General features: G+C 38.5%; 1 long non-coding RNA gene across 2 annotated transcripts; it reads left to right on the forward strand.

The window, feature by feature from the left end:
• The first annotated feature begins 25,979 nt into the window (after positions 1 to 25,979).
• LOC134172787 (uncharacterized) lies at positions 25,980 to 44,714 on the forward strand. 2 transcript variants are annotated; one of them, XR_009968013.1, is made up of 3 exons: positions 25,980 to 26,320; positions 29,981 to 30,178; positions 44,373 to 44,714. It is a non-coding gene; the product is annotated as an uncharacterized LOC134172787 (long non-coding RNA). The 2 variants fall into 2 exon arrangements; XR_009968014.1 differs by lacking the exon at positions 25,980 to 26,320 and having other exon boundaries at positions 29,790 to 30,178.
• Positions 44,715 to 72,089: the final 27,375 nt, after the last annotated feature.

Consider the following 72,089-nt stretch of genomic DNA (forward strand, 5'->3'; position numbering starts at 1 on the left):
CTATCTATCTGTGTGTCACATCAAATTATGTACATGCCATACACTGATGAAGATTAAGGTTTATGATCTTACAAGGAAATAAGTCTTTAAGAAATATTTGAATGTTATTTGATGAAGGCATAGAGCATTGGGAATGAAAAATTATTTAGGTATTAAAGAAAGCTATGTAGGTAATTGTGGGTTAAAGAAGTAAAGGCTGATGACAGCAGCATCACTCAGGAAATAAGGGTAAAATGTGATAGTTTTGCTGAACTCGCAAGGCAGAGGTGATGGAATAGAGGTGGTCAAAGACAGATGATTCCATTATTTTTTTGTGGTATTTGAGTAAAAACCATAACTGATACCTTTCCTATAATGATTTTATAACCTATGCAACTTGTTTTGACTGTGATTTGCAGAAGAAATGAAAGAAAAAGTCTAAGTAAATTTGCCTGTGTGTATGAAGATCAAAGCCCACGAAAACTTACTGTGTAGGCCAGGAAGCATTCTCAACAGTAAAATTTCTCAGGTTTGTGAAATCATTTCCCCAAAGGAAGTTGCTTCAGCAGACCCCTCACTTGGCCCATTTAAAACTGGGCTTCCAAATAGACTAGGGAGTCTTGTGTAGGGAGCAATCCTGCTGGAGCCATGGAAGCTGCAATGCACTGGCATTCCTAATGCACCTTCCCTTTCTAATGTCTGCCAACCTGCTAAAGGCCTTTGTGTATCCCAGTTGGTTTCAGAAAAAAGTTGGAGTAATTTTTTCTTTTGGCCTAACTAGTCTGGCCACTTTTAGTGATCTTCCATTTTATTTCCTAAAAGCAGCTTCATTTTGACAGTTGTAATCCATGGTTTTCTTTGGTATTCTCATGCTCCACTGTTAGTGCATCAAGAAAGCATATAGGCTTCCAGCACAGCTGGAAAAGAATAGTCCATTATGGTTCCTGTCTCTGTTAATGCTCTTTTAACATTGTGAGAAATTATATAAAGAGCCTTAGGATTCTTATTTCTTTTGCCAGCAGCCTACATGAGAGCTTAGACTGGGAGTAAGTGGATAAGTTATGATTTGTGGTGCCATGCTATGCCAAAAGAGATTGAAAACAACATTCACTTGCACTTACACTTTGTCCAAAAGTTGAAAGTGGAGAGACTGGGTCCTTACTTGCAAACTATCTCTGTTACAAGCCTCAAGTAGCTGCCTGTGCTTCAGCTTAGATTTGGAAGAAATAAATGAATCCCCAGAGAGCTGAACATTGTGAGAAGAGAGTTAGATTTCCTCTCATATTATGTCCTGACTGGGATGTGGCTAATAATATGCCTGCTTATTCCACTCAGTGCAAAACCATAAATGTCAGCAAGGCTGTCATAACAACAACTGTACCCCCTCCACAGCAATGCAGCAAGCCAAAAATGTGCTCCATGTCAGAGTGATGAGGATATTAGAAAATGCTGAGATGGAGAGGCTGTTAAATGCAGACCTAGTCAAAGCAGCTGGGTCACAAATTTATGGTAGTGGGTTAGCTCACTCACACCATATCTTGCTATTCATGAATATTCAAGCAACTGGATATCTAAAGAAAGGCTGCTCCTGAGATAATCATTGATATTAGGTTGTGAACAAAAGCATGTGTGTGTATAGAAATGTTGCAGTACTCCTTATTCATGTATTTAAACAGTTTTACTCAGCTGGGGATCAGAAAGGATGCCATCAAGTTATCCACCATATCCTGTGAATGACAAGCATCAAGGCAAATCTATGTACAACTTGTAGGCACAGACTTATCTGTGGAAATCAAGATCAGTTTAAAAAAAAGTTCTTACCTTAGCCAGTTAGTGTGTATAAGTGATTACTTAAAACACTTAAGTAAAAGTGATATGGACGAGTAAAAAGCTGATAAACCTTTTGCTCTAATTTCTTTTAATAAATAATGGAAATTGGGCAAAGGACATAAAACCTATAAGCAGGAAGAAAAAGAACATGAGGATCCCCACAGAGAATGACATCTTTAATTACAAAGTATTCAAAGGCTTTACAAATCATATGTACTATTTTGCTATTGATGAAAAGCAGCTTCTTCCATTGAGGAATGTGCCTATGTTTCAGTCTTCTTTCCTTTTCTCAATAATTCTTCCTATTAGAAAGTCTGGAGTTAAGTTGTCTTGCTCTCCTGTCATGAAAAAAATCTATGAAATTGAGTTTTTCCAATTATTTGGACACAAAGTGCACCAAGAGCAGAGCACACAGACTGAACACTTGACAGGTTTGGACACCTTCATCTATCAGCCAAAGTTGGAACATTGTTTTCTGTGTTCATGTAAAAAAAGAAAAAAATCTCTTAATAAAACCCTGACATGGAAATGACAGCAAGAGTTGAAAGGGCTATATTTGCCATTTCAGCAAGTGTTGATCAAGAGTGTATAAATGTTTCCATTTCTCTAAGGGACATGTACGCTGTCAGGCAGTCTGAAGCCTGATGGTGCTGATGAGCAGTAGGGTGATTTCCACTTTAGTGGAGCATGTTTTTAAATTTGATCTCAGACCATAATCCAGTAATTATGTGAAGCTGTGTATATAACCATATGTGTGCCTCTATGGCAGCCTAGGCTGATACAAGCCTGGGCTGCTGCACATGTTCCTGCCTTTCCCCTTTCCTGGTATTTAGAGTTCTTAGGGAGCCAATTTAGGAAACTGATCTGACTGAAAATTAATCTTTAAAAATAGAAATTAATTTTCAAACTAGGAAAAAAAAATTTGTGAACAGTAGGGACCCCAAATAAGCAAATGTAGCTGTCTGCTAGGATTTACATCTGCACTTTAGGCAGCCTTTGTTCCTGTCATTAATTTAGGCATCCTCATAGGGCAACAAAAACTGATAACTCGATATTAGGTGAGCCTGAAATAATACTCAGTAACTTCTACACAGTCCTTTTGGAGGAGTCGGACACACAAAGGGTCAAAAGGAGGAACAGGCAAAGCAGACAGTTCTAAAACAGTAGTTGCTGACAGCAGCACAGCCTAGCTGCCTGTGTTCCCTGTACTCAATTCCTGAAATGATCACTGCTGAGTAGTACTGGTAGGCTGGTGGCCTCCCTCAGCAACATGACTAAGCCATGGACCCAGAGGAACAGTAAGCCTTGGTCTCCTAGCCCTCACATACCATCACAGTTATTTCATCTCATCATCTCATCTATCTCATCTCATCTCATTTCATCTCATTTCATCTCTCAATCTCAACCTTATCTCTTCTTATCATCTCCATCCATCTTTCTAAAGGAAGTGGCTTGGCCATGCTTCAGCTCATCATTCTAGGAGGAGACATTCGCTACTGCTGAGAGGTCTTGACCCCACGTTGCTTCAGAATGAGCAATCCAGAGGACACCTAGATGCTTCACATAAAGTAACTCAAATTTGTAAATTGATCTATTGAACTCAAGACAATGCTCATGAAGCCCAACCCCTTATATTTGGACTATGGTTTCCATAACATGCAGACAGGAAAATTACTATTAAGAGATCGCTAGCTGAAGTACATGGAGTCTATCACAGAAGTTCATGTGCACTTTAAAGGTGCTGAGGATCTACTGTGCTGGCATTTCCTCCTGAGTTTGTATTAGCATCTTGAAGATGAATTTTAGTACTTTTTATTGGTAAGGTGTTGAGTCTTGGCTGCATGAATGAAGGCCACTGTAGCCAGAAGCTGCAAAAGTCAATTTTGACTTAACATCAACCGTGCTTCTTTAGCTCTGTGATTATGCTATCCCAGACACACATTTGTGGCAGATTGATGCAGGGGGTGCTGTGAAGCAATTAGAAGAGTATTTGAATACTTGGCCAAAGCTGCCAAACTCTCATTACTTTCCATCAAAGTCAGAAAACCCAGGTGGGATGCCATGGCCTTGCAGGCTGGTGCCTTGTCTCACATATATCTCCCTGCCCAGTATCTGCATTCCTATGCTCTTGTACAAAGCAAAAACTTGTTAAATACCATGTTGATTTTCCTTCTTTTATTGCTGGAAATACTAACAACATTTACTGACAGTAACAGTGTTTCCAAGCCTATATGGAAGCTAACATTTAATGTTTCTGTACACAGTGATTGTACAGGGGCATCTTGAAGAATTGTTTTTGGACCATTATATAAAAGCAAGCTGCCAGATACAATAATTAATTGGCAAGTGTTTATATGTCTATGCTGCGTGACACATGTGCTCTATGGCTAACAGCTGGTTGAGATCCTTTCTGTACACAGGGAAAATTGCAGCACAGGGATATTTTTTTGAAGGCTACTGCTACAAGAGAATTCCAGTGGACATGATTTACAAAAAGGGTAAAGGAGAAACTTTGAGTAAGCGTGAGGTTTCCAGTGACTGCAGTGTCTTTTCTCTTGTAAGAAGATAACATGTTTGTATTTAGAAAATTATTAACTGGAAGGAAATTTTATAACAACATTTACCACATGCATGAGGCATGACTAAATAATTTCCCTACTGGCATATGAAACAGTGCCTTCCCTCTGTCTGCCACCGTGCCCCATACACATCTTTATCTCCCACAGACACTTCAGTAGAACTTTCACCATGAAGAGACCTCTAACGTTTTCATGAGTTGAGGGATACTGAGAATGGACTAATGCATTAATGCATTCGAGGCAAATGATCACCTCCTGCTACTACATAACAGCCGAAACATTTATTGCTGGAGCAGAAGACACTGATCCTCTGACAGTGCTGTGTTATGATGTTATCTCAAATGACTGAGATAATTCCATCTGATGACTGTGGGTACATTACTGTGACAGTTGCTCTTTTTTTTCTTTCTTAGGGTAGTAGTGTTCATTCTCAAAAATACTGTATTTGCTTCCATAACAGTATTGGTTCCCCCAAAACAGATTTTGACCTTAAAATCTGCATGGATTGTGAATCTCTTTTGTCAGTCTTGATAGTGCTCCAGGAATATGGCTGTTATTTATACACACTGACTGTACAAACAGATAAAAATGAAATACTGCCTAAAAATCCTGGATTAGGAAGATGTTACTGCCCTTATTCACTTAGAAGTCTCAAGTGCTAAAGCCTGGCTCACTTCCATATGTCAGCTAATTTGCTGCATGTATCTCTGAGCACCTTCTACACTGAAGAGTGCAACCCTCCCTCTCTGAGACACTATTTTGGCGCCTTAGTTGTCATCAAAAAGACTCTGCAAGCAGCAATTAACAGCATAAAAAAACTATTAATTGGATAACACACATGAGAGAGAGAGTTTGCAGAGCTGCTTGGCTAATTGTTGGCAGGCTCATCACACTGGTAACGTACCTAAAGATTCTTTCCTGGCCAGGAGGGGAAGGGTTGATCCCCACTGCTACCCTTGAGACAATCCTTTATGATGACGAGGTGCCATTTCCCTGGTTTTTTTTTGCCTTAGGATTTTATGCCATTTTTGTGTTTATTTTCTTAATCTCTGTGCTACCTGTTGTCCCTGGTCCAGCAATCCTGCCTCTGTAATTTTTCCTTTCTTATCTTGCAGGTCTTCTCACAGCTGTTTTTCAGAGGTAAGTGATTTCCTGAGAACTCTGAGCCAAGGTGACACAACTGTGACAGATCAGAGTTGGGACTTGAATCCTTGGAGCACAGAGCTCCTTGCCACATGCTGAAAACTGGTACAGGTTCATTATAAGGTGGGATAAATTCTTGGAAGAGAACCCCATTGAAAGTCACTGTATTCATAAAAACTGCATTGGCTTCAGATGTCTCCAAGTCTCACGATACTAAAAGTTGCAAGAGGCACTGAGGAAATCACTTTTGCTGTATTCTTACTCTCCACACGAGGTATCAGCAGAGAGGGACCTTTCATCTGATCCAGCATGACTACTCTTATATTTTCCTGTACTGTTATGATTGCTCTGCAATAGAAGAAGGACTAGTTTTGAATGGCTTTTGCTGAAAAAGCACTTCTTATTTGGCAAAGGAATGGTCAATATGAGAGTACTGTGGGTAAGGGGACAGCAGCTATGGCCATTCTATTCTTGTGTTGTCACTCCATTGCTTGAGCAGGACACCAGTTCACGAGATGGCCTCATATTTCTGCTTCAGGTTCATAGATATTCTGGGGGCTGAGATGGTGGTCCCAACCATTTGAATTCTCTAAGCTTACCATGGACACAGACTGGACCCATCCCCTTGCTTCTGGCCACTTTGGCACTTTCATTCATTCTCCCAGGTGATCATAGAAAGAAAACTCCAAATTATAAGGGATAATGGGAGAGTATTTTGTGGAAAGGGCCTTATTATCAGTGGAGTATACATTTGTATGTAGTGAAATAATTTTTTTTGAAACATGTCTGATCTTGATCTTGATTTTGTATTTCATACATGACTCCTACCACCAGACTGTCAATATCTGGTCTAACATCTCCTCACCACCCTTTCTTCCCCTAGTAACCTAAAGGCCTCCATTTCCTGACCACTGTAACCAGTGTTCCTCATGCACAAATATAACTCTTCATAGAGATCCCTTGAAATGCTAGTGAAAATCTTTTTTTAAGTGAAAAAATATGCCACAGAACAGAACTTTGAACTCTATTGGCTATAATGTCCAGCTATTTACAGTTATCTGCAGCCTGGTTGCATCTTGTTAGAAAGTTGCATTTAATATCTACAGTATATTCTAGATATAATATATAATGTATATATATTGTATGTATGGCCACATCTTGGTAGAAGGAAATAAATTCGAGAAGTAGGAAGAAATAACTCCAAGAGATAGGAAGAAATTTCAAGTTCTGTGGGCTTGACTGTCAAATCTTTGTAACTCCAGTCTCTGTAAAAATGTTACTCCTACACTTTTTCTTTCCTCAGAGGTGCGTGCTTCTCTCAGATCAGACAGCACTGATGACATTTCTAATTATTGCCAATGGAAAAGGTTTTTCAGGGTCTACCCACTGTGCTGAGTGTTCCTTAACAGGAGACGGAACTCTTGAAAGACAAGGTAGGGTGTGATACTGTAAGTGAAATACCAGTGCACTACAGGTAGGTGTGAAAAGAAAGGTCAGCAGAGCTAACAATGTTTGCCACTTTTTTCTGTAGGATTCGGCATTCCTACTAGTTAGCTAAACTTCAGGGAAAACACAAGGCTATGTTTTATATAGCTACCTCCAGGCTATAGTAGCTCTCTTGATTTCTAAATTGCCCTCCTTGTGCCTTATGGTGGGTTTATACAGCAAAGTGGATCTGTCAGCAGGGGAGGGTCTACCCACCACCATGCTCTCACTGTTGCCTCTGAAGGAATCTGTGAGTTCTCATGAGCTGCATCAGCTGGTGCTGAAAATTCTGGGGAAACATGCAAGCCTTTGTCTGCAAAATGTTTTGGGGTGCCATTACTAGTTCCTTGTGACACAGGAAAACGACTTGTGAGTGTGGAGGAAAGGACATCAGATTGAAGTTACTGGCCCAGTCAGGGAATCAGAAAAGCCATGAGTGTGGAGCAGGGCAGTGCTGATATTGACTGCTCTCCTAGTGACCAGGACACAGCTTTGGTTCTCACCACACAAAGCACCTGACTGCCAATGGAGACAGCAGCTGCTGTCAGTCAAGGTTCTTCTCAGTGCTTGCAGATGGGCTGTGGGGGGCACCTCTAGTGTCCTAGTATGTAGAATAAGGCAGGTGACAGGGCCCATGTCTGATGGTGCATTGTTTCCCTCTCATTAGGCTAAGTTCCAGGGTGTGAGTAGTTTCTTTACGTCACTAAGGAATTGTGAAGATACGCACTTCAATCAGTTTGTGAGCCATTCAGATTCTGTGGCAATACAGGCCTGAAGTAGTTCGGTACACGGTAATGTGTATAAGTATCGTGGTATTCCTGCAAAAGCAGAGAAAAGTCTTCCAGCCCACTGTTTTGTAACTATGGGGAAACGCCTGCAAAGATGGGCTGCTGAGATAAAGCTGAAAATCTTGTGCTTCCAAGAGAACTGCATGTTATCTGCTAGAGTTTGACCAGCTCACTTGAAAAAATAGAACAGAATAGAATAGTTCAGTTGGAAGGATTTCTATCAGATTTTTGTTACTGCATCATTACCATTGGCAGGTGACACTTGGTTTGTGCAAATCAAAGTGTGATGTTACTACTCAGTGTAGGCGACCACCTACCAATTTCACAGCTAAGCTAATAAGCTAACAGAAAACAGGCTTTGTTGTAAAATCTCTGACACTTTTTACCAACAACTGTTGCTAGAACACCTGGAGACCAACTTTCTCTCAAGTACTTATGCTTGTCTTGTTCAGACGGAAACCAGAAAGGATGAAAATCACGTCTGGGCTTTTCACATAGGTGAGGGTGAAATTTAAAGTCACCTGTCTTGATGGAGCTCACTAGCACTTTCACTTTACTGTGATTCAAAGAACGTTGCTAATACTTGATGGTGCATGGGCCAAAAGAGAGTTAAGCTGTCTTTCTTAGAGCTGTGCTGTTTCTGCCGTTCTTTTCTGCCTTCTCACTGAACTGGATGTGTGATTGACAGACATGCATTAAGCAGATGTGTTGAGTAAGATGACCTTATTTTCCTTAGAATCATGTCCTTGGTGCTCAAAATGGTAGCCTTTAGAAATGAAAGACTGGATACATGGGGTTGAAGACATCTATACCTAAGATTCATACACTGAACACTTAACAGTGTTGACTCAGGCTCTCTTCCTTTCCAGCGCAGACTTGTTGAGCTTAGTGTAATGTGGAATTTTGAAGTATGAGGTGGTTTGCAGATGCATGTTGTATACGGCATGTGAGGTCAGTGTGTATAATAGTCTCCTTTGGTATATTTGGCCCAGGATATGCTTTCCTGCTTCCCACTGCTGTGTTGATCGTACATTTTATGGCCTGATTTGTCTGCCCCAGATTTCCACCTTCCATTATGGGACTTTTTCTCTCCCTTTATAGTCTTTCAAACTTTTTTCAGTTCAGCAAACAGTTTGTTCCCCCCTCTGTCCTTCAAATAAAGTTTTCTTTGGCAATCCCTGTCAGGATAAATTCAATAACTCTTTAACTCAGAAGGATCCCCAAGGAGGAAGCCAAGAGTCAAATGCTACAATTATTCACATTTTGGTGAGAAGAATCAGACTTCTCAGGAATCATTTCAAACAAAGTGGTAACAGTTTATTCCTGCTGGGTGGAAGCAGGAAGTGTGCTGGAGGGAACCCGACAGCCTCCTGAGCACCATCAGGAAGCATAAAATGGATGGGCAAGGAGAGGAAGAGGGAGAGGCATTAACGGAGAAAAATGTCTCATTTCCTCCCTCAAACTAATTGGAAAAATGTGTTAGTGGTTGTGGCAGTGGTAATTTCTCAAGGTGGTAATAGCTGCAGTCTGTCCTGGAGTGGGACTGGTCACAGGTTGGACCTCTACTCAGAATGGCTGTGATTAGTGCAAACGATAGCAGCTTTGCTTGTGATATAAATGTACACGCACAAACATATATATAAACACACCTACGCATACATATGTAAGGTGGGTTGGTTGATTTTTTTTTCACTCAGGATCTATGCCTCGTTTCTAGTAATTCTTGACTATGCATACATTTCCAGAATAAGAATGATAGAATGTAGCTGAAAACATCTTTTGTTTCCTTTTTTTTTTTCTTTTTTTTTTTCTTTTTTTTTGTGAGGGTATCTTGCTACAGGAAAATGTAGGGAGGTGTGAAGGGAGAATAGAAGGGGCTTCACCATATAGGTCACTATTTTAGAATAAGAATGGAATTGCTTATTAATACTGGTGCAAGTTCTGGGCAAAAAGTGGATTTCCTTTGACACATCAAGGCACACTCACATGACCCACCCTCTGTAATCTTACTGCAATGTTGATAAGCCTGTTTACATTTCCCCTATGAGAAGGACCAGCCCAAATTCAGATGTCAGTTACCTGCTTAGCTGAAATCTTTTCATGGACTCTGTGCCAATGAAAATGTTTCGTGTAACCCCTCTCTGTCACAGGCTCTGGCCCTGAGATATCACCTCTTCCAGGCCAGGGGAGAGGTACAGAGCAGGAGTCAGCTTTTGATGGCTGGAGCTGAAAGGGTGTTTCCTATTCACTGGAGAGTGTTATCCTCTTGGGTGTTTCGTACAACCCCTTTATGTTGCCTCAGTGTCACAGGTCTCTTGCAAAAGATGGAAGAACTGGAGGGAGAGTTGAGATGCAGGGTGTATATGTTCTTGACTGCTGTGTTATTGGGGAAAAACAATTCTCAAACTCTTATATGGATTTTCTTATAAAAGCTTGGTTCAAAAATATTCAGTTCTGCATCCAATTCTATTTTCTGTGCAGCTGATGATAAAAGCAAAACCTACAGGCCAAATGCAATGCACAGGTTTTCTTCTGAATAAAAGGACTGGCACTTGCCTTTCAGATTTGAAATACTCAGCCAATATGGAGATAACTGACTCATATTCTGTCATCATTTTCTTGGTGCTTCATCCTCCTGAAACAGATAAATGGATGCATATGTAGTTTTCTGTGTATGTGCCATTTAGGTGAAACGTTTTTAACAGGGATATAGAGAGACACTATTAAATGAAAAGATGAGTAGTGAATTATGCCATATACCTAGAAATGTTAATATAAGGAGATAATCTAAGATTACAGACCCGGAGGTTTAACCTGTGGAGGTTTAACAGAGGCAGCTGCGTCCTGAAAATTCAGAAATCACCTACCTGGATACTTAGCATCGTTTTGCTTTTGTTAAAGACAGAAAAGACAATTCAAGGAGAGATCAAACAGCAGTCCTCTGTTGAAAACTTCCCATACGCACTCAGGTGCTAGCAACTTTTTAACACCCCCGAGCACAGCCTCTTTCTAAATTGAACTTATGTTTAAGTTAGAGCATACCTTGCAATTAAGCATCACCTTCTACTTTCCTCATTCTCTCCTGGTAAATGGGAGCACATGAACCTCAATTTGGTTCATGAGAGAAAAGGATAATGAGTTCAAGTATCCATAGTGAAGCCATATTGTATAACATTGTATAAAGTGAATATGGAATAAAGCCCAGAAAGAAAGTGTGGATAGCTCAGCAGGTGGGAATTAGCAACTGAAAAAAAAAGAGATTTCATTTCCAATCCTCAGTGGCTATTTCATACAGTCTAGAATAGATTTGGAGATGGAGGTAGATCTCTCCTAGAGACCAGTGATTAGGATATTATCTTGGAAGGTCATGAAAACTGTGTTCAAACCTTTAATTGAAACCACCAGAGCATTGCCACCAGTGGCTTCTACTTTGCATTTGAGTACCAGAGGTCAGTAATTTGTAAGCCATTGGAACAATTTGTCTGGACTGTGCTCATTTCAAGGGCAAACTTGAGAGCGGGCTCTAAACCAGCTGAATTGTCTTAGTGGTAGCAATTTCTGCCCATCTGATACCTCTTTCCCCCTCTTTTTCTAAATGGATTATGTCCTTTCTGCTCTGTTTTGCCTATCATTTCCACAGCTGTATGTTTTATATTTGATGACATTGGTTTCTACATCCTGCATTCGCTAGGACTCACTAACTAGGTCTTCACTTCTACAGACAGTAGCAATGAGATCACTGTGCTGTGACCCTGGTTCAGCCAGCCAACGACCAGCAAGTTTGGGTGTGGTGTTGGGAAGCTCTCATGGATGTTTGGGAGAGTCTAATCACTACACATTCTTGGACAAGCTGTATAGTTACTCTTTGCAGGCTGCACAATTACTCTTTGCTAACTGAAGCATCCATCTGCATGGCAAATGCAATAATTAGGACAGAGAGATGGTGACACATCTTTGGGGAGATCAGGGTTGTTTGCCTTCACAATTTTTGTTTCCTTTTTATTTCTGTTATGTGGTGAAACACCACCCAAACCATGCTCTCTCACAGAGACCTCACTTCTCTTTGCATGTGCAGATCCTCTTCAATGCAATGACTGTGTTAGCCTGAAAACACTCTTTCTACATGTAATTATATAATAAATAGATAAATTAAAAAAAAGGCCAGATCAGAAAGGAGGGGTACACCAGTGTTATTGTTGGTTTGGATTTTTTTCTTAAAGCTATTTATCTCTTGATTGCAGATTTCGATTTTAACTCTACCGTTTGATATTTGCTACAAGCCCACCTTTCTTGTGCAGACAGCCGGCAGATTCTGTCTGGGCATACTGTATGACACATACTAGTGGTCCTGCCTGCTACAGGCAGCATACATGCACAGAATGACTCTGCTTCCATTTAAGGGCAAAGTTTGGGGAGTGGGAAGTATGGGAATGGCCATTATTCAAGTGTATATGACATTTAATGTTAATTTAATTTTCTCTCACCTATTGCACAGCAGAACAATGCAAAATATCAAGACTTTCCCTGAGGTGGCTGTCTTTCCGATATAGAAGAAATATAACATATACATTTAACCAACCAAACAAAAAAAAAAAAAGTATGTATTTTTTAATTCTAATCTCATCAAGTACTCGTACTGAGAAAAAAAGGAGGATAGTGATTATGGGAAGGAAAAGAGCTGTTTTATTTATGCTGACACTAACTTAAGTTACGGTGGGTAAAATATGGCGATTTGTTTCTCAGGTTACTCATAATTTTTTGCATCTTTCCTTACTCAATTAAAGTACAGAACATCTAGAAGATGATTCTGTCTAGCACAAAACTGAATTCAAGTGTAGCTGGTGAGACATCAATGCAACACTTAGCTGGCTGTGAAAAGTAGCAGAGGTTCTGAGATCCTGTCAGTGTTTAAAAGGGCAAAGTGCTAGAAGAAAAATCAGTCAAATTCTCAGATTCATTATGACCCATAAGCTGCCTTCCAGAAATTAAATGCCTGGTGGATGTCAGCAGAGTGTGTTGGTGTGCGAGTGTGTGTGTGATGGAAGTCGGAAATGCGTTTCTGTGTGTACAAGTGGAGGAAGGAAAGTAGAAATTGAAATTTCGGTCATAAATTCTCCTCTGTTGCCATGTTTAGGATGAGAGGTAGGAAGGACAATCTATACAGGGTAGAATGCTTTCTTCTTTAATTTTGAACAGAATTTTTCTTAGTCTCAGTGTTTCAGGGTGAGTTATAGTAAAAACATCATTACCTGATCTGTAGGTTTTAATATTGATCCTCCTTTATTCCTTCAGAGATGCAAAAAATACCCCCTCATATGCCAATTCCTTCATCAAAACTATCCCCACAGTGCATGGAGAGGGAGCAAGTTGTCCACTCAGAAGCAGCTACTCACTGCAGAGACGGAGTCAGGGCTTTATCTGCAGTACTCCAGCCTGTCCTTTCTGCAGAGCTGGAGCAGCAAGGCCCCCCCATGAGCAAGTAAAGATGACATTTGTGCCAGCGTATGCATCTTTGGCTTCCACTAGTAGACACTGTCCTGCACACAGGAGTTATTGCATAACCACGGCTGGGAAGTGAAAAGATAAGACCTGCACAGCACTGAAATCCGGTCCCAGTTATCAGACCCCTTTCTGTTAATCGCTCCTGGTCAGTCATATGTAGGTTACAATAAGATGTTAATGCATAGGGTGTGTATGGAGTATTTTCACTAGGGAACATGCATCTTCCGTACCCTCTTATTCTCTGTCCAGAGCTTCCTAGAGCAATGGGAGAGATAGGAGATCCCATCGCTACTACTGATAGAGCAGCTCTGCAGTCAGCAAATGAAATACTTCCCTTGTCCCCTGTATAATTATCTCTATCTTGAGTCCTGGCCAGCACTACTCATCTTCATTTCAGTAAGGGGACGGGCTGGAACTGGGAATGGCAGAATTCGTTTATCACATTTTAATAGAGAGGCAGCTCAGGAAGGGAGGGACTAATGAGATAATCCTGAAGAAATTAGCTAGCTTCTGTCACAGGGTTGTCTCCTGTGAGGCAGCTGCAGTGATAACTGCTCCCTCCCTGCCTCTTCCCTTCTCCCTCTGGGCCCTACCCTCCAGTGCACCATCACCCCTGATTGTTTCCCTGTCGCTGCAGCGGAGAACCCCTCATAGGCCATGTCGATGTCCAGCTCATGTATCTTCCTAAGCTCAGCATGTAAAGCACCTGGGGTGTGTGGCACTTCTTAAGCAATGAAGAGTTCATAGATGAGACTGGCAAGATACCTCCCATCCATTGGGGCATACGTAGAAGAGCTGGGGATTTTTTGCTGTTTTCTGCCTGATTTCAGAAAGCAGGCCCAGTAGTCCCAGCAGTTCTGCTGACTCAGCGTTCACTCAGATTCTATTTGCAATTGCTCAAAAGTCGTTATTGAAGACTTGATTCAGCAAGGCACTAAGGCACCTTAGAAAATTAATTTTCCCCCCCCCCCCCCCCCCCTTCAGGGAACCACGCAGGATAAGGCTTATGCTAAGTAGGTGGTTAAGGTTTGTTACGTTTGAAACTACAAGTGAGTGCTCTTATTCTGCATTGAATCAGGACACAAGACTGGATTTCCTTCAGAAGAGAGTCTTGTACCACCTTATTTATGTACACTCAGGTATTTTCACCTAGAAAGGGTTTGGTTGTTTTTTTTTTTTTTTTTTGTCTTTGTGCTGGCACATTGCTGTCTTCAAACATTTCCTGAACTTTTCCTTAAACAGAAAAATGGAAAAAAAAGGTTCTTGTATCCATTGAAAACAGCAAATTCAGCTCAGACGTCACAAGTTTCAGATGTGACACTTGAGTCTGCTTCAGAAATTCCTAAATTAGACAGCCAAAACAATCCTCAGCTGTGCTGCAGCTTGCTTACCTAAATCCCAGTCTTTCAACATATACCTTCTACGTGCTTTCCTTATATCATAGAGTGTATTACAGCATCACAGCTTGCACTCTTTCTTAACCCATAAGGCATCATACAGAGCTCTTCAGTGGTTAAAGTGAACGGATTTTTGTGTCTATAGACAGAGTAAACAGCTCCTGACAAAATGGCCTAATCATCTTTAAAGTCATTAGCTTTAACTCTGTATCAATCATTCCATATAGCTGAGCTAATAATACCTAATTATAAGCTGCTCCTGGTGTTAGCACTGCTGTTTTCCATTTAAATGCAGATGTTTCCTGACCTTCTGCTTCCTGAGGAAGAGATAACTCCTTCTTCTCAAAGTCAAAGGGAGAGGGCAGCCTGTCATTTTGTCACCAGGGGGCTTTTTCACCCCACGAAGGGATGTCAGGTTCCCCTGGGAAGAGCAGGTATTTGGAAAAGACTGGCCAATGCTCTGGGCAAGTCAGGCAGAGCACAGTTCCTAGAATTAATTACTACTGCAAACATATCACTGTAAGAGCGGTGTTAATTGTGATGATATTGCAGTAACTTGCTCACTATCTTTCAGTGCAAGCCAGTGGTTAAGTGGTCAGCATGCAGTGGGACATCGCAGTGGAGCAGAGGAAAGGCCAAACATCTTCTGCCTGAAGTCTTGAAGTAACTGGGACTGAGCTTGTGTTTTAAATGCAGTCGGATAATTATTACATATAGATCTTGCAAAATCAGTTTAGGAAGAGATCATTTGGGTCAAAAGAGTGGATAATAGGTGAGTGGAAACAAGTGATTATAGGGAGGTTTGTAGTAAAACTTTATTTTGTTTTATTTGCATGTATGTTCATCTTGCAGTACTGCTAAATTAGGAGAGTTAAAAATTTTAAACAGGTAACTTCTTGAAGACAATAATTTGACTTTTCACATGGTTTTAATAAGCAAATGAGAAAACTTTGGATGAGGAGACTTTCTTATTTTTCTTTGTGGGCATTTGTAAACTCTGGACTCAGCACACAAATATATTAGCTTTTGTTTAGTGTTAATCTGGAGCATAAGGTGGGGTAGGTTAATGAAAGAAATTAATTTCTTCTGTTATCTGGCCTTTGAAAAAGTAATTAAATGTGCCTGATTGTTTATACTTTTTTCTGAAAATGATTCTGTCAGTAAATTTACTTTATTTCTTTGCAGTGTTTTTCTTTGTGAGTTTAATTTTTGCTATACCAATATTGTGAATAATAAGGAAACAACATTTTTGGAAAAATGATCATATTCCTCAGTTAGTATTATTACTTCAGTTTAAGGAGGAAAAAGAGTGTTTACAAATTCACCATTTATCTTTAATTAAAAAATCAATGAAATCTATTAAATATAATGAGTTACTATAAAAAAATCTGCAGGTAAGTATATAGAATCATAGAATCACAGAATAGTTAGGGTTGGAAAGGACCTTCAGATCATCTAGTTCCAACCCCCCTGCCGTGGGCAGGGGCAACTTACGCTAAATCTTATCACCCAAGGCTTCGTCCAACCTGGTCTTAAACACCACCAGGGATGGAGCATTCACAACTTCCCTGACCAACCTATTCCAGTGCCTCACCACCCTTAGAGTAAAGAATTTCTTCCTTATATCCAATCTAAACTTCCCTTCTTTAAGTTTGAACCCGTTAGCCCTTGTCCTGTCACTACAGTCCTTAATGAAGAGTCGCCCTCCAGCATCCTTATAAGCCCCCTTCAGATACTGGAAGGCTGCTATGAGGTCTCCATGCAGCCTTCTCTTCTCCAGGCTGAACAGCCCCAACTTTCTCAGCCTATCTTCATATGGGAGGTGCTCCAGTCCCCTGATCATCCTCGTGGCCCTCCTCTGGACTTGTTCCAACAGTTCCATGTCCTTTTTATGTTGAGGACACCAGAACTGCAAACAATACTCCAGGTGAGGTCTCACAAGAGCAGAGTAGAGGGGCAGGATCACCTCCTTTGACCTGCTGGTCACGCTCCTTTCTGATGCAGCCCAGGATACATTTGATAATAGTAATATAAAATATTACAAAACTCCCATACTTAGCAAGGTGTTCTGATATTTGGATACTCTTACATTCATAGCATTTTTATAACGCTTGTTTTTTTTCCATTTCTTTTCATTGATAGAACAGGAACCATGATTTTTGTTGCATTTTAATTAGTGATATGAGAATTCCATGATTAATAAGTATATTGCAAAAAATTATCCATTTAAATAACTTGTGGACAGATTTTAACCAATTTTTCAAAACTCAAAGAAGAGTTTGGGTTAGTTTCTGTATAGTCTGGACTTATATAACAGATGACTTCTTATTTTATCCAGTTTTGCTTATGGGGTCTACAAAAACAGTAACTTTCATTCACAATGGGAATGTTTTACCTAACTCCCATGTGCACTGCTCTTTTGGTGTGATACTTCGTTTTAACTGTGATGTTGTATACACTGCAGATAGATGAAGTTTTGTGCACCTAAACACAGCCAGTGTCTCACATAATGTGACATTGAAGTAGAACATGGAAGCTACTTACAATGGAAGTGATATAAATCCCATGTTAAACAGAAACCCAAACCTGCTTAATGATGCAAAAACATAGGTCAAAATAATCTCTACTTTAAGAAAATTCAATACATTCCACTCAATAAATGGATTCGTGAAAATTCAACTTCTGCGTGAAAGCACCTGAGAAGCCAGTTGTGCTTAAAAGCCTGTCTTCTTAACTATCAAGCCTTCTTTACTTGCAATGCTACACAATGTGTGAAGAGTCCCACTGAACTTCATTGAACTGTACCCAGTGTCTTCAGTGGACTGAAGCATGTTCAAACACTGCCTGGGGACTAAAGAAATGGTTGAGAAAGATCTAGCCTCTCTGATGTAATTTTTAAAAAATCTAGTTCTTGTGAGTTTTGCTAAAGTGTTAAAGATTTAAAATATTCTCCCAGGTCAAATGAAATGCTTGTAAGTAATATTTATTCTTAGAATGCAGCAATTGTTCCTGAAATTACTTTGATGAATATTGAATTGTATCTATTTTTACTTCATTGTTCAAAGCTTTTACAGCCCTGTTCAATATTTGTTCCTCTTCTAGAGGTCTTTTGACATACTGAGATTTTGTATGTCACACCATGGTAAAAGCTAGAACAATATAATTATTACATAGGGTGTAAGTTTGTATACTGACATACTCACCAGAGAGCACACCCACACTTTAACAGTAGCTGGTCACGAACGGTAATTATTTCTCTCCTCATTATCCCTTTCGCTATTGGAAAAACAAGAGAAACGTTACAGGGAGGTTGGCAAGGGTGAAAAAAAAATCTCTTGTTCAGTAACAATTTCCATCTTAAAAACATATATATATATGCTGAATTTTGTTTTTTGGTGATGGGCGGAAATTTATTTTCAATAAAAAGTCCAGTTTGCTTCTCTTCCTCATTTGGAGCCTGAGCTTCAAGCATCTTCCATTCTGAGGCAAATTCACCACCCAGACTGGCTCAAGAGATCAGATCAGGCTTCTTAGGGCCCTGCTGCAGAGTTGAACATAGTAGATCCCTGACTTCCCAACTCTGGTGTCTATCTCTGGATGAAACTGCCAGAGTTTGTGCCCATGTGGTTACCAGTCTGTTTCCTAGGTCTGGCAGGGCTATAACCTGGAAAAGGGGGATAAACTGAGACTGTGCCCCAGTGAGATTCTGAGACCTCCTAGAAAATTGCAACACTAAATTTCAATACCATCAGTTATTTATTTTACTTTCCATTTTCTCATTCTGGAAGCTACAACATTCATTCTGCAATGGATAAAGTATTTTTACAAGTTCACAGCTCCCTGAAGAGTGGGACCTCTGACTTTCAGTTACCTCCAGTCCATATCATACCCTGTTCATCCCAACCTGAATGCTGATGTTAGTATGCTTTGAATAGGCGGCAGCTCTAATCTGTATTTCCTAAAATCATTCTGAGCTCTTCATCCAAAGACAGATTTCAGTAGCTAATATCAGATGGTATTCAGTAAAACTGCTAGATGTTATTACCAGTTGCAAGCCAGGCCCTTGGTTTTGATGGAGTGACAATAAAATATATTAATGAGTAGGCTGTGCCCTTTATGCTTTTGCCACTTACTTCAGTCAGAAGCTTCCTCAGCAGTTCAGCCAGATTCTGATGATTCGTTGTTGTTTAATTTATCAGTTTCACAGTACATTTTCTCTTCTAGCATTTCAGCTGCTAACAGCATCTTTCTTTTACTATAATGAAAGGGTCTGAAATAAACATCTCCCTGATGATACCTTTGCTAGTGAAGACTAAACATATTTTTTTCTGAAATGTCTTTTTATTTTCTGTGAATTAACCCAGTTTCTTGAGGGTTAACAATTCTCTCCTTCTTGAAAGACTGAGTAATATGAACTGAACAATACTGTTGTTTGAGTTTCCCTTCTTGTTTAATCGCTTTTTAATTTCCCAGGCCCTTCATTTCAGTCTTCCATGCATATGTCTACCACTTGGCAAACACACCAGTACATTTGCAGTGCGGGCTGCCTCTCAAAGTGCAAGAAAAATAAGCAGAGAAACTTTTAAATGGAAAAAATAAATAACAAAAATTGATTCTCTCTGCTTGCTTCTATGCAGGACTGTAAACATCTTTTAATAATGAGGAGAATAAGCTCTCCAGTCATCTTCAGTTTTTACATAGATATATTCATCTAAAGGCTTTGGTAATTCCTTTGCAAAGGAAGATTTATTTTTTTTTGGCCTTCTTGTGCTGGCATATAGTTAGGAAGTGTCAGGCCAAATGTAATGTGAATAATGAGAATAAGCCTAGGAATATATATGATTGAAAGAACAAATCCCAGCAAGAGGGGTGCAGCCAGCTTTTACCCTCCCTCCACCTTCACTAGGATGAATAAGAAGAGCTCAGAGTAGGAAGACACAAATACCAGGTATCAAAATCATTAATAATGCAGTTGCCATGCGATATATTACTTGTAAATTCCTTTTAAAGGGCATGTCACACCATTTAGTACAATCCATTAATCAATAGCTTACAGAGAAAGAAGCCATCTATCTTGTTCTGTTCCTCAAATCTAAACTTTCAAACAAGGAGAGATTTGTTGAAGTTCAGTATTAACTGTTCAAAAAGAAGGGAGCTCGATCATCCAAAAGAGAGCAGACATGGCTGTTTACTTTCAGCATGGGTTGATGTCAGTATTAAATGAATCATTTGATTTACCTCTTCTCTGCTTACCACCATGAATATGTTACAGATCTCTGTTAAATTACAATAATTTTTTCCCCCACAAAATTAAATTAAAATATGAATCAAAGATACTTACTAATGGTGAGCATTGTTAAATTGTTATCTTTGAAACACACTGTAACAGTTATCAGAGTAGAATGGTCTGACAGTCCATTTAGCCTCCATCAGACCCTTATGACAGTTTTATTAGTGACTGGAATAAATTTCTCACAATGCATCTAATGCATCTAGGAGAAAGATCATTTTTCCTGATCTAGCTGGCCGAGTTCAAATACTGCTGTAGTCATTGTGCTGAAGTGAATCTGATATAATCTTTACATTTTGCATACTGGCATATAAACTTGGTTGTCTTTGCACCTGTTTGTGGACCCCTGAGAGTGATCCACAGAAAGTAAGAGACTGACTGCAAACCACCTTCCAGAACCACAGATGTTTACGATGCCATATCTGAGGCACAATGGCAGCATGCAGCACAAGTACTGTGAGCAATTGTGTAGACAGACTGCTGTTCAAGACAGAGGTCTTGCCTCATTCTTCATGATGATAAAAAACATACTTCTGTCCTTCCCTCAGCTGTTTGTGGGCTGCTGTGGACATGGTGTCTTTGTGACTCAGTCCCTCTTCTGGCACTGAATACTGAGAAGCACCATTAGTTCTCTTTCATCTTGTATGCTGTGGTCATATACTCATTCATGAGAGCAACACGAAAAGGTAGCTGAACCAGTTATGTTAGCATTTTATGAACCTGAGCCTCCACCTTAAGCCCAGAGCTGGAATTTCACTTAGCTACTGTAACAGGACTACATTTACTAGGGACCCATGTTGTTCTTTCTGATTCTTCATATGCTTATAGCTGCAGGATTAGTTCAGGTCTGTGTCCTACTGCTGTTATGGATGTAGTCACTGTGGTTGAAACCCATCCCCAAAAGGACATATCTCCAAATCCCAGATGAGTCTCCTACTTATCTGGTCTCCCAGATAGCTCCAAACTTAACATGAACTCGGGAGTCCAAAGATGAAAAGGATGGCCTAAGTACTAAGCTGGATCTTGGACTTTGGTCTAGAAGCAGGCTGAACTACAGAAACCAGGACAACAGTACATTCTGCTATTTACTACTTAACACCTTCTATGATGACAAGTTTTGCACCTGGATGATTCTGTGTCTTTTATTTCATTTGATTTGAATCCTCTTCTAAACCAAGAGAAGAGTGAGCTGAGTCAGAGAGTCAAGGGTTTCCTCCTTTACTCTTGCCCTCTCCTACTTCACTGGATGACTCCTGGCATTTTATTGAGAAAGCTGCATAATGTTTGAACTCCTTATTGATTAAAAAGGAGAGGAGGAAATGAAAAAGAAATGAAAGAATCCATACAGTGAGGTCTATGCATCAGCACAGGGAACGCAATTAACCTTAGAGAGCAGTAGTAGTAAAAAGGAACAGAACAAACTGAAATAATAAAGCTGGCTCTGAATTCTACCATGGTGTCATGGACAGATTGTGCTGGAAAGCTTCAGCACTGTGGAACTTTGGGGTGAGGGGGGTTAATTATCTCTCTGTGAAACATTCATTACAGCACCTGGAACTACACAGAACTCACTGGGCTGCAAGTTCATTGAGAGGTTCATGATCCTTTGGAGCAAACGCAGAGTCATTCTGGCATGAAACTGTTTCACTTTGCTCCCTGCTCATCTAGAGCTCTGCCTCCTACATGCTGTAGTGCCGATGCTTTTTCTCTGCTTATTCCTGTGATTATGGCTTGGACTGTCGTTTGCTGCTTTGCTGTGTTCCGCAATATGTAGCACAATGGGGCCCTGATACTTACATGGAGCCTCTGGGTGGGAGTGTGATACAAATAATAATGCTCCTGAGCAGCCAGGACATTTTGGCTGTGCTGTCTTTCAGATAGTGTCATTTCTTCACACACTTCACTGACTGGCCATACTCCAGCATGATTTTAAGCTTCTTTTCCTAACCTTTGAGCCTTATCTTGCTTTTGCCCTTTCACCCTGGGCTCTTACTAGTTTGCATTGCTCCATCAGGCCTGCTTAATTGTCTGCTTTTTTTAATCACAAGTACTCTCTGAGCTTTCGTTTGCCCACCTACTCTTTCACAAAGCAGTTCAAGCAGTTAGCAGAGACTTTGCTGTTACAGCCTTCTTTCAGTTTCCCATTCAGTTTGATGCCCATAGAAAATCTCATATACAAAGATGGGCAGGGAATGGGTCAATATACACATAAAAGATCTTAAAGACAATCTGGCATTGTACAAATGGAATTTGAGCCATAGCTCTGGGGTATTTCTCACTTCACCACCACCACCACCTCCTTTTCATCTCTGCAGCCCGAGGGGCTGCCTTGCTCTGCTGGAAGCTCCAAGGGTGTGTGGAACTACACTGCAAAAAGGACCAACATTCAAAATAACCTCCATCTTTGCTTTTTTGGGCTCTATTCAGAGAAGATTTCAAACCTTTCCTAAATTTTGTAGCAGATGATTGACTGGTGATGGCAAGAATTCATATCTCTTCATCTAGCATGCTATAGCATTAGCTCTGTTAGGGTAGTCTCTGAAGTTTGGTAAATGTGGCTGTGTTCTCTTCGAGGAGGATGACAAAATTAAAGTTTTTTCTTCCTCCTGCTGGTATAATTAAAAAAGGAAAGAAAAAAAAGAAGGGAGAATCCAGGATCTTTTTATTAAAATAAAGTGTTAACAACCTGGAATTTGTCATCTAGTTAGTTGCCCCATAGAAAGTTAACTAGATCAAATCGCTTGAGCAGGAAAGGCAAGAGAAATATCATGTATGTGAATCTTCCCGAAGTTTACCTGGGAGTTGGTGACAAATCCTCTTGGCTGACTGGCATAAAGTGTTGAATTCTCGGGAAACCTTGCAGTTTAATTCAGAGGCACCCGAGAAATTTATGTTCTTCCAAAGTTTAGTCCTAACTAGCTGGGTATTTTGAGAAGCATGTCTGAATTCAGACATGTAAATCCCAGCTAATCTTCTGTCTCTGCATGTGGGGTCCTTGCACTTCCTGCCTTAAAGTCAAGAGAGAGAAAATCAGAACACAACAGGGAGAGGACTGGCAACTGTGTCAGGACAGAGATGAGCTCTTCTGTGTCAGTGGGAGCTAGATTAGGCGGAATTTAAAGTTGTAGCTCCTGAGGACAGAGATGACAGGCATTTATCAAAAGGTTAGGGAGACTGTACAAAAAGCAAGACATAAAAGACTGAGTAAGAAGAGACTAAGGATTAACAATAAGTAAGCAAACAGTATGAAGGAATAGAAAAACACGGTCAAATGAGAGATGAAGTACAGAAGGTGTCAGAACTGAGCTGTGACTTGAAGGTGGGAGGAAAAGAGGAAAACAAATAATTATGCAGAAAAATATTCACTGACAGCATTCCAAAGGGATTGCTTAATATCAAAGGCCACATTGTCTGTCATTGCCTTATAAATAAGGCCAGTAATCCAGCCTGAGATTGCAGACACTGGGCCAAGTAAGGGAAAATAACCTTGCAAGCAACAGCGAACAGCTTCAGAAAAGTCACCATGGACACTGCTGCAAGTTCAATGGACACAGGAGAAATGTTTGAAAGGATTAATCCATAGTGCAGGAGAGACAAATGCAATGGGAAACTGAGGTGGGTGGAAGAAAATGGGCTGAGAATAAGAGATAAATTCTGTTCCTTCATATTTCCTGTAGAACCTAGGAAAATGTGAATCCATCTGTAACATCTTCCCTCAGAGCTGAGGAGCAGCTGCAGGGCATGCTGTAAGCACAAAGCCCTGGTCTTCATCTGCTGATGGCATGCCACTCTGGCTGTGAAGAAAGCCCAGTGAAGATACAAACTTCAGCTTGTTCTTTTCTTGTCTGAAAACTGCAGGCAAATCCTCACTGCAATTTTACTTCATAATGGTGAAAGTAAATTGGATCTCAGTTTGTTTTTCTCTAGCCTGTTATCCAAACTAGTCCCATACACAACCCACAGAATGGAAGAGATGCCTGGTACAGTGAAAAATTGGCTTCTGTTTTGCATTTTTAACAGAGTAATAACAGCACCTTACTCTTCAGATAACAACAGTTCTAGTTTTCTCTCCGATCCAAAACTTTATGTACATATGAAGAGTCTGTTAGGGAGTCAGAGTGTGCTACATAAACCAAAAAAATTCAGAAATGCTTCTTACCTAGCAAATTTCCTGAACTTTGAGCAACCTTGGCAGCGGCTTTTCTTTATTATCTGGTGAATTCAAAATGGAATGCTAAAACTTTATCAGAAAACCCCAACAGTAAATGTGAAATATGTGCTTTTATGAATAAATTACCAAATAGATATCGAGTGTTAGTGACGATTTTGTGTATTTTTGTTGTTATCTGGCACAGCCTGATTGTATAAATGACCTTAAAATACTTTCCGATGCAGTCTGCTTTTGGAAGATTTTAACGAGGAAGTGAGGTGAGCAAGCTATCAAAAAGGAAGGTAGAAGTATTAGTGGCAGGGCTGAAATACTTTGGATTATAAGAAATAATTTTCTGATATCAGACTTCAAAATCCGTGGTAGCTCTTTTCCCCCCTGTTTTATTTCATCACATCCCTTTTAAAAACGTTTCTGAAGGCTGCGAAGTTCAGGATGTAATCACAGCAGCACTTGCAACCCTACCAGAATGGCTTCAAACAGGAAGTACCACCACCAATGAGAAGCAGTTACAGACTATGCCAGCATTTGCACAGCAATACCAAAAAAAGGCAACCCCCCCCCCCCTTTTTTTTGTGCAGCCCATCAGTAAGCCAGTTCTGCTGCATGCTGCAGTAGACTACAAGTCTATGCCAGGGCAACTGATGCATCTCTGCTGAGAAGAATCACAGGATTTTATGTGATGCCGACCTGTTCTCATGCATTGAGCTTGTATCAGAAAAAAAAAACCAACAAAACTAAAACAGTCTTGAAGATGAACAAAAGCAAGAAAACAAATAAGCAGCAGTTGAAGCTCCTGCTTTTGAATTCAAGCCTGACTTGCTAGTAACTTTATATTCATTTCCAACAAAACACCACACTATGCTACTTCTCAAAATTTTATTTGCAAAGTAGAGTTAATGCAACTTTCTTAGCCCCTTGCCAAGTTGTCAAAACCATGTTTTGTTTCTGTAATTATGAAGATTATAGTATTTTTAAGGGAGAATTCATGAAAGTCTTCATAGCACTTGAAATTATTTTTTTTGGAATTATTGTGAAAGCAAAAAAATACCACTTTCATTATTTGGAATGATTTTGATTTACCTGGAATGGAATTTTAGAGAGCAACAGTGCAATAAAAATAGAGATTCAGTGCTCCTGTCCTGATCCAACCAAAATGACATTACAAGGATACACCAAGTGAAATGTAGGTAATGCAGGTAGAAATTTCCAGAGGCACTATGCTAATTTCAAAGGACTAATATTTCTTCTGTACATTCCAAACAGTGACTAAAAGTGCATGTAAAATTTCTTTGCTTTTTCAAGGTGTGTAAAAATCACATCCTTAAAGTTTTCTAAATCATGGTCTCAAGATCAGTTGATGGCTTTTCCTTAATTTGCCATAACCACAATTAGTTTATTGACTAGAATAATGCCTTATAATTTCTTTTAATTAGAAGAAAACCTTGTAATTAACAACAGAAATAATTGATCTCCTTTAAAGAAAGCACTAGAAAGTAATACATTACTTGCTCATGAATTGTAAAAAGGTAAAAAATAAATAACAATTTCTAAAGTAAAGATGGCAGGGAAGGGGAATACTATCTTCCTCCTTAGTTTTCAGAATTACTTTCTTTTGTTTACAAATAATTTATGCCAACTTTCTGGTAAAAATATCATTCAGACAACTTGAATTTTGGGTAAGATTCAAGCTAAAATCATTCATTCAGCCTGATCTGGTAAATCAATGGGAGTAAAAGGTGTATAGGAAATAAGTTGCACTTCTCATCTGCCAGTTTGGCTTCTGAAGCTCCATATGCTTAGTAAATTAGTTAAAAACTAAGATCTTGATTCAAAGGTATTTGAAAGGTTGCCTCGGACTGAAAAGTAATTTGGATTGGGCTCTATGACCAGCACCCTTATTTAAGGCATGTAGTAGTATTTCCCTCTTGGGTACCTACAGTGATGCTCAGGATGAAGATCGATTCAAGTTACAGAACTTGGCTGGGGTACAGGGCTGTCCTGGACTTGAACGAACTGGTCTGGATAAAGAAAAAATAACTCCAAAACCTCTGTGTCCTGGTCTAGTTTAAAATTCTTCTCACTTTTCTAATTATGCAGCTGAAGCTGCTCTTTTAAGCACCTTGGGTTGAGTTGTAACATAGCTGGCCAGTCACAAGGTAAGATGGGATTGAGCTAGTTCTAGTCCAGCTGAAGTGAGTGTTAGAAATTTCATTATCAGACTTCTTTTGTTTTAAGGGCAAATTGGGTCAGTTATGCAGTCTAGGTTTCAGGTTTATAGGTACAGAAAATTTGAATAGATTCAGCAGAATCAAAAAGTCCTAGTTTATGAAAAAAAATTATTCCAGAAATTGAGGAGCGCTGGGGAATGATGAATCTGCTAGAGACTTTGCTACTCCAAGGAGCTAGATTGTCTGCAGAAGGGGCTTGGGTAGCTGTTAGATTGGAATTCAGATTGGTTGCTTTTCCCAGAACTGGGGTTGCAGAAATCTTTCCTTCTTTAAAACAGAAATGTAAGTGGATCCTTCCATCAAATAAAAAATTAGTTGGTTTGAGGTTTTTGTTTTGTTTTGTTTCGTTGCATTTTGCTTGTTTTTTAATTCCCTTCCATAAGCTCTTTCCTATGATTAGAATAGAAATGGAGGGAAATACACTCTAATAAGGCAATACTAGCATTTCATGATGAAAGTCTGTTTAGTTTCCATGTTTGGGTCAAGTTTTTTTTGTACTCACCATGATAACATGAACCATTCTGACCTCCATTCATCAGTTAATGGGGCTGTACAATAAAGTGAAACTCTCCAACAGAGAAGAATGCTACAACCACTGTTCGTGATATACAATGCTATGGCTTATTCTCTGTTGTCAAGCAGAGAAGGGGATGAACTCTTCATCTCATCTGCAGGAAGCAGAGTGCTTGGAAGCCTGTGGTAAATCGTTTATTTTGATGAGCTCGTTTTCATTTGAGCTTGCAGCATTTGATATTCTTCAGTTACTCCCTTACCGAACACTGTTGAGGCTGTGAGTGAATTGCCATTCATATATATCAAGTGATGTGTTTCTGCACTTGTGTAGCATCTGCCATAAAGGATCTCAAAATTCTATACAAACTTTAATGAGTAAGATTTCACAACACTCCCGGGAGGTGCAGAAGTACTGTTAACCCAATTTAATAGGTAAAGAAAGCAAGATGCAGAGAAATCAGTAGATGCATATTCAGACCCCTGCCTCCACCTGCATATATATTCTGCAAACTTTTGTTCATACAGAAATCAAAAATTCAATACCCCTAGAAAAGCAAATTGAAACTTTCATTTGCAGGTTCCTTTGGGAGAAAAGGATTTGGTAAGTATACCTTTCAGTATTAAGGCATTCAGAAATGCTCCACATTTTTGAGTAGGCATACAGGTATTTGCAAAACAAAATAAAACAAAAAATCTCAAGTGCATTCAAACCCTCATTTTTTCTTATGCACATTTGGAAGCAGATTTGGGGCTCACAGCTGTCACATACTGAAACATGGTTGTATGTTCTGCAGGGGAATACGGCTTGCTGGGGAAACCACAATGGCTTGAGATGGTCTGGTTTACATTAATTAGCAAGCGTCTCTTGCCGTGGTGAAGGCTCCCCAGAAAATTGCTACTCCGGTTAGGCATTGCTATTTTTGTGGTACTGAAACACAGGCTATTTCGAATTATTGGGCAATAGTTTTCCTTTAAGGAGTCACCGGTGATTCTCCTGCTGACAGGTCTGCTGGAAAGCCCTGGCAACTGCCTTCCCTTCTCCTTCCCCGGGACGGAGGGAAAGTGAATCAGTACCATTCCTAGAAGAAACAGTAGGGGATGCTGTGGGGTAAAAAACCCAATCCTGGCTTCCCCCACCTCCCAAGGCCTCTCCAGAAGAACCCACAGCACTTGCCACTTTTAGGAGCTGAAACCCAGCACAAAACTACAACCAGTTGTGTTCTGGGAGAACACAAAGCCCTAATTAAAGGGCCATCCGAGTCACTGCTGAATAATTATTTTCCACTTTTATTTTCAAATTGGAAATGATAATTTTATTTAATTCCACTGCAAGAAGTGATGTGGAGGAGCCAGGTGGCATGCAGTTTGATTGGACTGGATCTGATCTTCCAAATGGAAAGATTTAAAAAGTTCAACACCATGGCAAAATAGATATTTTCCACATTTGTAGCAGTTAATTAGTTCAGACTGAGGGAAACACATCACATAAAAAAAAAGATCTTCCTCCGGGTATTTATCAAATGTCTGGAAACCGAGAACTGACTGTATCTGAGAAGCTAGAACTACATCTAAAAGAAAATCGCTGTTGACAGGTTCCCAGAAAAATAATCTCCTGAAAATCTGAGATAATTAGTTATTAGAGTCTACATATTTATGAGTGATTTGGAGTGGGAGAACATGCTTCTTTACCCAGCTCTTATTATTGAAATCTAAATCATTTCGGTTACTACAGAGTTTTCTGAATGCTTTACTATTCCTTATCATAATCGGATATGTGATAAAACTGTTGTAATCGTAAAAGAATCTCTGGTAACGGTGGGTGTTTCAGCTTGACTGGCAGATAAAGGTAATCAAATGCCAGGTTTCAGGGCATAAACTAATTACCTGCAGAGGTCGGAAGGAATTGTTTCCTTCCAGGTGCTGTACTGCAACAATTATCAAGGTATACAATGCATTTTGTAGTGAGATGGTGTCCCAGAATTAAACATTTCTCTGAAATTTTATTTATATGCCATTTATTTATTGCCATCTGGCCGGGCACCAGACCTACTGGACCATGTAACTAACTTGGTACAGCAAATCTTATGGGAAAGTAATTCTATTCAAACATGCAATACAATGTTAATCCTTAGATTTTGACAGCAGACAGTATGTTCTGACAAAGACTGTCTTATTAACTCTGCTAATAAATGTGTCTGTGAATAAGAAAGAAAAATAGTTTACCTCAGTATTTGGACTACACATTTCATGCATGCAGAGGAACTAGCTTGTCTTTTATGAAGGTGGATTTTTTCACACTGTTTTCATATTGCATACCATGCATGGATGCCACATGCTAATAATAACTGGGCAAAACTATACTTTTTCCTTTCCCAGATGGCTTCCCTGTAAATATTTTTAAGTCACATCTGCATGGTTAAAAATGTCATACCCCAGCATTTGAAAGAATAATGTATCCCCTGAATCAAATTTGTTCCTGATATGGGGCCAGTGATAGCAATTCAGTTTAATCAGCTGTATGTTTGGATAGTTGGTTCATTCCAGAAGATAAGGTGCTAGAGAGGAAAATTAGCATGCTGGCTCGTTTTAGAGTAGTTGAATGCTGTCACCTTAGAAAACCCTCAAGACCCAAACCACAGTAATACTGGGATGACCAGGATTCCTGTTTTGCCCTACTTTTCTCTATCAGCTCTTGATTTACATGCTGATCAAACTTTAGTGCTCCTGTTGCTGCAGACATCAATTTTTCTTACCAATTGGCTCTGAATCTTTCCAGAGTTTATGAAATAGTGGCCATGAACTAATGTATGCACTGTCCTAAATTCCTGTAGTGCTGATGCCTAGTAGGGCTGAAGTCCTTGCACTGAAAAAAAATTAGAGCATTTGCTGGCTGCCATTAAGTAAACTCTGGTTATGGTCTGATCTGGCTGATGTATATTTTCTCTTGTTTATAATAGACATGGTAACAGGATTAAGGCAAACGGGAAAAAAAAAAGTATTCTTTTGTCATAGCATGTAAAAATATGCTATTTTATATTTAACATAGAACTCATTGCTATATATTGTATATAACAGGCCTTTGGATAGGTGTTTTTCAATCCAAGGGCCTGAGTATGGCTCCCTGGTGAAGAAGTCTCTTTAACCCAGCTGGATGAGTCCTTGAAAGGACAAATGAATCAGCAGCTACCCTGTGTGCACCCCTGCTCCACCTGCCCAGCTGGCAGAGAGGGGATACTGGGAAAAAGGTTTGGAAGAGGAGGAAGATCACCTCAGGTTGGTATTATTACTTAATCAATAATGACTAAATGGAGGAAAAGTGAGAGGAAGAAGAATATAAATGAGTAAAAAGAAAGTTTGTGGTGGATGATAGTTAGGCTTGGAGAAGAATTCAAATAATATGATATCAAATATGTGTTTATTCCAGTTAACTTTGTGACAGGCATGTTCAAGGAGATTTAAATGCAGCTTTGAATTGGTATACTTTCCAGGGCATGGTAGGTGTTTGATCATTTTAGATAACAGAACAGCAGAAGGGAAAATTAAATTGACAGAATGCAGAGAGAGAAGATGAAAGCTACATGTGGCATAGAACTATATTATTACAAATATTAGTAAGTAGATCACATCTATTCGTTATTGATTTTTATTTTTTTTTCTGTCTTACGTATTTACTGTAATTGGCTTTGCAGCAGCAGTCCCCACAGTGGTACAGACTGAAGCCTGATGCTAACTCCTTGGCTGTACTGATTTTTTTTTGGTGCTGGATGGGAGACCAGATGAGTGGCCTTTCATTGAAGGGCTGTCTCATGAGGGTCATTCCTGAGCAAGAAACAAAGGATGCCAGTGCAGCAAAGATTGTTGCTATTTGCATGCTTACCCTGCCAATCACAAAGTATGTGCTTCCTTTAAGTGCATACTTATGTGCTATTGACTTTGAGTAACTCAAGGTTAAACACGTGCTAAATGCTTTGTTTTGCATGCTGAGTCTGAACCAGAGGAGGAAGCAGTGACAGGTTTGTTAGTTCTGTTACCAGCCGCACAGTTCCCCCTTCTTTGCTATGTTATTATTTAGTCCAGCAATGATCGGAACAGCCACACTTCCAGGCAGCAATGTGAAGTTCCTTAGGACAGCTCATTACAAGTAAGACATGCTCTCACGTGCTTGGAAAATAAAGCTTCTGTATTTCCATTTTCCAGAAGTCTGTTTGATGCAAAAATTTGAAGCAATTCATGGACCTTGCCTGTTAGTACTTACTGAGAACATTAATTGTCTCCAATCATTGTTAGAGCATCTGTTTCACATTTTGACAAGTGCACTTATCTCCTTTGCTCCTACCCCTCCCTTTCACATTCCTCGACTAAAGGTAATGAATAAATTACAGAGAAACGACAAACGTGTTGATAATCAAGAGGAAGAAAAAAAAAAAAAACCACAAACAAAACACCACCCCGAACTGGAAGTGGCTATTTCTGTGTGAAGCTGTAAATTGCTTTCTTTTCTTGTTCAGTGAAACTTCTGGCTTGCCATCTAAAAATACCGGAGAATGATTAGAAATGTTGGAAGAGAGGAGGCTTTCAGCAGCAAAACCTTCAGGGTTGCTCACCTTGTTGGGAAGAAGATGAGGGTGCACTGAGGAATCAGGAAGGGCTGAAAGCAATGTGAGAACCTGGGCAGCTGGTAAGTCAGGATGGTGAGGAGGGAGTTAAAAGGTTTAGTTTTAATTAGGATTTAATGAGTGGATATTATGTTTTTGAAAGCAAAGGGCTGGACTGAGGCAGAAGGCACAGCAGAAGCCTTGTTTTTCAATCTTCCTCCTTGGCAGTAGAAACTGCCTGTGTGGGACCCAGGCTTTTTACAGCCCATTCACTGAAACAGCATTCCTAGAGCAGCTTCCTGCTAAAGACTGCCATTGGCTTTTCCTGTTTGTGGTGGAGACAATGAGAGTGGTAGCACTGCACTGCTGCTTTGGGCCCACGGTGCGAGCAGCTGAGTGTTCAGTGCTGGCCTGGCCACAGCGAGCTGGCCAGCGCAGCAGCTGCCCCTCTGGTGCCATACAGCACATTTACTGCAGTGGGCAGTGCCAATGGCCTTCCTGACCCTCTCATGCTTCCTGCAGTAAACCCACATTTGCTACTAGCTTAAAGTACATTGGATTGTTTTAACCTTCACACTCCTGGTGTGTTTAATGGAGCAGAGCAGTCCTCACTTTCTGCATTCTCTGCTATTCCAGTCATAGGATGTGCCCACATCCCAGGCAGTGTAATTCCCTACTTGTCTGAAGCTTTAATCTTCTCATCAGCAACTGAATTTGCTAACAGTTCCTCTGACTTTACAAAAGCTGCAATATTAGTTTAGTTTTGTGCCTCTCTAGGACAGGCATATCAGCACTAGAGAAGGAGCTATGTATGTGTTGTAAGACCATGTTTGACACCTGTAAATTGGAATAAAATCAGGCTCTTAAGCAAAATTGTGGTAGTTTATATGGTTTTTAACATGATTGCATGATAATACGTGGGAAATTTGCACAGTGATATTAGGATTCCAAGCCTCTGCATTTTAATCACTGCCTCTCTTGAACTGAAATGGATGCAGTATACAGCTAAGTAATTAAATTAAACATTATTTACCTCAAAGTCTGCACAATACTTTTTGCCAGAACATGAAGGGCTGTGAAGTGTATTAATTCATCTTTTGGTTTTAAAAATTTCATGAACTTATGGCATTCTTGTTCATTAAAATTTAAATCTGGATAAATACGGGATAACTTCAGCTCACTGTATTTTCATATTTGTCGAAGACTGAGACATATGTACAAACCAATCCCTTCATGAATAAATTGTATTATTATTCCAATGGAAGTACTTTTTTTTTGCAATGTGATAATTACTTGAGGTGGGCACAGTGATGGGGATGATTATACTTAGCATTTTTCAGAATTGTGCCATTTTAAAAGATCATTGCCAAGCTGCTGGGGGATATATTTCTAAGTATCATGAACTTCATTACACAGATGAATAAACTCAGGCAAAAGTGAGTAACTGCTCCCTTACAGCAGAAAAAGTCACTGAATGAATTCATCTGGGGACTTTACAACTCAAAATGTAACATTTTCTTCCAGGCTTGGGTAGGTTAATTAACATTTAAGTTCATTAGTAACTCAGGTCTATAATTTGAAGGCTGTTCTGTTGCCAATGTGACATGTGTAGATGGTCTCTAGTTCTGGCTGAACTTGTGTCTGCAGCTCAAAGGAGCCTTGCTTTTGTCAGGCACAGCCTCTCTGAAGACATCTGCAGATGTCTTTTCCTTCTTGTCTGGACTGTAGGTGTTGTCACCCTGGGATCACAGACTGCTGCCTTTGGCTGCGGTGACATTTTAACAAGTCAGATAAAGGAGCTAAAAGATTCCACTAGTTTTCACCAGTACATATTTCCTTCTGTCCCAGACCACTTCTCCTTCAGCAGCGTGATTCAGCCTTGGCTGCTTACTTCATTCAATGCCTTTCAGGTTTTAACACATCCACAATGTTAACAGAGAAGTGTAGAGATTATTACAAACATGTGGTGGTTCCCCAGGAGATCTGTATGTTGTTCTTTGACCTGGTGGCATTCCTTAAGAGCGTTCCTGTCTGGGATAGAGGCAGTGTGTCACTACACTGGGTGTTGGAAGATATTAGGTGGGATATTTAGCAGAGGAAGAGGTCAGAGCTGACAAGGGATATTGCTCCAAGGCTGAATATAGGGAAGCTAATTGGGTACATGATCACAAGCTGCCTTATCCTCAGCTATGCCCTGGTGCTGCAGTGGTGCTCTGAGAATGGTGCTTGTTCTACAGAGATGAGCAATAGGCTCTGCCAAAGCACAATCAGCCTGATAGGTGTTGCCCTTTGAATTCTCTTTTTTTTGTGGGCGCAACAATGAAAAATCATTTTGTGTTAAGAGCTGTGAGCCATAACACAGTGTCAATTATAAATACAGTGAAGTATCAGCAGAAGAAGCTTCTAATCACCCTTGAATTCTGAGTCAATCCAGAAGTTTAAGATAAGACTGAGCCCTCTTCTTTTGAGATTATCCCATTGAGATCAAGCAGGTTTCCTAGAAAACCAGGAACTTTAGAGTCCCGTTTGAATGCAGTACCTTATGCTTTTAAGGTTCATAAATGCTACTATGACTCAACCTCTTAATTTACCTTAGAACAGTTCACAGTAAAAATGGCATTCTTTATGGTTTGGGGTGTTGGGGTTTTTTACTTATTTTGTTTTGTGGGTTGTTGTAGTTTGTTTTTTTTTTGGTTGGTTGATTTGTTTTTGTTTTGTTCCCCCCCCCCCCCCCACCCCGTTATTTTCTTCTATACCCCTTAGGAACATAAAGGAAGCACAAACTCCATTAAAATTGGTTAACCAAATGTGATTAGAACAAAACTTGGTTTTATATGAAAAAAATACTGAGGATCTTCTCCTCCCTTCCCCTAAAAAAATAGGAGTTCAAAGAAGCTGTACTTTCAGATACTATAATTAGGCTTGATTCAAAAATAAAAAAGAACCTTTTCGTCTTAATTAATATAAGGGTTCCTTGAGAAAATTTCAAATGCCTTAAAGAGTGATTTTCTTTTAATTTTTAAAAGCTTCTCTTTAATTTAAAAGTTAAAAGGCCTTTGAGGCCAATATTGGTGATGGTAGCACAGCTGAACTTTTTAGAAGAGAATAACTCTAATATCAGCAACTCATTAAAAAGAAAAAATAGTTCAGTGTGTAGGAAGCTATCTTTGGACTCACAGTATGAAGAAGTTTCTTTAGAGAACACCAAATTAATGAGAAGCAGTTTTCAGGAAATAAGAGTGTTTGTGGGTATGGCTTCTTGCTCTAAAATGGTTTCACTAAATAAATAAATAAATAAATACATTATAAAAAAGGAGAGGTCAAAATAGTTCATTCTGACAATTATCAGACAAAATGTAAAATGTTTTGGCATTTTAAAATGATGCTCTCTTTTTGAATTTTAAAATTATCTAAAGTCATAAAATATGTTAAAGAACCTTTTCTTTGGCTGAAAAAATTGATTTTCAGTTGAAAGAAAGGTTTGGGTCAGCAAAAGACATGCTCTCTCTCAACATACATGCTGCACACCCCTCTGCATCCATGAAAGACTTTAACTATTTTTACTATCAGGATAAACTGAAAAATGTGTTCAGTTTTCCAACTAAAACACCCAGTGTTTACATAGCTGTCTTTTAGGAGCATTGGATTTAGTTTCTGGCTCTGCAACAGAATTTCTGAATAACCTTGTGGACTTGTAACCAGGTTTGCATTGGATTCACAAGAAACTTTTATCAGATTTAGGAGTACAAACTTTAAATTGAGAGGGAAGCCGAACCTTCAGCCTAAACAGTAGTGGAGCACTATAGTGTTCATCTACAAAATTATAATTTAAACACTTAAGGAAACACCATTTAAAAATTAAAACATTCTTGGACTTTCAGCATCTGTAGAATAACATACAGTTGATCAGATTTTAGAGTCACTACTCTAGCCTGTTCATTTTGCTCTGGAAAGCATTCTTGAAGCACATTTACTGGTGGTGCTTCAGGCGAAATGTAGTGCAGCTCCTGTTTTCCTTGAAAACACAGATAAAGTTTCCCTGTGGGAGGTTGCCTCCCTTCCACTGCAACGTGAGTGTTTGGGGTCCCAAGGAACAGAGGGTCAATTGGTTACCTCTTTGCTCTCCATCCAGAAAAATGTAACTCAGGGGAGGTTTGTGTTCACAGGAAGATTTCACGGAGAGTTCTTCTTGTGTGGTTGATTATAGTGGCACAAAGATGGGGAAAAAAATGAGGTCCTTGATTATATTAACAGATTGTCTTCATTCAGCATATAGGAAGCAACATGCTCTGAGTTTGCAAATCTAGTCTTTTTCAGACTGTAGTATATGATCTGTGGGCTCAGGGGTTTACTCGCTAAGAATGTAAGAGATTCAGGCTCTGTTTCTCTTAGAGGACTTCCGTCCACATTAAATTTCAAACTCCTCTGCAGTGCCTTAATTTCAAGGCTATATTCTGGCAGGAGACTACTTTTCAGGGCACCTGGGAAAGCTCCTTGTGAGGGACGTGAGGGTCAAGAGACAGAAGGAAATTACTGCATGGACTAATGATAGAGAAGTTCTGCATCTTTGCCCCCACTACAAAAGTGTTTGTGTATATGCAATATTGCATGAATAGTCATTGGACCAAGCACTCCTTGTGCTAGATGTTCTTTGTACCATGGCCATCAGCTCCTGACTACTGAGTGCACAAAATTGTGCTGCATAAGATTGGGCAGCTGACTAGATAGCAAAGAAAGTTCAATAACTGAGAAACTGAGGTGTCTGCAGTTCACCATTGGTTCACCAGTCTTCTACTCTCTTGGCTGTGTGAGGCCTTTGAAAGTCAAGGCTGGCTCAGCATTCATGCTGATGGAAGGACCACCAAATCAGGTTTGTCTGGGCTTTTTGGCAGTGGATATTGTACTACATCTGCAGGAGACAAACAAGTCATTTTCACTGGGGAAAGGTAAAGGCACTTTGTCCTCTGCCCTGCCTATAAAATATGGAAAGCATTCATCATGTCCCTAACAGTGCACCTTCCTTCAGTTTCATGCAGTAGGAATGTCCCAGAATTCATATAGCTGACTAATCATCCTGAGTAACAGAATAAACTTAATATGTTCTCTTAAGCCTTAATTTAGGTCCCGTGAGACTGCTGGACAACACTCACGGCACTTACCAGAGAGTGGCTAAAATCCTTAGTATTCCTTGTCATTAAGACTCTGCAGTAGCTGCATTTTTCATATTGTATTATTCTAGAATACGGTTTATTTTTACAAAGATTTCATAATTTATAATTTTTCAGATTTATATCCTGTATTTGTCTGTTAATCTGGAGGATGTAGCAATTCACCATTGCAGGAAAATAAAAAAAAGTAAAAAGAGGGTAACGTAAAAATTAAGCAGCCACTTACTAAAAAGTCAATGATTGCTATGAAACAATGTACAGCTATTTCATACATTTAAGAAATGTAAGATGCTGAAATAGTCATTTTGGTAAGAATACTTTAATTTAACATGTAAATGATGGTAAGTTTGTGAATGAACTACGTGTAACAGCAGTATTTGCATGGATTCTGTCTTAAGTGTACACCTGAAGAAATCTTTACATTCTCAGGTAAAGAGACTTGCAAACTACTCACAGCAGTACTGGCTGAAGAACATAAGTTTCATGCATGAGTCAGTTTATTGCCTCTTGTGTAAGATGAGCGTTTCATCTTTTTTGTACATGAAAGTTTCAATTTCCTAACCTCAGCTTTCACCTGGGGACATAAAGGTAGGTTTTGGATTTGGCAGGTGTAATATTTCTTTTCTTTTTTTTTTTTTTTTAATATGTATATGCTTGTACCAGGAAACTGGTAGGAATCTCAGATGTAATCTTGCATGAATATAAATTAATGACTGTTCAATTTACAAACATGCTTAGGAACATTAAAAAAAAAAGAAAAGAAAAAAGAGGCCAAGAACAGCAGCTGAGAACTTTTCCCTAATAAAGTTTATCTAAATGTTTTACATCAAGCATTTCTTTTAAGTCAGCACTTCTTACACAATTACTTCATTGTCGCCATTCCAGAGTTCCATCTCTCGATACTTACCTAGGTATTTTAATCAGGAAAGATATAATTTTCTTTCAAAGTATTTTCTATCTCCGGGTAGTTCTGGTACCTTTGTGGAGGGGTATTTTTATTCAGAGGCTGGTCAACATGCTTTGGGTGATTTCTAGGTGACCAGAATCTGGGAGAAAAAATTTAGACTGGAATCTCACCGTTGATGACTAATTCTTTAAATGCTCTTTTTGCCACATACAGTTGGTGATATTTGTGATTTAAGTAGGAAGAAAAATGCAGATAATCTGTCTGAGAGCTACTGAAGTCTTCTGTACATGTCAGAGCAAACCTCAGTGGCCTCCAGAAGAGGAAGAGAGCAGAGTCCTAAAGACAGCATCATTAAAGCTCAGTGTCTTGTCCACTGGACAGTAATCAAGTCCAATCTTCCATGTTCACTATCAACTGGTAGGTAATCACTATGAGATAAATACCTGCTAACATGTTAAAAACCAAATAAGACACATAGCCTTGTTTAGGCTTTGACAAGGTAGTCCCATTGAAAAACATTCACCTAAATTAATTTACCAAAATTAAATGAAATTAAAATTTAAAAATTAAGCAGGACTAAACCAAGCTCAGTATCCCAGAAAGAGAGCAATTATTTTTCTTTATAGTGCTTTCTTCAGGAAAGATTTAGAAGAGGAAGCCTGAGACATGATAATGTGAAAAGACCTAGGAACTGGTACACTTGATCTGAACCAGAGAGACCCCACCTGTACACAGCATACAGCAGGCAATGCTTTTCTACAGCATAAAAATTGAACAAGACTGAAAGACAAAACTTCTCAGCTCAGAAGTGGTCCTGTTGGGAAACATGATGATGTGGAAAAAGTTTATATGCTATTTATGTCCATTATGTCTGTTCTGGGAAAAGAGAGAAGCTTTCCCTCTGCAGGACTGCCCATAAAGCATGCTTCACCTGTATACTGGTAGCTTGAAATTAAATCAAAATGCCTCATCGGTTAGGAATAACAACCTACAACGTTGTCAGTGACTAAATTCCTGTTGCTAGGTCTCAGTTTGAAGTATATTATATTTTAATTACATTACGTAGGATCCAGGTTTAGTAGGGCAAAAGAAACATAAAATCCTAGGACAAAGCTACTTAAATAGAATAATCTCCAAAGCTAATTATACATAATAGCCAGTTAGGGGGGAATGATTTTCCATTTCTTAATATTAACCAATAAATACCTTCTGGCATTATTTTTCCATTTAAAGTAGAAAAAAAGTGAGCTTTAGAAGACACTGTGTTGCTACAGCAGACATAATAACATTTATCTGATGCTTCATAATAAATTACAAATTTATACAGTCATTTTAATATGTCTTATATATCTTTGTTAAAAAGTTTAAGTGCATATTACTTATTTTGCTAAGATTACCTTTGCTATTAATACTTGTTAGCAGTACTTGCTAACAGTACATACCTGAGGTATTAACAGCTTTTATATTCTTTTTTTTAATTTTTTTTCTCAGAAACCTTTTCAGTGTTCTCAAAAAATGGTGGGCCTGCCAGTTCACTTTTTTTAGGTAGTAAATTCTACTTAATTTTTTTATAGTGTGAAATAAAAAAGAGCAGCCTATTCAAAATAGCTAAAAAATTAGAGAAATCAGAAAAGAATATGGAAAGATCTTTGTCGATCTTTCCCTCCTCTCGTTTTCCCCTTCTTAATAGTGTCTAAAGGTTTTAGTTGTTTAAATGCCATAAGCATGTTTGAAATTCAGGTTCAAAATAGTTTCACTGTTCTTTTTGGTGATTTTTAGTTAATGTGTGGAACTTACAGATTTAAAGGGATCATTGAATCGGTTACTAAACCCTGGCTGCAAAAAAAGCTGGAGAATGTATTTTCATTTTCAAAGTGAAAACTTTTGGCCATTCGTTTCAAAGTAATGTCTTGAGAGTAAATGCAGTTTTGTTTTATTTTTAAATAAAGACATGTGAAAACAGTGTGTCAGCAGTGGTGGTTTTATATAAAAAATATTTCCACTGGCAAATCTGGATTGCAATCAAACTTCATAATTCAGTTCTGTTCCTGAGCAGAATATTTCTGTCAGGAGTAGTCTAAATTTACCGTCACCAGTCACATTTCAGCATGCTTCCAAGAACTGGCACGTTCAGAGTTGGTGGGGGGGGAGCTGTGAAAGTTAAAAGGAGAATAAGCCCATGTAGCCAACCCATCATGTATTGAAATGACAAAGGAATGTTTGACCTTAGGTTGCATAATGGAATTAGTTCAGAACTGTCCCCATTTTAGTCTCCAAAATGAAGCCTTTCATGTATATATAAAAATACATTTGCTTTCAGAATCTCAGTTTGTGGAAGCAGGATTCCAAACTTATTGAGTAGATGGTTCAAATTCTGATTGCATTTACTTCAAAAGAAAATCAACAACACATCCCATTATCTCACCAGAATGATTCTGGAAATGTTTAAGCATCGATAAATGTTGACTTTTCCTTTACTTTATTCTATTTGAAGCAAGCAGTTTTGCTATTTATTTATTTTTAATAAGCAAAAGTGACATAGTCTCAAGTAATATTTTTCCCCAGAAACTTCATGTCTTGAGTGAGTGACCTTGTGTCATTGCCATTACCAATGTGAAGACATTCATATAAAATCTTTATCTCAGATCAAAAGAGCAAACCCAAACTGGCTCCAGGATTGGTGCCCTCTGGAACAAGATATTTCCTGAGGGAAATAATGATTGGAGGAAGTTACTGGCCTTGGGCAAAACTTCCAGCCTTCAGATTTCCCAACCAGTCATCAACTTTGTTTTGTTTTGATCAGTATTTGTCAATTCGTACTCTGCATATTCTCTTCATGTCTTCGATATTTTTTTTTTTCTTGATGGACTGTGTTTGCTGTGCATATTAACATCAGTTAGGAAGAAAGACATGTTCTGAAGCTTATAATATTTTATCTTAGGTTGTACTATTAATTATATGGACTTTTAAGTTTATTATCGTTGCTTGTCCTAAGGGGTGGTATTACTCATATTTTAATCTGCATTGCAATAACGTCCAAAGTCTGAATTGTTGCCTTTTGCTAGGCATTCTACAAAGATGATAGGAAACACCCACAGCCTCTTCTTACTGCTGACAGCTAAGGAGAACATATATTCTCAAGACAGTATTTGTAAATATGACTAAATTTAAAGCACATATAAAGGTCTGCTATAAACGTGGATAGTCTTATCTACTCAAAAAAAAATGTTCTTCATAGGTGTGGCCTTAAACGGTTAAATAAAAGCCAGTTATCTGTGGAAAGTTATTGAAAGCCACTTCTCTGGGAAATGACAAATATTTATTTAAAGGATTTTTGAGCATTGGTTGGTGTCCATTATTGATTTCACTGCGTGTTCCTTTTCTAAAAGTCATTGAATGTATTTTCAATTATTACAAAGTTCTTGCAAGCAAAAGTTTTCCAAAGCAATATTAAAAGAACCCAAACAAACCTAATATAGTGTATTAACTAAAAGGCTACTGAGTAATATCATTTTACATTGACATATATTCTCAGGTACCTGAACACCTGAATTTTAATTTTGTGTGTCATTTCTCAACTTCATATACAGCAAGTAGAAGAATCTTATTTTTAAATATTAAATACTTTGCAGTGTATTAAGAATAGTATTTTCATCAACTGACAGAATCCTGCCAACGTTAGCAAGAAATTGAGACAAAGCTGTACAATCAAAAACTGGTCTGTTATAGTATATGCACTGGGAACATCTGCCCTCTGATTTGCTTTTTGCCTAATTGGTAGGGTTGACTGTCAGATTCAGCACACAAAATATAGCTGTCCAGTCACGATTATTTTAATTTCATATATAATGAGCCTTATGTACCATAACTTTACATCTTTAAATTTCAATTCTCTTCACCTCAGTTGCATTGCTGTGATGCAGACTAGCTCTTCCAACAGTCATGCTCAATATGCTCCTTATAAAATCCTGTCCTTGAAAAAACAGGGAGCAAAAATTATAGGTAGAATTTCTACACATAATTGAATTTCTTTGCAAAACTCTCATTGGATGTAACCAGGTAAGGATTTTATCCCATGTTTTTCCTGTAAGTGTTGATTATGTGCAGCACAGTCTGACCACTATTGAAAATAATATTGTTCTTGGGATATATTCTTGTTTTCACAATATCAAACAGTCCTAGTCAATGAGTTACTCTGTTAACAGTTTTTCATCTTGGCTGGTCACTGAATAATTTGTTTTCAAGGCATATTAACAGTTTGTAAAAGGCTGACATGAAAATGTCAGCTTCATTGTGGTATCTGTCAAGGGTAAGTGTAGAACAGCTCAAAAAATAGTTTTCTCAGTTGTTAAACTTAGTTTTTAGGTTTACTTATTATGTTTAGTTTTATATAATTTGTAAATATGGTTCTTTCTTTGAGAATAAAAATATGTCAGTTTCCTCAGAAGTTAATTAAAACTACATAGGCAAACTATTGTGTTCACTAACAGATGGAGTATTGAATAAAAATGACTCTTATGAAGTCCTTCAAAATGAAATATATTCTCAGACATGTTGTAGCGTTCATATTTTAGAAATAGATAAGGCTTTACTGATGAGTTAGAAGGGAAAAGGTGAATGATGTACATGACGTACATCACAAATAATGAAGTACAAATTAATCAGAATTTATTTATTTTTTACTTGTGCATTTATGAGAGCCAAGCTAACCTGAGTTAGCTTTCTTTCACATTCTGACAGAAGAAATTCATATTAACCTTTCAAAGATTAATAAATCCCACTGAAGTTCTCACTTAACTTCTGGATTGATTAATTGACTCTATGATTATAGGCAGAGACTAGGTGTCTAAATTCAGTTTTTCTTTAGACATTGAATTTCAGCTAAAATAAAGAACAATAAAACTTTGTAAGACTATTCAGTTGAGTATTTGTCTTTCCCAATAGTGGAAAAAAAGGTACATTTCATTTCAATGAATTAAAGCACAATTTTTATAAAAGGATAGGAAGTACTGACACAATAATTTATTTTTTTTTAGTGTATAAACAAACAGGAATGTTGGCTCCTTAACAATTCAATTCTGTCATGGTACAAGTGTAGACACTTTGACAGCAATGAAGGTGCTGACTTCCCTAAGTTCTTTCTGATCTTCTCTGTCCTCTAAAAATGCTGCATACGAAAACTCACCTTTAATCAATTGATGAGCAAATTGATTTGTTCCTACCCCTCCCCATACATGAAATGATCTTTCCAGAGAGTGGTAATTCAATAACTGGGTTAATTTCATCATTATCTCCTCCAAGTAGGGTGGCACAATATCACAGCTTTAAGGACGAAACAAATTGTGAAAAAATACAGCTAGGACTGTAGGATAAAAAGTACTAATGACTAACAATTTAAATAGTGCCACTGCATCCTTTGCAAAATTGGTGTCTTATTCATTCTTTGAAGTTTTGCCCAAGTCAATAGTTACTGAAAATAAATGCCTGAAGTATGTATAAATGAAAATGCCTCACCATGTCTCATTTTCCCGCTTAGCTTTTGCATAGCCATACCTACAAAGAAATGTATGGAATTTCACTGTAGAATGATGCTGCGACAAAGAATCATAACATCTCCCCCACCTTTTTTTTTGTTTTAGTTTGAAAAAATCTTTAATGTTTCCTTTCTGTGTCATTCTGAACTTCCAAATTGTTATTGCTCTACTATAAGTCTTGTTGCTCATGCAAGAAATGCATGTGCTGGCTTGCGTTATATAGGGCAATGTGAGAAGCTCCTTCCCTGCCGTTTCCATGCACACAACCACCTTACCTTTTGAAAAATTCTTTGATTGTGGATCAAAATGGAAAGGTTTTGTGAAATCATTTCACTGTCTGTGTCTGGAGAGACAGAAGAGAGGAGGAGACGGATTTCTTCTCTTTCATGGGATGTTCAGTTTCTCACAGACAGGACAGGCTAACCTTCAAAGGTTTATAGAAATTGATATTTTGTTTCTCACCTACTAAACAAGGAGTGGGAAAGGGAAAAGAGAAGGGAAAACAGAGTGAACTGGAAGTTGGGAAGCTGCCCAGTGTCCTTTTCAGAGTTCTTTCTGTCATGGATATACTGTGTTTGGTCCTGAAGTCATAACCTAGGTCTACATTAGAAAAAAGTCTTCACTTACAAGCTGGTTACTTTTGCTGTACACTCTTTAATCTAAAAATATCTCATACTGCAGTAAATGCTTTTGCTTTAAAAGGGGACAAAGTTCATAATAAAACTGTAATGAATTACATTTAACTGACTGTTATCTAATGTTGGATTATATTGGCATAAAATCAGAGGGAACTCACAAGCCTTTCTGCTATATTGCATTATAGGGCACCCAAATATATTATGTAATTACAAAGTTAGTGAGCATGGCCTTTAGGGTAAGAGGAAGCCTTGGAACACAGTCTCTCACCTCTTGCTAGGCTTTTAATTCCTGCTACTTGCAGAATTTAAGGATATTGGTTGGGCATGTAATAAAAGCAGAGACAAAATTTTGGTTTTGAATCCATGCCTGAATCATAAAATTTACTTTTCTTCCTGCAAATACGGTGGGTTTGGCCTAACCCTGTTTGTAGTCAACACTGAAAGTTTTGGATTACAATAAAGTTTCCAAACTCTATTTCTTAAATCATCTTTTGAACTAATCTCTTGCCTTGTTAGATATAATACTTACGCTTCTATTTTCCTGGGCAGTCTTGCTGAAAGAATGAGTCAATGCCCGCAGTCCTCCTTCCCACTGCTTACCTCTGTTGCTTCATCTTCTTTACAGGTCCCAGGACCTGCGCATTGGTGCAGTGTAGAGCTGAACTCAGCTAAGAACCAAACAACCCGCAATACTCTGTGCTGTTCCTGAAGCAGACATGCTTGCTAAATATTCTTTCTGTTAAATGAGAAGAGTGTTGTGGCGTGAGAAAGCTACAAAATGCCTATTGCCCATGGGAAAATGAGTAATAATTCATTCTGCTGATATGTTACGGTTGAGCCTCTCTACCCCCAAACTGTAATTATGTGTTCCCGCGGATTCTCTTTTGCCGTCTCTGATATTTCTCTAGCCAAGCTGTGAACTGATTCAGGAAACTACAATGACAGAAAATTAAAGCAGAAAAATGAAGAGTTTTCTTATGGTTTGACTCCATAAACAATCTCATTGTGGGGCTGGGTAAGTGATGGTGTTGGCTTAAAAGAGGGGTAAGGACAGGTCACTGGGAGCAGAGAGTGAGGGGAATAGGACATCCTTTTGATGTTAGGTGATTGTTACATCAACTTAGCTGCATTGTCCAGCTGCACCTTTGTCATTTTTTTCTGGGACTGAGAATACCAAGTAGGGGACTACTTGGCAAGCTGTAGATATGCAGAACTTAGAAACTGAAAAGAAAGGCAGCAGAGAAGTTGAAGATGCAGATGTAAATGTAATCCTATGGAGAGACAGGTATCCTCAGGCACAGGTATGATAGGAGAGGAAAAATTGGAAGTCATGAGCAAGACAAAGAAAATCAGAAAGTAAGACCCAAAATGGCTTTTTTTCCATACTGAGTTTGGAGAAATAGAAGCTGGTATGTTTCCTTCATAAATAAACATCCTTCTCTCAAAGAATATCTTGTATCATTCATTTCCTCTAATGAAAATAATCTCAAGCTCTGGCTAACTGCTTAAACCAAAGTGTTTATAAAGTTATTTCCATAATCTGCAAAAATTAGGCGGCACTGGTTATGTATTTTCTTAGTGTTGTTATAGAGTAGAAAAAGGTCTATTTTACAGACAGCCTGTCTCTAGCAGGGAAAGCTTGATGCAGAAGAACTGTACTGCAACTCAGTGCTAAGTACTTACTGTTACCAAGGGAGACTTTATCATTATAGAAATTATAAATCATGTTAAGCAAAAGCAGCAGTAATTATGGTTTTATTTGTGGGAATCAAGACATACAGTTATGAAGAAAAATGAGAGAGAGGGATTGGGTAGCTCATAATGGCTGACAACAAATTCATGATATATGTACATAAAAAATGGTTGTTATACCTCAATGTCACTGCAGCCATCACATACCAAGCCAGAACTAAAGATACAGGTAAACATAGCATCTGCCTGGCTGTGCACGGCTGTAAAGAGCTATCAAAACCCAGCTGCAGCTTAGTGGCTCTCTCTAAAATCTTTCAGGAAGCAATTGCTAAATGCCTGTATTGACATCCCTTTTGACAGTTGCCTAATCTCTTACAAGTTGTTGTTAAATGCTGCTTTATATCATCTTGTCACAGGCTGTCAGGGGGGAAAAGAGCATATTTTTCTAAGTCTAGTTCAGGTATAGTTTTTTTTCTCAAAGCCTCCTCTGCAGATTTGCTCCTCTCTCTTAGGTTTCAAAACCACCACCAACAGGGAGACCTTGCTAATATTTTAAATTCAGAGATACAATCTTGTCTAAATAAATCTATCTTACAAAATTTTCACTTGATCCCATACTTGCCATTGGACACCAGCATGAATTTTAATGGTCAGTTAGATACTCACCTTCCTTCTTTAATTTTCAATACAAATATTGGAAGTCACAAAATACAGATTTATGTCTAAGACCTTGAATGAGCCAAAAGGGTGTTTGAATTTGGATTATGTTCCATTTTAGATTAGTAGGTCCAGGCAAGTTGCTGAGTCAAATTCTGAATTTCTAGTCACTTAAATTTGAAGTTCTTCATATCCAGGGTTGTTTTTAATATCTGCATGTTGCCTAACTCTCCTATATACACAGTAGCTTCTAACCTTATCCTCTTTTACCTAAATAACATCCCCCTCTTACAATAAGTACCAGAAAACTTTTTGTGGCAGCCTCACTTTTTACATAATATAACCAAATTAGAAGTTTTTCACAACTGTACTTTGCTTCATTATACTTATCTCTTCACTGTTTCAGACCTGAAAAGTGGTTCTGTGTACTAGGAAATGTGTGTCTTTTCTTCATTGTGCCAACCTAATATCACTGCTCCTTAAAAATATCTCATCTTGCTTACATATATAGGCATAGTCCAGTACTTAAAAGGAAATAACAGTTTAGGATACGCCTTATCATATTTGTCAGAAAGCTTTGTGGGGTTTTTTGTTTGGTTGTTTTTTGTTTTTTTTTTTATTCTCAGCTGTCCTGCCTTGCTAATTTCTCTTCCACTGCAGGAATAAAATACGGGGTTACTTATCATGTTCCAGTTTGAGCCGTTTCTAACATGCACTAAAACTTCAAAATTGCGCTAGCTTTATCTTTTCAGTGGGATTCTGGGGAAATAAAACTCAGAAAAAACCCCAACTAACCCCCAACCCCCAGAACCAAACCCCTCCTTTGATATTTGTAGAAAGACTAGTTTGCAAAATGACAAAGCATTCTGAGGAAAAAATATGCTTGTGGTATTAGCTAAAAATTTAATAACTCTGGCACACTGTGCATGATGTACCAGAAGTTGGTGGTAGAAAGGGTCCCTTTGATCTCAGCATCGAACAAATGGTAGTGCTGGTGATATTTATGATCTTCCCAGCTCTTAGAGCAGAGCATGAGCACAAACAAGGTATTGATACTTTTATTGTTGTGGGTATTCAGAATTTCTGATTCTTTCACATTGGCAGAGCTTTGTTACAGGTTAAAAATGGCAGGACTGTAGATGTATATGTAACCCCAGAGACTGCCTGGAGCCAGCAGTTCATTTGCTTCTACTGGTACTCTACATTTTAACACAATAATCAGATTCAGCTCTAATTCAGACATGCTGACAGACGTGGGAGTGGCTGGAGTCAGAAACAGAAACGTGTCCTCTGCACCCTTGTAGCTAATCCAGTCAGTGTTTGGATTTTTAAGAGCTTTAAAACCAAGTTGTTAATAACCCTTCTGGCCTGAAAATGTCATTTAAAATCTTGGAAGGAGAACAGAACAACTCCCCAAACCTCAAACATTATGAATCTGTTCTTATAAAGTTCTTTTTCTCATGTGTCTGTCAGTTTGTTTGTTTTTATGGTTTCTTAATGATACAGTACACTGGAAAGGAACAGAATTAGTCAGGTTTTAGAAAGTGAGACCACTCATAAAATCCCTTTATAGGAAGCAAAAGTTTATAGAAGTTGAACTCATTCAAGTCAAGTAGGAAACTGGTATTGTCCTTTTGATTCTTTGTAGTGTAATGTTCCTCACAAAGATCCAAACCAGAGTTCCAGCCCTTGCTTTCTTCAGTCTGTGAGACCACTGAGTGTAAAACCACATTACAACACAGGCTTGCTTTATGAAGAGTGTTTTTTAAATGCAGAGTGAAATTTACAGTTACTTAAAGCTTATAAGTGTATTTGCATATTTTGTCAAGAAGTTTCTTATGTGTTTCTCTGTTCAGCGTAAAATACTATACAGAGCAGGAGAAACCATACTGTTTTTAAAAGACTGGCTGATATGTATTTTAGGTTGTAAAAAAACACAAGCTTCAAGGAAAGATAGGAAGAATACAGGAAAAGTTCTGTTGAGCTGTCTGAAATGATGTTGATGTTTGTTTCTGTGTTTACAAAAACTAAACCTGAGTCTTAGGAAAAGAAAATTTAATTGGGAAAATGCTAAAGCAAATTCAATTTTTTATGTAGTAATTGGTGCATCTGTATCACAAAAAAGCAATTAGTCCTGGGACTGCTCTAATGCCATAAATTCTCTGTCTTGAGGGTCTAACACAATCATGTACGCTTTCTGTAAAAGAAGATTAATCAAAAGATCTTTAGAGACTTTTTTCTAGGCAGAGGTGTTCAAATATAGTCACTTTTTTTACTGGGAATCCTTCTCGGTAGAAACCAGAGGATTATTTCTTTTTCAGATGTCTGAATGTAAGAATGCTTTTCAGCTTTTGATAAACCAGGGAGAGAAGGAAGCGCAATAGCTCTGGGCACATTATCTTTCCCTTATGTGAAATTCTGTCTAAAAGAATTTGGGGATTAGGTTTTTTTTTACATTTTTCCAGGATTTCTAGATGTGTAACTACCTCACAGCAGTTCTAGCCCAGGTGCAACACCTGAAGACCTCAGATGTCTTACTGGTATAAGGCAAACTTATGATAGAAAATAACTTTAATATATCCCCAAAACATTGAATTTACAGGACAAGCAGACTTCATCAAAGTAGTGTAAGCACAGTAGATCCAAAATTTCCCCAGCGTAGGACATCTCACTTAGCTGGAATTTTGGTTCTTCCATGAGTATTTTTAGGCTGAAGTGGGCTTTCTCATCATTATGGGCTTGTTTTATTCTGTGTAGTTCTGAAGATTGTGTTAAAAAAACAGAAAAAGGAAAAATCTTGCTTAGTAAAGGAAAAGGGACATAAAGAAGATACATGGGCAGGAACAAAGACAGATGGAGACAGGAAAACAAATCAGGATGTATTTCAGCCTGACTACCTGATGAAGGTTGTCAGGGGTCTTCAGTAACTTGGATTAAATTTCTTAAGTCTTTGTGTGTCCATATCAGGCTTCACCATAGTATCCTCCAGGAATCTGTTTCAGTTCTTCTCTCCTAATTTCAAAGCAAACAAAAAAAAAAAAAAGGTGGCCGGAATGACCTGTCATCCTTTTAGTCTCCATATTAGCCTAATTTCTGCTGCATCCAATTTTATTCCCTTGATTAGCAGTTCAACCCCAGTCTTTAAATGTCATCTTCAAATTGTTTTAAATATACTGCTGAGCGAATTGCAGTCTTTTTGAAGTCTTCTCATACATATAAATGAATAGGATATGCAGTAGTAAGTAATGAAAAAATAATTGTCTTACTTTCCAAGATGGAACACATTTGGTGTTGCATTTTAGTCTGAAACTTTGTAGTGCTATACCAACATTTTCTAGACTTTAAAAAAGCTTTGGTAATAATCTTCAGCCTCAAGGATAGATCAAGGTTTGTGCTTATCTGGTCTGAACAAGCCATCCCATTTCCATTTGGTACCCATCAGGTCTTAGGAAAAAACAGAGTATTCAGGAAAAATATAAACCAACAACCTATTGTATATTTCTGAATGCTACTTAACCATTTTTCTTTCTTGTAACTGGTAATATTTTGACCTGTTCAAAGTTGGTACTTTTGTGCAAACTCAGGATATTTTATTATCTGGGTTATAAATTCACCAGGAGAACAAATTGGAAGACAACAAATCTGAACTTCTTATCTTTTGCTTTTATATGCTCAATTAAAAAAAAACAAATCCCTTGTGATTGAAAAGAGAGAAATCACAGAATCACAAAAAAGTTAGGGTTGGATGGAACTTATGGAGATCATCTAGTCCAACTCCCCTGTCAAGGCAAGTCCACATCTGACTGGAGCAGCTCTGATTAAAAATATAAACTGTAATTATTATTTAGGAATAGCAAGTAACCTGGGAAATCTCTGTGCTATATTTCATATACCTTTCCCTTTTTCCATTTTAGTCATAGAATCACAGAATCATAGAATAGCTAGGGCTGGAAAAGACCTTAAGATCATCTAGTTCCAATCCCCCTGCCATGGGCAGGGATGCCTCACACTAAACCATGTCACCTAAGGCTCTGTCAGTCTGGCCTTGAACACTGCCAGGGATGGAGCATTCACATTCACAGCTTCTTTGGGCAACCCATTCCAGTGCCTCACCACCCTCACAGTAAAGCAAAGAACTTCTTCCTTATATGTGACCAAGAAGAGCCCCTCCCCAGCATCCTCATAGGTCCCCTTCAGATACTGGAAGGCTGCTATGAGGTCTCCACACAGCCTTCTCTTCTCCAGGCTGAACAGCCTCAACCTCCTCAGCCTGTCCTCATACAGGAGGTGCTCCAGCCCCCTGATCATCCTCGTGGCCCTCCTCTGGACTTGTTTGATCAGTTCTATGTCCATGGTCTAAAACCAGATCCTCTCCTACAGTGGGCCCAAGGTCTTCATTTTCACAGTCCCTGCGTCTGCTTTCCAAGACTTGGGTGGTGCGATCAGAGCATTTACCAGTGAAGACCGAGGCAAAGAAGTCATTCAGAACCTCAGCCTTCTCCAAATCCCATGTAGCCAGTTCTCCCGAGGGCTTCCAGAGAGGGCCCACATTGTCCCTAGTCTGTCTTTTGTTAGCAATGTACCTATAGAATCTCGTCCTGTTATCCTTAACATCCCTAGCCAAGTTTAACTCTAACTGGGCCTTAGCTTTCCTAACCTGGTCCCTAGCTTCCCGGACAACATCCCTGTACTCTTCCTAGACTGCCTGTCATTGCTTCCACCTTTTATAAGACTCTTTTGTCCCTTGAAGTTTCCTCAGGAGCTCCTTATCCATTCAAGGACGTCTCCTGGCCCTTCTGCTGCACTTCCTTCTGGTTGGGATGCAACACTCCTGAGCTTGTAGCAGGTGATCCTTGAATATCAACCAAGAGTCTTGGGCCCCTCTGCCCTCTAGGGCTATATCCCATGGAACCTTACTAATCAGGTTCCTGAAGAGGCCAAAGTTGCTCTTCTGAAGTCCAGGGCAGTGAGCTTGCTGCACGCTCTTCTCACTGTCCTGAGGATCTCAAATTCGACCATCTCATGATCGCTGCAACCAAGGCTGCCCTGGAGTGTCACATTTCCAACGAGCCCTTCCCTGTTGGTGAGCACGAGGTCAAGCATGGCACCTCTTCTTGTCGGCTCCTCTATTACTTGTGGGAGGAAATTTTCTTCCACACAATTGAGGAACTTCCTAGATTGCTTGTGCCGGGCTGTACCATCACTCCAACAGATATCAAGATGGTTGAAATCCCCCTTGAGGACAAGGGCCTGTGAGAGTGGGGCTGTGTGAGAGTGCTTTATCCACAGAGTCCTGTTATCGGGCGGTCTGTAGCAGATCCTGACAGTAATGTCTCTCATAGCTGTTTTCCCTTTAACCCTGACCCACAAACTCTGTTAACTGATCGCCTGTCCCCAGACAGAGTTTCACACTAACATAAATAGAAATTTCCCCTTCCCACCTGCCTGTCCTGTCTTTTCTAAAGAGCCTGTAACCTTCCATTCCAGCACTCCAGTCATAGGAGCCATCCCACCATGTTTCTGTGACGCCAATTATATAGACATGCACACATCTCTAATTCCTCGTTTGTTCCCCATGCTTTGGGCGTTTATATAGAGGCATCTGAGCCGAGCTCCAACTGAAGCCGGCTCACTGGCTGGAGTGGCTGGGATATCTCTACATTGCTCCAGGCATTTATTATAGGTGCTGGCAACTGACTGGGTGTGTTGGGATGGAATGATGCCCCCCTCCCCAGCGCATCTAGTTTAAAGCTTTCTTGACCAGTCTGGCAAGCCTCTTACCACTTACAGTTGCACAGCAAGATTTAACCTCTGTCAGGAGGACTTGTACCCGGTGACTTTTGCTCACATAAGGAACTGACTTATGTTGCACAGGAAGGAGGATGGGTTGTATGATGATGCTTTTTTTCCTAAACAAATGCTTTTCGTCAACTGAGTGAAATGATGGCACTATTGACTGGGTTGTGCAACTCTGTCTCCCCTCTTGTCTGACAAAGCTCCTTGCCTGATTTCAAAATAAGGTCTTCATTCTGAGAAATGCAGGGGTGTATCCTGGCAGCCCTGAGCCTGGAGCTGACTCTCTTGGGATGGCAGGGGTAGGGGTTAGATTTAGGTCAGGTACCTGTGTCTTATTTCACTGTGATGATCATCATCATTGTGTTCAGCTTAAGGCTTTTGGAAAATAAGCATTATTTTCTATTTTTAGCATGTTTCTGTTATCTGAAAATTTAAATTGTACCTACCTAGAAACTTTCTATAATCTTGGTGAAAATCCAGTAACCATACAATTTTAAGCTTGATGAGAATGTATAATTGAATAACAGCAAAGCAGAAATTATGCAGCACAGAAAATTTTTGGATTCCAGCTTCATGAAAGTTTTGTTTATTACACTGAAGACCAAGGGAAAAATTATATTTACAAATTAGGAAGCATAATTTAAAAATATTCATTTGACATCTGCTCTGCTAATCTTCCAAACACCGAGTCTCTAAAGTGTCCTGTGTGAATGCATTATGCCATGCATTGGCCTTTCCTGGTTTGCATAAGCAGTTGAAATTGAGCAATTTATGTCCACAATTAGGCACTGGCAGATTGTTTCTACAAACTGAAATACATTTTGACTAGTTATGTCAGAATAAAACTTTGTGGCTAATTGCACATTTCAGCCTGTCAAAACTGATAGGATTTCTGGGGTATACAATTAGGCCAAAGAAAGCAAAAAATAGTACATAAATCACTATACCTGAAATGTGTTTCAGCTGCAGCAGTGCTTTCTAATACTAGGATTGACTACATCAAAAACTTACATAGGAATCCACCTTTAACTAATAGTAATAATGTGGTGTATTACATGACACTGATTATTCAATTACTTCAAAGTGCTGTACTGGTGCCAGATCAGATTCTGGTCTGTCTGTGATTTTTACATACTGCAGAATTCAGGCATGAACAGTATCAAGGCTATTAATGGGATGTAATAAAGAAACTAAAAAGTCATTTCTGTATTTCATCTAGGTTTAATTTCAGATTTTGTATTTTTCCTTTTTCCTCTCTTCCTCTGATTCCAGTCATCTAGCGTTTTTCGTTTAAGCTTAAGTCTCCACTTTTAGGGTCATATGAAATAACGAAAAGTTTATTACAACACCGTCAATTTGCATCAGTGTTCTGGTACTAGCAGACAGACAAAAGCAGAGGCTATGCATATGAATTCACATGAGCAGAAATGAATACTCTTTTTCCTAAATTGAATAAAATATTAATCCATAGCAGCAAAATCATGATGGAGTTACTGTGAAATCATATAGACCATAGTCAATGAAATGGAGACAAAATATGTCTACTCAAATATTAATGAATTTGGAATAACATATGACATTTAGAAAGCAAAAGGATTTTTCCTGTAGGTCTTTTTTTAAGTAAGATTTACATTTTACCAGGGATTAGACATTATGCTTTTCCCCTGCACTGTTGTGTCATGTATTCTGGAATTCAGATTTGCATTTCCAGGGGCTTAATACCCCTTCTGTAAGATTTTTCAGGGTGAAAAGTCCCGCTGCCTTGGCATTCTTATTGATAAAGAGATACTACATCTCTGTTTGGAAAAATTATTATTTAATTATTGGCATGGATTACACTAAATCAAACTGAGTAGTCAGTGAACTGGGTAGCCATAAACTTACTCTTCTTCTTACTATCTTCATGAGAAATATGTAATATCCTTTCTCAGCTAAATCATTCCCTGCTGAAAATAAAATGCGGCTTCTCAATAGGGACAAACAGCTTTCCACCAGCTACTCCTTAGAAGTTTTGTCTGCCTGTAGGCAGGAGACAGGATAAAGTAGGGTAAATGATAAAGTATTTCCCTGTGTGACAAATGTCGGTAAGAGTAAGTCTAGAAAGTGAATGCAGGTTGAAACAGACAGTGGGCTGGAAAATCTTTTTGTTTATCTGGTGTTCATGTGAAGGAGTTTTGCATATCTTCGTGCTTATGCTTGGGAACCTAAATTTCTTGATAGCATTTTCATGTAATACCTTCTGTCTTCAGAACTCAGTGACAGCACCATAAACTTATCAGGAAGTATAATCCATTTTATCCTATACATTTCTGGTCCTGAAGCTGAAAGTCATCATGCTGATAGACAACAAAAATAAGTCTTTTGAGAATTCAAGGCTACATTATCTTATAATTGCAATTAGCCTGTAGTTCTTTATGAAGTGTAACCTTGTCACATAATATAGGGTGAGTTCTGGCTTGCACCAGCTAATATTGGCTTCTGTGTTTAGAGTTAGCTGCAGTGCATTCACAAACTCATCACATTGTATAAATGATGTCAAACTTGGACACCATTAGGTGCAGTATTAATTGGATCACCTCTGGTGTCTCATATCTGGTTCTCTATCAGATCCACAACACCTAAGATCAATAAATAAATCAGGGGGGTAAATTTGCAGAGAGAATCTTTTTTGATAATCATACGTAATGGAACATAACTGCCTAAGCTCCTTACGGGATCATTATCTGTCTGTCCCAAGATCAGCCTTCTGATGTTTAAAAACCTTTAGATACAGCTTTACCTATAAACTGTGTTGACAGTACTGAAGGATTTCTTTATACCAACACAGCAGCCTTGAGAAATGATAATCTACTTAAGGAATGTTATAAACAGTATCTATGAGCTTGGTATTTCAAGTGCATTTCTGGACAACTCTAAATATGAAAGAACATGCAATTTTAAAAAGGTCTATAAAATTTTTTACTGCAGTGATTTTGCTGTATTAATTCTCCTCTCATCCTTAATGTCATAAACTTTAATATTCATGCAGTCTCTTTCTTCATATTTCATGAATACACTGTGTATTTGGACAATAAAAACATTCTGCAAACTCAATCATAATAAACACAGTAGTATAGGGAAAAAAATTCCAGACACAGCAAGTCATAACAAAGCTGTATTAATGTGGTTAGCCTGATTAACAAGGGTGTGATTTCATCTGCTACAATGGTGAAGGGAGTCACCAGATTGGTACTGTGGGATGATCTGGCATCCACTAGAATCTGCCAAAATGGTGATGGTTGAAACTTCATACAACGAATTTACAAAGCCTTTGCTTTATCAAAGCCTTTTTTGTGTTTTTCTTTTTTCTTTTTTTTTTTGTTTGTTTTTTAATTTGTTCAGCCTGGATAAGACTGCAGGGAGACCTCATAGCAGCCTTCCAGTATCTGAAGGGGACCTATAAGGATGCTGGGGAGGGACACTTCATTAGTGACTGTAGTGACAGGACAAGGGGTAATGGGTTAAAACTTAAAGAGGGGAAGTTTAGATTGGATATAAGGAGGAAATTCTTTCCTGTTAGGGTGGTGAGGCACTGGAATGGGTTGCCCAAAGAAGCTGTGAATGCTCCATCCCTGACGGTGTTCAAGGCCAGGTTGGACAGAGCCTTGGGTGACAAGGTTTAGTGTGAGGTGTCCCTGCCCATGCAGGGAAGTTGGAACTAGATGATCTTAAGGTCCTTTCCAACCCTAACTATTCTATGATTCTATGGTTCCATGAATACGTTAATGGAAAAAGCAGGCTAGCCATAGTACTGCAAAGTGAAATATAAAACACATGGCTGATGTGTAGACAGGAAAGAATCTGCTGCTCTTAGCTGGCTGATCTTGAACTGTTTTTAACAGCAAGAAAGGCACTGAGGACCTGTGATGGCAGCCCATGGGATTTCTGCAGCAGACAGAGGTTAAATGCTGCACTCTGAATAAAGTCCCAGGGCAGCAGCTACCTAGCCTGGCCCTCTAGCTTGTGCATTTTATCTTCTGTTCCAGACTCCAGTATGCTCCTGGGCCTGTTAAGTAATTGATGCATTTTGTCCCTGAGGCTGCTGTCTGTGGAGAGCAATCTGATAATCTAGATCCGCCTTCAAACTCCCTAAATACTTTCAGGAAATCTGGGATGAAAAATTCTAAGAAGATTTTCATTACTATTCCAATTTTGGTATGTATTATTTGCATTTATATGATCACAAAAATCCTCCCAGGTACAGAACCTGCATGAAAATAAGTTAGTGCTAAAAGATCAGTTTTTCGCAAATGTAGCAACAGCACAAGTATACTCACATTTTTTGGTCGAGGCTCTGTAGCTCTGCCCCCACCCAGAATGCATCTCACTTTGGGTGTGCCAAATGATGGTTCTGACAGAGGCACCATTTAACAGTCTTTGAAAAAATCTTCAGTTGAACTGTTCTATGCTTAAATTAGACAGTTTTATTCCAATATTTAATTCTTAATTGTTCCCAGAACAAGGGTGTGAAATTCCTCTGTTCATTCTTTGAGTCTGTGTAGAATCTGATTTACGGGAACTAAAAATAGAATGTAAAAATAGTATGAACTTTTTTTTTCTTTCTAGAAAACAGAAATAGAAATTAAGAAGAAAGAAGAATAAGCTAGGAGAAATCAATTTTTAGAGTTAAAATTTTATATGCTTTTTCTCAGATGTTACTCATAAGTGCATGCTTAGATAAAGCCAAGTATATTCTGAAGTATGTAAAAACAATGACCTCAAATCCCTAAATTTCTTTTTGGTTGTAAGCCATTTTCATCTTTGGAAATAAATTTGTGCCAAGTGTTTCAGAGAGCAGTTTATAGTCTGTGCTATAAACACCTTCATATGCTATATATCTAGGGTGGCCTTTTAGCACAGAAAAAAGTTGACAAGCAACAAGAAGCATTGTAATTCAGTGACATAAACCCAGACCTCCTTTATTTTGCTCAGATGTCTCACATTCTCCCCTTTCCCTCTGTTTTTCAGCTTACTATTGTCATCTCTAATACTGCTTGAGTATTGCAAAGGGATCTGAGCAAGCAAGGCTATAAATAGACATCCATATACTTGGTTTTGTGTATATGCCCATGCAATTTAAGCAAAAAAAGTTTGCTCAAATGCAATTATTTGGCGCACAGTATTTTTACTAGCTTTCTTTTCATTGTCAAGTTGGCCTTGTGTACAGTAAGAAACCATTCATATATTTTCTTGGGAAAGAAGCAGAATGAGGTGTTGATCTTGAGATCTCTGCCTCTTTGACAATGATACATTTAGCAACCATATCACTGTCAAAGAGTGATATTGTTAAACATCACAGACAGTTCTTCCATATTAGAACCAGATCAAACCATTATCACAAAGCCTGTGCAGGTGAGATGAGTTTTCAGTAGTGATGCATGTGCTGCACCTTCACCTCTGGCCTTTATGTATCATACCTGACCAGCATCCATGTACTACTCTTTCTTTCAGCACTGTTATACATTTGGATCTTAATACATACTTTCAAACTGCAAAACCAAGTGCCATTTATAAAACTGTCAAGAGCAAGAAGTGCATTTATTTGTTTCTAAGATGCTCCAAAGATGACAGCAGCTACCTGCTGCAGATTAAGAGGATTTTTTTTTTTCTTATAGCATAGGGATAAAAGTTACTTTGGTTTAATTTTTTTCCCTTAAAAAAAAAAACCAAAAGCCTCAAAACAACAACACAAAATATCTTATGCTTGTGATGGAACATTAAATCAGTATGAAGCATGAACATCAGTGTGTAGTTCATACAAGGAAAAAGCTGTATAATAATGTCAGCTGAGGATGATACAAATCATTAGACCTTAACAATAGGAGATGATAGGAATATATGTACGAGGTATACATTTTGTGCATCAAAGGACACAGAATCAAGTCATGTGTGGCCATCACACCAGTAAGCTCCATCTCTGAATATTTCTGTTTTGTTTTATTGTGAAAAATTCTTCTACTGCTGAGGTAACTGAGAACTCAATATTATACCAGACATCCTCTAAAGCTGATTGAATACAGGCACAGGTAGGCCACAGGCTATTGATAAACTGGAAAATGCATATGAGGATGGCATAATCGTATTTACCTTTGGAGTATAAGACCAATGTTAAAATATTTTCTTCTGAGTTTTCTACTTTCTAAGCTAAATTACCCAAACAGTGTGGACAAAACCAGAGTTTGGATTGGTTTCTATTATTATGGAAGAAATCAGATTTATTTTTTATTTTTTTATTTTTTACAGAGGAAGATTTTAGGACTAAGGGTCTGAATATAATCTTGTCAAAGTCTCTACTGACTTCAGGACTGAAAGAGCAGTTAGGGTCCTTTTACTGACCTTATCCTCAGGGAAAATACTTCTGTAAAGACAATAAAACAATTTTTTACACTACATATTAGAAGATATTTCTAAAAACTCTGTAGAAATATCTTCTAATCCTAGAAACACATGCAAATTTTTCTCTGGCTGTGCTTTGACTTTTACACCCTTTTTAACTTTATGACTGTTTTAGTACTTTAGATGAGTTTAGTTCAGGTGCCAAAACTCGTAATTAATTGCTGGCATATGACCCAGTACTGCTTACCTGCAATTTAGTTATAGTCAAAGGAAGCAACACTAGCTCCTTCTTTAGACAGCAAAAGAGAAAGAGCAACATCAGTCTTTTTTGTTCCTAGACTCGAAGTGGCTACTTGGAGTATGGAAAATGTATTTTACTATATGCATAGTATTTTACATACAAGAATTCACCTATAAATTAAGTTGAAGCCATGTTCAGTGTCAAAATGATAAAATAACTAATTCTAATGTCTTTGCAGGATTTAAATTCTTTTTCCTTATTTGTTTGTTCTTGTTCATTTGGTCTTTTGCCTGGATAAGAAATAATTACTGTAAACCAAGGAGTGTTATTAATCCCTTCTAATGACATTAGAATTAGAACACAGCAGAGCTAAATAACTCCTTATGACATGAGTATGGGCTTCACACCTCCTAACAATAATCACCTAAATGTCCTCTACAGTTAATAGGTATCTTCAGAGGGCAGTTCATTCTACTTTAGGAAGGGGTGTATCTGCTGCTGCAGGTACCTTCTTCTTTCTATTGAGTGCTAAGAGTTTTGGCAGCTCTCTTAAAGGAGAGCTCTGCTTTCGGATAGTAAAATGAGGTGATGTGAGATACAGTGTTAGTCTTCAACAGGGATGGGAGTAGAATCTGGGAATATTGGAAGTACAGTGCCTGTATGGGCCACTAAACCATTCTTCCCATCTAAAACATCATATCTGTTTTCTTTTTCATGAGATCCATATATTTCATACTGATTAATTGATGATATGTATCCTGGACATTTCAGAAAGCTAGTTTTTGTGATTTAGTACTTACAGGATTGAATTAACAAAGCAAAAATATATGAAGAAGGAAGCCATTCATAATTTATGGATCAGTGTTGTTCAAAAAAATTCAATTCTCCCTCCAAAAGGCAAAATGCTGCAGTTTCCCTTCTTATTAAAGCAACTCTGTGACTGATTGAGGAATAGCCATTATGTAAATAAAAAAGTCATTATTTTTCCCTTCTACAGAAATAATTAGTAGCAAAGAATCTGAATGTAATACCAATGATAAGCTAATGTGAACTCATCTGTCCTTTGCAAGACCTGCCTGTATCTAAACAACACAACAAGACATAAATGTATGATTTTTGCAAGATTTTGTGCTCGTGTCCTACCTCATTGGTGATTTATTTAGTTCAGTTTCAGTCTAAATACAACTTATATACCAGTTTTGATTTTGATACAGTATCCATTGGAATTATGTTTGTTGAGTTTAGATTTTTTATAGTTAGTTGGCTAAACCATCTTTCAGAGGCTAATTAGTTGTATATACATAAATATGTATTTTTAAATTCCAAATTGTTTGTTATTTTTACTTTTTTTTTATGTTTAGAGAAAAATCTGTTATTAGAATCTCTCTTCTATGGTATTTCAGCTTTCTTGACATTAATATGGTTTGCTTCTTTTACCTTCACTTTTCATAACCAATTCTTTCTGAGCATCATAGAATCGTTAGGGTTGGAAAGGACCTTAAGATCATCTAGTTCCACTCCCCCTGCCGTGGGCAGGGACACCTTACGCTAAATCATATCACCCAAGGCCTTGTCCAACCAGGTCTTGAACACTGCCAGGGATGGAGCATTCACAACCTCCCTGGGCAACCTATTCCAGTGCCTCACCACCCTATCTGCCTGGGATGATCATGATAACAAGTATGACATTCATCAAGTTTATTAGAGAAAAGCAGCTCAAAGATTGCTTCTTAGGATTTCCTGGAAGCTTATTTGTTTTATGTATCCTTCATTATCTTGTAAGTAGGTATTCTTACTAGAATCAGTATCTCCCTCATGTCATCCTTCCAAGGCTTTTACTCAGAAACATGTGGAAATATATTATTATTTGAGCTTTCCCAGCACATTATAGTCCCCATGTTTACATCTCATTTCTGCCTGTCTTCTTTCTTCTTTGCTTTCTCAGTCAGGCAAATAAAAGCCTTTTAAAATGCAAATAATGATATTTAAAATAATAGATTATTTTATGCAAGAGAAATGTGAAGTCTGAAAGAAAACTGCAATCCACAACTTTGGAATCTCTCTCTGTAGGAGCCTGTTGTTGATATAAGCCATGATTGCATAGAAATGGCAGCAGGAAAGCAGAAAGATGTTCCATTTATTTCCATCTGTTGTTTTCTGGACTGATGAAGGTAAGTAACACCTAGATTCAGCTTACTATGTCTATATTCGATGTTATTAAGCTCTGTGTTTTGTGTTACTTCTTTGAGCATCATGCACCTGGAATTTTTACTTAGTGGGTAAAGTGAAAATCACAAGTAAAATTTGCAAAGTACTTTGGAATCTCTTTAGAGCAAGAACACCTTAAACACGTAAACCAGTTTATTTTGGAGCATACACACTGATCAGTGCTTTAATGAGATCACTTGTTTGAAAATCTTACTGCATTTTGCCCAGCCTCCTTTTGAAAATAAACTTTTGAGCTGTGTGACAGGACCTCAAGTCAGTAAGAGCTCTGAAGTGAATATTTTCCTTACCATGAGAACACCAGAAAAAGCAGACAGAGTTTCATCCTCTAAACTTACTTTTTGGTAAACACAAATCAGTGAACTAGAACACAGCGGTTCTTGGAAGAATTAAAAAATCTCGGTTTGAGACTGACATACAAAAAGGATCTGAGATTCAGTCTTTCCCCTCCTGGCTGTGCCATTGTCATGTGACCCCTTTTTGTTTCTGTCTTGACCTTGCTTCACGTACTTTCAGTATCTTCCCAGCTGTGAAGGGAGACTCTCTTTTCCAGGTTACTTTCTGTGCCTCCTAGTCTTCGGAGGCTTCTAGTCCCAGTAAGCCTTCTGAGTGTATGTTTCCTTTCCACTCCACCTGTCATTCCCACATGGTCATTTGGACCACGTGGAGGAGCAATCCCAGGGAAGCCCTTATACAATGTAAAGCAGCCCAAGACAGGAGAAACTTCTCTGCAACCTCACAAAAAAGCCTTGTTTTAACTACACAATTGGCTGGGAATGAAACAGCAAGACATATAATACCCTTTAATTCTTTGTAATTTCTTTTCAAGTTCCAAAATTTACTTTTTTTGACAACAGATATGCTTTCATCTTGATATGGATTTTTAGCCTTGATATAGCAAACCTCAGTAACAAGCAATTTCTTTTTTGTCAGGAAAAAATTACTCTTTGTATGATCTTTAATGTTAATGTTTTCATGATGTTGATGCTAGAGAACCAAGAGGGTTGTACATTTTCTTTGCCTTTATTATGATGGATGTGTTATTAAGTCTTTGTAAATGACGTAGATTTCCCAATCACATAAAGAAGTAGAGTTTAGAAAATTTCCAAAGATCCATATTGTGTCTAGACCAAAGATAGTAATAAAAAACCACAGAAAATAAAAATTAACCTGAGTGGAGTTCAATTTGCAGTAAACAGAAATTAAATTGGTACAAATCATTACAGTTAAAAATATTGAAGGAAAGAGCATAAACTGCAGTTTTCTATTACTTTTTCTGCAGCCTACAGTTGAAGTTATTACAGCTGAAGTCCACTTTATAGTAGGAAAATGAACCACAGCTGGTGATGGCTTTGGTGTGAATAAATAAGGAATGCAAAAAAACTGAAATGGTAATGTGGGCTTATACTCTCTGCCAGGGGCAAGGAAGGAACTCCTTTGAGACTCAGAATATGTAACTCAGCTCTGAATTTGTTTTAATGTACTAGAAACGGAACACAGTGATAAGCTAAAATGAGAAACATAGTTTTTCAGAATTATCATCTGCTGATTGTCTGGTTGGTGCATTTCATTTGCTTGTTCAGGGTTAGCGCACAACTTTCTCCAAGGTCAGGCTGGCTGGCATGATTCAGGTAAAGATTTTTTGCTTTTCTCTATAGTGCTGTTAGTTTCCTAAAGCCATCTTGGAATCTGACTCAGGACTGCTGTCGTGTAAGAATATAGGCTATCTTTGTATTTTCTCCTCATTGCATGGTGTAGCTTTTGGAGCTCTTACTATAATTCCACATTTTGTTACAGGAAGAGTGGAAGTATGTTCTGGGGTTAGGGAGAGCAGATACTTGTGGATCCCTGAAGACTGCTTTCTTTTTAGATGGTACTTACTTCGATAATTTCATCCTTACATACTTACTGTTCATTGCATTCTCTAGTGATCGACAATTTATATTTCTTCTGTGAATGAAGAGCTATCTGGCAGTCATTAGGCTTTGGGAGGAGGTATTTTCAAAGGGTTGCTGATCTTCAGTTGACCACTGTGTTCCCCAGACATGCCTGATATGTGGGTGACTTCAACAGCAAATGGTATAAGACCTGTTGATATAGCTGGAAGGCTCAATTTCCCCATTTTAAACTCTAAGACCTGTAAGGACTTTCCTCAAGATTTGACAAATGCAATTCCCTGTCCTTTCTAAGTTGGTGTCTTTAGTATTTATTTTGCCTCTTAAGCTGCACTATCACTATTTGAAATATTATTCATTGAAATACAAATAGGATTTTTCAATATCAGAACAATCATAGATATTTTTAAATATTCAAAGCATAATTTGCTTTCACTTCATTTGGAATTATTTGCGTTTCAGGGACATGAAAAATCTGATCCTGACCTACAGTGACTACAAACATGAGTCTCATTGATAAGTCTCTATAGATCAATACACTTCCCCATTTGCAATGCCCGAGCCAGATCTGAGTAAGGTGGCACCCGTACATGTTTGCAGGGAAACTGAGGAGTCCTGTGATCAGAAGAGTTGCTTTACTGTGACAGAGTTAGATAGCACTGCCACCTCTCCTGATGTAATTCAGTACCAGAGCTAGGCTGTCTGATGGTGGCTGTAGAATCCAGCCTGTAGTGTGCTTTGGCTTTTCAGTGGAATGTGCATTTCTCAAGAAGTTTTCAGGGTGCACACAAGAGCAACTGTTTCTAAGCCTCAACCTCCTTTTCACACAGCATTTTTGTTCTCATGTTTTACTGCATTTATTAGCAGTCTATTACTGCTTTTAAAGGAATTTGTGGATGAGGAAAACTCCCTAATTTCCTGATTTTGATTATCCAATAAAACTTTGTTTGAACCTCAGTTTGGTCTAATCACTGAATTATGCAACCAATTGATATAAAGCTTATTCTTGTAACAGCACATGCATTTAATGAGACAGAATCAAGACATGTGACTAACATGCATGAGAAGATCATGGGCTTAAGCATGCACTTGGAATGAGTAGAGTCCCTGCTGTATTCACTACAGGTATCAATGAGCTTTATCACTTAGAAAAAGAAAAGCCAAGTCCTTCAAGCAGGGAGAAAGGCAAAGGGGTCTTTTTCAAATACCTTTGTTGACTGCCTTCCTACAGCTAATTGACTGCAGAGGACAGAGGAAATGACCTTGCTCCTCCTTGGTAAATAATAGCATGAGAAATTCGTACTTAACAAAGAGCAAGTCTAAGCGTCTGATAAGAACATTTTCTTTGGGGCTCAATGATGGCCCAGGGAGCCTGGGGATGCAAAGAAAAGCAGTTTCGGTGGTATTTAGACAAACACCCGCCAGCCACGAATCAACTGGATGTAAATCAGAGAGATCCTTTAATCATCTAGGCAGAACTGTGTCTGCCCACCAAGTAATTTGGATATGTGTCAGTTAGAGTGCTGCTGAAATCATCCATGAAAGGAGTACAGCATGCAGTCTTCACCATGCCAGCTTGAACCTGCCAGTCATGATTTCTCACCTCCTTAAGGAAAGTACTGGGACTTTCACTGACTTTGATTTTTTTGAGCCAAATTTTCATCTGGCAAAAATCAGAATAGCTTCATTAAAGTCACTGACACAATACCAAGTTCCTTCAGCTGAAAATCTTCCCATAGCTCAGAGTGAGGGCTGTTTAAAGGCTGGGACTGTTACTGTCCTTCACACACAATGGTGAGAACTGGAATAAAAGTCTGCTGAGTACTCTCTCTTTTTAAACTGCAACTAGGACCAGCCAGTAGTTATTCCTTGTAGATGACAGCTGGAAATATCAAAAGCCTGTTGAAATGAATTAACTTGATTTCAGGCTTAGATTGTCTTTAGTTGAATTTTTGTTGTGCTGACAGTAATAAGTTTTTTGAGATGCTCCTGCTTTGCAGTTATTTTAATGATCTCACAGTGCTAAAACATATAACATTCTCTTATAGTTCCTTCTCTTCTTTTTAGCCCAAATTTCTCCATCTCCCTCTCTCTTTCTTACTTCGTCAGTGATGATGTATTATAAACCAAAGATGATGAATTATAACCCAAATCAGCTTTTGTTCACTGATATTTATATAGATCAACTATATACATATATTTTAATACATCTATATTTATTTACATATTTGATTATATATTTGACAGGCATATTATATACTAATTTTTCGGTATACTGGCAGTGTGCAAACAGCATGAATATCATCCTCTCACTATGATTATGGGTTGGAAAGATGGCTCTTGCCTGTATTAGGCAAGTGTCATAAGATCCTCTGGTAATGAACTCCAGAAGACAGAGACAGCTATTTTTACATTACATTTCACAGCATGAGACAGTTTTTTAATCTCTAAATCTGAAATATCCAAACGACCCTAGGCTGTTCATTTTTAGATTAAAGCAGTAATGATCCCTTTTCCATGCAGCAGTGACATTCCATCTTTCATCGCAGTGTGCATCACAGCCATAAAGGAGCCACAATAAAAAGTTAAGGAAATTTGTAAAAAGAAACTGGTATTACGAAATAAACACATTTAGTGAAGTGAGATTAGTGGTGACATGAAAGCTCTCATCAACTGTAAGACTAGGTACGGAGAACCAGACTTAATGTGTGGTGTCACCTGCCAACGACCCTTGATTCCAGCTGGAGACATAGTGTGCAGAATTCAGCATGTGTTCAGTAGTCAAACTGCTGGCACCACATTGTCAAAAATACCATCTGAAACCTGACAAGTGAGAACATAAGGAGATGCATGCCTGTGTGAATTATACTAAAGCTCTTTGAGATATCACCTGAAAAGTGTGGAAATGTCTATCACTACTCATATGTAGGCCAATACAGTGCCACTCTCCTGTGCTGGACCCAGTGAATCTCATCTGTACACTAATGATTGTGGTGTAGCTGCAGCTGATGGTCAGTAGCAAATGTGTCTTGTCTCCCTTGTCTCCTGGTGGACCTGTCTGCCCACCTCTGTCTGTGGACATTTTGGGACATACTAAGCCCACCAGCCATGTCTGGGCATGGAGTAGGGGCCAAACAAACAAATTCTATTTTGATATAGCAAGCATAACTTAATTAAGAACATAATTTTCAATTTCCAGGAAAAAAATGAAAAAACCCAAGGTTTTTGAGGCATTTCTGATTAACCATTTCACCTCATAGTGATAACAAAAATAATAAATGAAATGAAATTGCAAAAAAAAAGAAGGGTATTTTAGAAGAGTTGTCCTTCTGGTGAAACCAGTGTTCAGCTGTGTATCTGATGCTAGTATCAGCTGTTCACCTGCCTGTCTTTTAGTACCAGAGGTTCTTATTTTGGGAGTGGAAACAAAGACTACTGAAATGAAGCAGAAAGCAATCGCTGAACTTTGCTAATATGCACATATGTGGAAAAGTAGCTTATAAGGGAAATTTTTCACCATGGTTTCCAAAGAACGAACAAGCATGAGAATTTAAACAATGAAAAAGAAGGTGTATTCAACAAATGAATTATTGAATTTGAATTTTTGCATCAGTATAGATTGCTACAGCCTCATTTTTCACTTATGCTGTGGATGTTTTAGAAGTCCTTATGGCATTTGCTGTAGAGAGTATGGAGTACCCAGAACTGGTATGAGTTGAAAGGTCTCCCCTGAGGTTAGGTTGTCTGGGATTCACTGTCTGCCGACATACCAATATGTCTAAGCTTGTAACAAAAGTAACATGATGCTAAAATTAAATTATCAGATATTATCTTAATCTTTAAAGTCCCTTGTCTCTGAAAGGCTCTGTTTTCTCTAGGAGACTCTGTCAGCTACAGATGAACAAAACTACATCTTCTCTTATGTTTTATGTGATAGAATTCAGTGCAACACTGTTATCTGACCTGTCATCATTGGGGGAATGGCCTTGCACTGAGGGGCAGGATTCCACAAATCACCTTGCATTACAGCAAGGTCAAAGGCTGGACTTCAGTGGGAAAAGTATCAAGCTTCTGAGCACAAGTAAATGCAAGTTAATTTTGGGTAGCTTTCATTGTACACTTTGTGCTGTAGTTTTATAACACAGGAAGAATCAGCAGCTAAAAACAGTCTCATTTTCCAAACCTCTCTAATCTAACATTCAGTGATCCTGATTCTTGATCAAAAATTGGTATTTTTGTATATTTCAAAGGGAAATTAATACAGCTAGCTTGAAGTAGGAGTGAGATGGAACCTGGTACACTTATTACAGTTGTGTGCCTGGAATGCTGTAGCTGGTTCTGATGGGATGATGTAGACTGGCTGTACCAAAAGCACGTGTGCATTCTGCTGACAGCTGTACAAAGTTTGCATGCTTCTTTTACATTACTGAAAAGTAGCTACCTATACAGCAATTTGTAACAGCTTAACAACAGTTCATGACAGAATGAAAAGTAGTAATTTAAACCATATGAGCACTTTGGGACAAGAGGACATTATAACCAACTGGCTAGGCATTTACTTAGAGGCTGAATTAATGTCCTTGTTCTTCTCAAAAGCATCATTGACATTTAGTTGACCAAAACTTAGATAAGCCACTAAACCCTATTTGAATCATCACTGCTGCTACTATGCTGGAGAGAAGAATGCTCCTTTAAAACAGCCAACATCCCTATCTGCCTTTTTTTTTTTTTTTTGTGCAATTTATACTTTCTTTTTCTATATTAACTGTGGGTTTAAGATATTTCAGATTCGGGAAGCTGGGTGAATGTAAATCCCACAGGCTTTATAGTCAGGATAGCTGGCAGTTGCTCTACTACCAACACTTCTTTATAGACTTCTGTAGATCAGTTCATTGCCAGTCATTTGTTAGAGTGGCACTAGGTTTTTAATGTTCAGCAAGAAAATGTTCCGGTACTAGTTTGTGTAATGAGCATTTTTACCAAATTCCAGATACGATTCCTTGCTTTACTCTAGCTTTCTGGCTGGTGTGTCCTGTTCTGCCTGGCTCCTTATTTTTCATCCCATGCCTTTAGATTGTTCATTGCCTTGCCTTTTTCATTACTGCCAGGTCTCAGCCTTTTGCTTCCAGAATGTTACTCCTGCTTCTTACCTGTCTTCGCTGTTCCTTTTTTATTGTTGTTGTTGTTGCATTTTTTTTTTGTTTGTTGTTTTTTTTTCCTGGACTTGGTCCATTTTTCTTTCACAAACCCATTCCTTTTACCACACTGTGAAGTGCGAATGATAGTAATTTCTTGCACTTTATGTGTGAGTTCAGGATACAGGAAGGGAAATAACTAGATGCATGGTCTGCACAATAGCTCCAAGTGCAGTCAGGTTCTTCCAAAGCATACATTTTTAGTGTAATGAGGGAGGACTGTCTATTTACAGAAGTGATTATGCCTGAATTGTTCTTTGCATGCATGGCTCTGCTCTGCCCACCTGTCCCTCAATGTCTTTCCTCAGCATACTTAAAATATTTTAGCAGCCAGCAAGAACATCAGACATGCTTGTGAGACAACACCCAGGACACAGTATTAATGGAGCTATGAAATAAAAAGCTAGAAAAAGCTAATCATACTCTTCCAGCTGCTGAAGCTTGTAAATCTGATCCTTTTCTTGTATCTAGGAGAACAAACCATGGAATTGTATGATTTCTGCTGCTCCACAGTAAATCAGCCCCTTCACTATCCAACAAACACAAACCCTATAAGCCAACTGTTCAAAAATAGCAAGTACAGGTTTATTTCAGGATTCCAGATGTTTTGAAAAACTGTATTTATTTGCATAAGAAGCAATATGTTTTCATATAGATTTTTCTCTCCCATCTATGGTTAGTTCTTCATGGGACATTTTGTCTTATGCAGAAGCATGATAAGTTTGCACACATGGTATAAGATGCCTGGATGCAAGATACAGCCCAGCCCAATGTGCTATTTTATTATAATAAGCTCCTTTAAAAGCACAACTTTATTCTTAGATCTGAATGGAAACAGTTATTCTTCATTCCTGTAATTGGGTTAAAGACATGAATAGTATAGTATGGTATTGGCTGCTAGTACAAACAAACAGGCAAGCCCAGTAACCTTTGTACTCTTCTGCACTTTTCTTTAAATGGCCTTGGGAGAGGCTTTGCGCAGTGTATGATTTTAAAAAGTATTTATCCTGAAGAGTTCATCTCCTTTCGAAAAAAAAAACCAACCAGATTTAAAAGCTACTTTAAAGGTAGTATGAGTATTAATGTGCTACAGCCCTGCAGTGAAATACAAAGCAAACCTACAGGTACACCTGGTGTCTGCCTCAAGGATCTAGTTTGGTGATTTCTTCAAGGTAGCTCCCTTTTTGGGGAATTAATTACAACCTGCTGATCACAGACCCTGCAAGCTGCCACAGGCAGCTTCTCATCCCTTCTCTGACAACAAGCTCTTTTCAACATATTTGCACCTTTTGGTCACCTGCTCCTTAGTTTCATCACCGGGGTAAGCAAAGCAGGTTGTATTCAATGTTTTACAACTTTTCACGTGGCTACTTTTCTCTTTTCATCCTTTTTCATTTTTCTTGTCATAAAAATATATGAACGAGCCCAGTCTCGTTCTAAAGAGAAAATAAATATATATATGTTTGATTTGATTTTGCTTGATTTGGTTTCAGTTGGTTTCTTCTTTGTTTTGTTTTATTTAATTTCATTTCATTTTATATCTTAGGTTGAGGTTTATGTTTACAGAAGACTGCAAGAGCCTCTAGATGGACTAAGCGATTGTCTTTCAAAGGTGTTGTATATATTAATGCCTGTATTATGTATGCATTGATATTATTTCATTATAATTCTACCAGGCCTGGGAGCATTGTGGATAAAGTCCTCAGTGTACTAAGCGGAGTTTACCGAGATTAGTTTTACACAAATGTATACTTGATTTAGATAAACAGTAACAGTTTAATAGGAGGCTCATAATGAATTAAAATCTGTAACCTGCAAGAGCCTGCATGGCCTAACACATTCTAAATATTATCAAATTTTCTTGTTCATTTGAACTTGCAATTAATCGCTAAATAGAAACATGGTACTATAGTTTGTTTCTTTTATCAGTCTACTACAATTTCTGTTAAAATAAGAATGTATGTGAAATACACAACCTGAATTTTAATTGTAAGCCTTTGTACAACATATGGTGTTCTAACTTATTTCCAAGCTTATGTTTATATTCCTGCAAATGATGCTACTAGGAAAAAGCTTGCATTGCTGTTTTAAAAGCCCTGGCTTAGGTTTTTTTGAATTATTCTTCTGAGTATATTAGAAAAACATAGTGACCTTCACTATCTTCATGGTTGTAAAGTGACTGGATTTATATCACATGATACCCTGTTTTACTTTGGTAATAGTTTCAATGACTTCTGGAAAAATATTATAATGTTTCACTTGAATTGAAATATTTCTGGATGCAGAACACAAGAACCGAGATATACTTCACTGACATCTGAGAGGGAAAAAAGGCTTTTAGTATAAGGAAGCCAAGTAATAAAGCTGCTTTGTTCTTCTTAGACACACTGATGATAAATATCACAGACTGAATGAAGCACATGATAAGCACAAGCATGATCTAAGTACATGAAACCTCTGATACTTCTGATAGTGTGCTATTATCTTATCTACATTTAAAGCCAAATTGAGAAAGATAGAAAAGCTTGTGCTATATTTAGAATCATAGAATCATAGAATCGTTAGGGTTGGAAAGGACCTTAAGATCATCTAGTTCCACCCCCCTGCTGTGGGCAGGGACACCTTACGCTAAATCATATCACCCAAGGCCTTGTCCAACCTGGTCTTGAACACTGCCAGGGATGGAACATTCACAACCTCACTGGGCAACCTATTCCAGTGCCTCACCACCCTAACAGGAAAGAATTTCCTTCTTATATCCAACCTAAACTTCCCCTGTTTAAGTTTTAACCTGTTACTCTTTGTCCTGTCACTACAGTCTCTAATGAAGAGTCCCTCTATATTTATAGGTGTTTACCATTTTTGCTTATATAAAGAGACTTTCAAAATGAAACTAAGAATCCTTAAATCTACAAACTATAAAAAGAAATACTGAAAAAATTTCTAGAGACTCACCTATTTTATCCTCTATACCTGGCATGATCAAACTGTACAGCACCAGTCTGACAGGAACAGATGGTCAGGCTGGCTTTTTGCCTTTCAGGCAGCACTTTGGTACAGGAGAAAGGAAGGAGCCTGAGAAAGCAATAAACTTTGGGATGTATATACAGAGAAACCCTTCTCTAAACATCTTTCCCTTTGCTTGCCTTGCTTTGCTGCCTCCTCTCCTCTCCTCTCCTCTCCTCTCCTCTCCTCTCCTCTCCTCTCCTCTCCTCTCCTCTCCTCTCCTCTCTCCTCTCCTCTCCTCTCCTCTCCTCTCCTCTCCTCTCCTCTCCTCTCCTCTCCTCTCCTCTCCTCTCCTCTCCTCTCCTCTCCTCTCCTCTCCTCTCCTCTCCTCTCCTCTCCTCTCCTCTCCTCTCCTCTCCTCTCCTCTCCTCTCCTCTCCTCTCCTCCCCTCCCCTCCCCTCCCCTCCCCTCCCCTCCCCTCTCTCTCTCCTCCGTTCTTTTTCTTTGGCAGAAGTTATCCTATAAAACCTGAAATATAGTGAAAAAAGAACAGATTTGCTGGAAAAATAATTTAAATTAATGAAAAATGCCTAACTACTTTTTTTATTATGTCTTTTAAAATTACTTGACATTGCTCACATTCTTCTCTTTTTTCTGTACCCTTTATTCTTCTGTCTCCTCATAAACTGTCCTTCCATGGTTGGGACCACATGTCACAGCTGTGCCTTTCACATCCGGCTATGTCTGACATTACTGAGCATTGCTTTAGAGAGCCATTAAGAGCTTCACATGTTCATTTCATTGCAAGATTTAGTCCATATGTGGCAGCCTTTACAAGGTGAAGAATGAATCTGTCTGTTTGATGTTTATGCTGCTTGAGGCAGTTCAGTGAATCTGTAAATGAGTGTTTTGCCCACTAAAGCATCTGATCTTAAAGGTTAGCTTTTTATGCTTTGATATTCAGGAAAACTCTGTATGCACTGTAAAGGTGTTTCTACTTTCTTAGAAACAAAATCTTTCCTGAAGTGGAATTTGTCATGTAGGAAACAGTGCTTATCAACTTATATAACAGCTGAGAAAAACATGAAGCATCCCCATGACTTGATCCTCCATTTAGGGTGATATCAACATAGTTGAGAATGTAATAATATTTCCTTCTATGTATTACCTAGACCCGTGCTGCTTTTTTTTTTTTCAAAGTGGATTCCCCTCTGTTGTTGTTAAAGAAGGGTGACTCTGTTTTGATTTCTGATTCTTTAAAAACTTTTTAATGAGTTCCTTTATTAATCTTAGCAATAAATTGGCCAGTCTCATTAGCT

This window comes from Pezoporus occidentalis, unplaced genomic scaffold, assembly GCF_034315485.1.
Source record: "Pezoporus occidentalis ecotype Australia unplaced genomic scaffold, CSIRO_AGI_Poc_V1 ctg47, whole genome shotgun sequence".
Classification (NCBI taxonomy): domain Eukaryota; kingdom Metazoa; phylum Chordata; class Aves; order Psittaciformes; family Psittacidae; genus Pezoporus; species Pezoporus occidentalis.